This window comes from Molossus molossus, unplaced genomic scaffold (assembly GCF_014108415.1).
Source record: "Molossus molossus isolate mMolMol1 unplaced genomic scaffold, mMolMol1.p scaffold_m16_p_1, whole genome shotgun sequence".
NCBI lineage: Eukaryota > Metazoa > Chordata > Mammalia > Chiroptera > Molossidae > Molossus > Molossus molossus.
Window position 1 is genome coordinate 244,533,769 of NW_023425344.1, and position 70,140 is coordinate 244,603,908.

At 56.3% G+C, this 70,140-nt stretch overlaps 1 protein-coding gene across 11 annotated transcripts; it reads right to left on the minus strand.

The window, feature by feature from the left end:
* Positions 1-5,778: 5,778 nt before the first annotated feature.
* SYNE3 (spectrin repeat containing nuclear envelope family member 3) lies at positions 5,779-51,456 on the minus strand. Of its 11 annotated transcripts, XM_036258298.1 has the most exons (17): positions 51,299-51,456; positions 45,013-45,185; positions 43,510-43,819; positions 37,405-37,566; positions 35,012-35,359; positions 32,734-32,870; positions 31,228-31,402; positions 27,397-27,579; positions 26,319-26,462; positions 25,396-25,530; positions 22,288-22,449; positions 21,998-22,170; positions 21,441-21,570; positions 19,708-19,857; positions 17,751-17,900; positions 16,797-16,835; positions 5,781-7,982 (listed from the first exon to the last, which is right to left on the minus strand). In XM_036258298.1, exons 1-17 carry the CDS (start codon positions 51,440-51,442, stop codon positions 7,782-7,784), a joined length of 2,916 nt encoding a protein of 971 aa, XP_036114191.1. In that variant the 5' UTR covers positions 51,443-51,456; the 3' UTR covers positions 5,781-7,781. The 11 variants fall into 11 exon arrangements, 10 of the variants coding, with proteins under 10 accessions (XP_036114208.1, XP_036114191.1, XP_036114217.1 ...); XM_036258315.1 differs by lacking the exon at positions 37,405-37,566 and having other exon boundaries at positions 5,779-7,982; XM_036258324.1 differs by lacking the exon at positions 27,397-27,579.
* Between the last annotated feature and the right edge of the window lie 18,684 nt (positions 51,457-70,140).

Sequence of the window (70,140 nt, forward strand, 5' to 3'; positions counted from 1 at the left end):
TGCTTACGCTGGGTCCAGGGACGGATGGCCTTGAGTTTAACCTTTGCATGAACCGGGTATGACTGCCTTGGAGTCAGCCTTCAAAATCAGTCGGCCTTGGCCACCTGTCATTGTCTCCTCGTCACCTCTCCGGACAACCCTTTCTCTACTTCAGAAAAAGAATTTCCAAACCACACCATCTTTCATAGACCCAAATAGAGATTTTTATTTTCAAAGGCAAAGCAGATACGTTTTAAAAGAACATGATGCAACAACAGAAACATCAAGTCGTGTTTGGGAACACGGACTTCCAGCTGGAGCAGCAGGGATGGGGTGAGACCGGCCGTGTGACTCTGAAACGCAGCGCTGATAAGGAACCTGGGTCCCCACACGTCCCTCGGGGCAGCGCTGAGAAGGAACCTGGGGTCCGCACGTCCCTGGGGGGCACTGAGAGGGAACCTGGGGTCTGCACGTCTCTGGGGGGGCGCTGAGAAGGAACCTGGGGTCCGCACGTCCCTGGGGGGCGCTGAGAAGGAACCCGGGGTCCGCACGTCCCTGGGGGGCGCTGAGAAGGAACCCGGGGTCCGCACGTCCCTGGGGGGTGCTGAGAAGGAACCCGGGGTCCGCAGGTCCCTGGGGGGCGCTGAGAAGGAACCCGGGGTCCGCAGGTCCCTGGGGGGCGCTGAGAAGGAACCCGGGGTCCGCACGTCCCTGGGGGGCGCTGAGAAGGAACCCGGGGTCCGCACGTCTCTGGGGGGTGCTGAGAGGGAACCCGGGGTCCGCAGGTCCCTGGGGGGCGCTGAGAAGGAACCCGGGGTCCACAGGTCCCTGGGGGGCGCTGAGAGGGAACCCCGGGTCCGCACGTCCCTGGGGGGCACTGATAAGGAACCCCAGGTCCACATGTCCCTCGGGCGGGGGCGGCAGGGCGGCTGCAGCGGGGTGCGGACCGGATGTGCTCACACACACATGCTCCGGGACAGTGTTTGGCTCCGACACCGCTCGCCTCCCCAGAACGTTTAATTTATTGCAAATGCATGTTTTACAAGCACAAAGAGTGTGACAGGAGTGGATGTGGGCCCGTGTATGCTGTTTACATAACAGAACATTTTAAACAATGAAGCTAATTTGCTTTTGATGCCAAAACCCAGTTACCCAGAGTCTACACACACACATTCACGCATGCACACACACACACACTCACACTCACGCACACGCACACGCACCACCATGCCGCTGCCTGGCTCCTTAGCCAGACCGGTGCAGCCCCGTGGACGGCTGATCTTGGCACCTGAAACGGAGGGAAAGCGCTCATTCCTCCAAAGCTGGAAACGTGCTGTTTCCTGCTTCTGGCCCCTTAGGTGCTCGACAGTGTGCATGGACATCACCGGTTTCTAAAACACAAGATGCACGGATGGACACACAGAGCAAGAGAGATGCGGCCCGTCTAGGACCCACTGGGCAGAGTCCTCGCTTACAAGCAGGTCATAACCAAACCGAGAAGACAGAGCAGCACCTCCAGACCGCTGGGGACGTTTCCGGAAGGCACAGACCTCAGGGGTCAGCCCCACACAAGGTATAAAATGCTGGAATCACGAACGTCCCGGGTCCAGTGTGGTCAGCCTGAGGTCCCCAGAGACCACGCGGCTGACAGTGTCTTGTCTGGAAGCCCAGGGCTGGACACAGGGCGGCCTGCCTGGCCTCTCGATGAAGATGTGTGTATAGTACACACACTCACACACAAACATACAAACATACACACGCACACACATGCACACTCATGCACACACACAACTTCCTCTGTCCGCTTCTCCTCGCCACTAAAACTCCTACAACATGCTCAGCCACGCCTCCAGGGAGGAGTCGGCTGCTCCTCAGGAACTGACTGCGCGAAGCCCACTCTGTCCCCCACCTGCCCTGCGGGAGGTGGCCTGTCTGTTCTCCAGGGGAAGGCACGCACGATGCCCACGGGAGCTGGAGAACTCGCTGGTGGGAGTGGGCACTGGGAACAAGCCCTGGGGGTCCTGCTCCAGACCAGCACCCTCCACCAGCTCACCAGCCGTGCGGCCACCTGTGGCCTGCAAAGCTGAGGCTGCAGTTCTGGGGAGAGGCCTGGACCCATCATCCCTGGGTTCAAGTCCAAACTGGCCTCTCACCAACCAGCTGGTTGCTTTTAGGCAGGCTCCTAACCCTCTCTGTGCTCTGGTTTCATCATCTAAAAACCAGATCATGATTCCCTAGCACAGGCCTTTGGAAGGAGTCAGAACCATGTCGCAGGCCCTCAGTGTGTTCCTTCCGCCCCTTTGTCACCGGCACGGGAAGGGGTTGCAGGCCTGTGTCCTGGCTGCTGAGCTCAGAAGTGAGCTTTCCTGAGAGGAAGTCCCAGACCCTGTGGGCAAGCAGGTCCCGCTGTGTGATTACTGTCTCCAGTTTGGACGAAGTGTTTAGGTACCAACCTGTGAGCAGCTGCGATGGTACCTGACGACCGAAACGCAGGTGCTGGGGACACTGTTCACGGCTCTGCCCTAAGATCTGTTTTCAGACCGTGCACTTCTGTTTTTTAATTTTCCTTTAAAAACAAATCCGCCCTTCTTACTTTGACAGACAGGAGGCATTTCTTTGGTAGCTGGAACCGAGGGAGCAATGGCGGCTGGTTTACGTCCCTGGAGTCTGGGCCTCTGCCGGAGGCCCGTGGGCCTGAGGGTGTCCTGGAACTTCCTCGGTCAAGGCCTCAGTGGTGTGAGAGAGTGGGGGGCCAGCCTGAAGAGACTCAGAGAGCCTCTTTTCCAGGACTTGTACCCAGAAGTTCCTCATGTTCCAGAAAAGGTTAAACCAGATATGAACTTCTTCCTGGCCAATAAGATGACCACAGAAGTCTGGGGGGAGCTTCGGGGAATGCTCCTAAAAAGGGGGGCAGGCTCAGCTAGCTCGTCCCCTTCTTCCTACCTGGAACCCAGATGAAAAATCGGAGGTAGAGCAAGCATCTTGGGCCACGAGGTGACTGAGGAAAAGGAGAGAGCTGCAGAAACCTGGCCCTGGCATCCTCGAGCTGAGGACACGAGGCCCACTGTCGCTCTGGACGTCTCGGAAGACGGAAGAGCAGAGTCTCATCTGTTCAGTCGAAGTTGGTGGGATACCTGTGGCTGAATCCAGGGATTTCCCTTCCAGACAGGAGCCCACCACCATCTTCTCAGAATATCCAACACCGCAAGTAGCACAGAAGGTTCCAGGACTCATGGCTCCCTCCACCCATGGCGGGAGCAGGGTGACAGAGACCGCGCCCCAGCTATAAACTGCCGAGGTCCCTCTCCACCGCGTCCAGCACTGAGCACTGGAACTGTCACTCGATGGGATCTATCCCCACTCTTGGACCTAACTCCCCGAATTCACTGGATGAACAGAAGCTGTTGGAGCCTCAGCTTCCTCACCTGTAAAATGGGCACACGTTGGAACAAGACAGTCCATAGAAGCCCTCCCCTCTCCGACAGCCTAAAACACTTGGTAATTTGGCATTTCCTCCTCCATTTTCCTGCTCCACAAGTCCTATCTGGTAATTCACCCCAATACCAGCTGTGGGGGTCAGCTTGTCTCACCCAGGTACTACACTAAGGAAAGCGTTTGTTGATTAAGAATATCCTAATTAAATTTTTTTTTTTTTTAAAGGAGGAGGCCAGCATTGAGAGTCTGTCTGATGGGAGTGGCATCAGGTACAAGATGTCAAACAGGTTTTTCTCACACAACAAATGTGACTGATTGGCATTGGGGTCCATTTGGACTGGAGGGAGGGAGGGAAAGACTCGGCGATCGGTTAGTGATGTCTGCCGCGGATGCAGTAAAGGAGGTCGGTGCCCACGTGTTTAATGCTGGGTCAGGCTCGTTGCTGACCCAGACTGGTGACAGTAAGATTAGGGTGAAGGGAGCAAAAGGACCCCTATTGGACTGAGTTCCCGTGAAAGAGGGAACAGGCTCGATCGGGACGGGGCCAGGGACACACGATGCTCGCTCGAGCTCACTGCTGCCGCCGGGGAGACAGCACACTTCAGAAGAGGCTCCTGACACTCGGGGTGCCCAGAGCAGGCAGGGACCTCGGCACAGCTCACCGGGTCTATCGCCTCCCCTGCTCTGGAAGCTTCTGCTCATTCACAGCCAAACCAATTGCTGGAAGATGCACCACACGCCTGGAAAGTCTTCCGTGGGGAAAGTGGGCCCTCAGTTTGGTATTTCCAACCGCAAGTTTAAAAATAATGCTTTTTCAATCCTCACTCAAGGAAATGTTTTCCATTGATGAGAGAGAGAAAGAGAGAATCATTGACTGGCTCTCTCCCATACGTTCCCTAAGCGGGGTTTGAACCCACAACCTGGGTATGTGCCCTGACTGGGAATTAAACCTGCAATCCTTCTGTGCACAGGATAACACTCTAACCGACTGAGCCACCCGGCCAGGGCGCAACCACACATTTTCCCCATGAGCCTGATTGTAGATTACGGATTGGGCCAGCAATAGAAATACAATGAACCTGCCGTGTTTGAGGGCCTGCACCCACCTTGTGGGCATCAGTACACCAGGGAGAAGCATCCCCAGCCCCCGCTCCCTGCTGGGAACCGCAGCCCGCTGCCGGAGGGAGGCCGAGGTTGTGAGAGATGAAGTGGGTCCCCTCACCCAGGACCCATTTTCTCTGCATCCAGGAGCGGAGCTGGGTGTCAGTAAACACACTCACTGCTGGCGTCGTTCTTGCAATTCAACAACCGCGGCTGAAGCTCCTGCCCTGTGCTAGGCACTGCGGTTCCAGCTCCAGGGGCCAGGCCCCAGGACCCCAGGACAGAGGGGTGCTCGGCTCCCAGGGGAGCCTGTGAAGTGACGGGTGTGACTCTTCCCAGAGCCCAGGGCCAGCCCTGAAGGGGAGCTGAGCGCAGGGAAGCCTCGAGGGCCATCCCCACTGGGCATGGGCAGAGACGCTTGCTCAGGAAACACCCCCAAGTCTGCAGAGGCCGAGCCCTGGAGAACCGCGAGAACCCTCCTTCCAGCTCGGGCGTTCGGGGCAGACGAACCTGGGTTCGAATCCCACGTCTGCGGGACAAGCATCTTTATATTAACAAGCCTCAGCTTCCTCCTCTCAAAAATGGAACGCAGTAACATCAAGCCCCGAGAGCTGTTGTGGGGATTCCATCATATGTGGCGTGTGAGCCTGCAGTCCCGAGCGGAAGGCGCTCTCTGTTTGAGATTCTGGCTCCCTCTGCCCCTGCGTCCAAGCCCCCCGCCCCCGCGAGTCTCCTGGCCTTGTCTGCTGCCCACACCTCCCATCTTTTCTTCATAAACACTCCCCCCACGTGTGTCTCTCTGCACGCAGAGAGCAGGGAAACTGGGCAGGGGAGTGGGAAATGGCTAAGCGGAGGGACAGCAGCTCGGACACGGACCACGCTCCTGTGTGCTTCTCTCCCTGCTCTCCTCTGCCTCCTCCTTCTTCCCCTCCCCCCCTCCTCCTTCTTCCCCTCCCCCTCCCTCCTCCTCCTCCTCTCCCTCTCTCTCTCTCTCTCTCTCTCTCTCTCACACACACACACACACACACACACACACACACACAGCCAGGCTGAGCGGTGACGGCCACCTTTCTTCCCACACCTCGCACTCTGGGGACAGAGAAAACAAACACACGCAGGTCCCACTGGGCACCTCTCACCGGGCAGAGCTCTCCACGGCTCTCGTTCATGAAGCTGGAAAATCATACAAGCCGTAATCGTCGGCACGCACTTGAAGCCACAGAGACGACACTGGGAAAGCACTAGTAAATGGTTGTTAGCATTTATATAAAGTAATGAAAATATCAGTTCTCTTAAAAAAAGACAGTTATGCAAACAAGCAGACTCTGTGGCATCGTTACTGAAGTTTAACAAATACACGCAACTCCTGTCCACCAGCCCACGTACTGCCCTTCGTCCCGCCCCACCTGGGACACGGCACTCCTGCTAACCAGCGCGGCTTTGTGGAGTTACTGACATGGGGGTGGGGGATCCCCCGGTGTGCTCTATGAGCAGGGCGCACCCTGGGGGTGGTGGTGACCTGGCCACCTGGCTGTGTGCCCATGGGCAAGTTACTGCCCCCCTCTGGGCCTCAGCCTTCTCAGCTGTGAAGTGGGGAGGGGATGGAGACAGTGGAAGGCCCCTGCCACAGCTCTGACCTCCTGGGGCGGGACTGACATAACCTGGGAGTGTCTGAGGTCTTGGGTCACGAAGCCCCCGACTTTCCAGGAAAGTGGTCACCTGTGGGTGTGGCCTTGGGGCTTGGTTTCTAAGTGGCTGGAGAAAGGTGTGCTCTTGGAGTCAGTGCCAAGTGCGTCTCCCAGCAACACCGTCTTCCTACACCGTGAACGTCCAGTTCCTTCTGGTGCCCGGGAGGCCTGGGTCCCCGTGGAGAGAGCTGTGCCCAGGCTGGGCCTGTGCTAGGAAGGAAGGGGTCAGTGTGTGCCAGGGCAGAAGGCAGGGGCATGGTGCTGGGGTCAGGGCTCTCTCGGGTCCTCAGTTTCCCCTCCCTGGGTCTAAACACTGTATGGTCCTAAGGCCTGAGGAACCCTCTGGTCCATCTGTAGCTGAGCAGACACACCGGATCTGTAGAGTGGGCACCAAGCATCTTCCAAAGAGGAGAACTTAGTGTTGATTTCGGGAAATCGGGATCCAGTTATGAAGCACTTAGGGACCTAGAGTTCCCTGGGAGAAGGGACACGTTTCGGGCTTTGGGGCCCAGCAGACTGGGCCTGCTCCCCAGATGGCGCATGGAGCCCAACTACTGGGCCCTGGTCGGAGAGGGCGGTTTGGGGCGCCTGGAGCTGGGCACTCTTGTGGGGGCACGTGTGGGATATTCTTGGTCCAGAGGACCTGCCTCTGTCCACAGTCCCTTCTGGGAGCTCCACGCTGATCTCATCCCTGTCCTGGACAGGGCTCTCCTGTCGCTTCAGCTCACGTCGGAGACGACACATCAGCCCAAGTGAGGGGTAACACATCCTCCCTGTCACGTCCAGAGCGTGCTCACCTTGCCCCCTGGAGATCTTAACAGTGAAGTCTGTCTCCTCGATTTTCTCCCTGAGCCATCTGACCGCCGCCCAAGGACTCCGCGCGACCACGGAACTGGTCTCCGGTGCCATCGGGGGCTCCGCACGCGGCCCCGTCCGCAGTGCCTCTTAGTTCGTTCTGGGCCTGCGCGTTATGGTACTTCCCTTGATGTCCTTCTCTCACCCATCACTTCTTCTTGCTGTCACTGGGCCTTCCATGGGTCATCACCCTGTCTGCCTCTACCCCACAGCATCTAACCTGCTGTCATTTTAAACACTAGACAAGCACGCTTGTTCTCTTCGTGCCTAACACAAGAGCCACCGGGCGCTCAGCGACAGGCGGGGCTGCCCGTCGGCGGCCCTCTCAGCGACGTCTGGCGCGGGGTTGGCTTCTGGTAAGAGGCTGCGTCCAAGTGACATGTTAGGGTTTCCAGGGCTGACTGCAGACCAAGGCAGAAGTGCCACACCTTCCTCCCAACTACAAGTAGATGCCATCCATGAAACTATACATACTGAGCATTTACATACAGAGCATATAAAAATTCTATACACGATTCCCTGGTCACACGTAGTACACATTTAGTATAAATAGACGAAGACAACACCGTATAAAAAGTGGTTTTGTGCTGGGAACATCGGTACAGTATTTATCCTGGGCAGCTGTGCCACCTGGCCTGCCCGTTTCCAGTGTCCCCGGTGTCCTCAGGAGGAGCCCGGGCTGACGGGAGGCTGGAGAAGAAAGTCACCTGTGAGCCCAGGGGACTAGGTGGGCGGCGGGCCACTGTAGCGGAGCATGAGCGTGAAGGAGCGGGCGAAGTTGTTGGCCAGCGTGCAGCTGCGGTCGTCCTCGCCCACGGGGAGCAGCAGCAGCAGGAGCAGCAGCAGCAGGAGGAGCAGCTGCAGGGGCAGCGCCACGCAGCACACCTTCCGGAAGAGGGCGCCGGGGCCTCGCCACCGCTGGGTCTGCGGAACCAGAGCAGGAGGCGTGAGTGGGCTGGGGGCTCTGATCGGGAGGTGGAGGGGCGAAGAGGACGCTGGGGGAGCAGCGGATCTGGGCTATCTCACCACACAGGTCTCAGTCTTCCTGTCTGCAAAGTGGGTCTAATGCCAGTTATGCCAGAAACAAAGATCTCTAGTTTTCTCAAACCATTCGGGCACGAAAGAACAAATACACAGAGTTACAGGCTCTGCCAGTTATTACGTAAATCTCTGCCTGGTTATGAGTCCTAGGTGTAAATCTTGAGAAGGTCACTCAGCTTCTCTAAACTTCGAATTTCCCATCTATAAAAAGGGGTAGTGATACCTATCCAACAAAGCTGTTGTGAGACATAAATGAGACAGGGCCTGCCCTGGCCAGTTTGGCTCAGCGGTTGGAGCGTTGGCCTGCGGTCCAGAGAGACCCGGGTTCGGTTCCCACTGAGGGCATGTACCTCGGTTGCAGTTTGTCCCGGGCCCTGGTTGGTCGTGCGGGTGGCAGCCACTCGATGTGTCCCTTCACATCGATGTTTCTCTCTCTCTCTCTCTCTCCCTCCTGCTCTATCTGAACAAAGAATGAAAAAGTGTCCTCGGGTGAGGATAAAAAAAAAAAAAAAAATGAGACAGGGCCTGCCACATAGGAGGTACTCAAAACTACCGTCATTATTATTATTATTATTATGCATCATTAATATCATCATCATCTAAATCACAATCACCACCACCACCATTATCTTCATATCATCATCACCACCGTCATGTTCATCATGTTCATCACCCTCACTTTATGCTCTTCATCCTCCTCCTTCATCACCATCTTCATCATCAACACCATCGATACCACATGAAGGTCAGTCTCATAAGTCCAAATGCCTAATGGACTTCAGTGTCCATAAAAGTGGCCAAAGGACACTTTCTAAACTCTAGAGGGATTGGCTAGGTTGTGCCTTCATGGGAGTGCAGGCCAAGAGCTGACCGCTCAGGAAAGTGGAGGCCTCCCAAGTTCTGGTGCAGCATGGTGCTGGGCAGGGCCCAGCTCTGAGAAATCAGGCTGACTAGGTTCCAGTGCAGGGTCTGTCACCCGTTTGCTATGTGACCTTGGGCAAGTTAATAACTTCTCCGAGCATCTGTTTCCTTCTCTGCAAAACTGGGATAAAACAACTTATCTCCCATTTTCCAGGATGTGGTGAGCACTCAAAGCAAAGTATATTTATACACCAATTAAAAAGTAAATCTCTTATTAGTGGTATTATTATTGTAGAATATATCTGCTGGCTCCCTGAAGAACCAAAGGTTCCCTCTCCAAGACACCAGAAGTTATAATCAAGTGATGATGATGATGTTGATGGTGGTGGCAGTGGTAATAGTGGTGAAGATGATGATGGTGAGAGTGATGATGGTGGTGGTGAGAATGAAAATGGTAGTGATGGTGAGGATGATGATGAGGATGACAGTGGTGGGATGATGATGATGGTGACGATGATGATGGTAGTGACTATGGTGATGGCGATTATAATCATGGTGGGGATGATGATGGTGATAGGAATGATGATGATGGTAGTAGGAATGATGATGGTAGTAGAGATGATGATGATGGTAGTAGGGATGATGATGATGGTAGTTGGAATGATGTGTGGGGTTAGTAAAATGGGATAATGATATTGGTGTTGGGATGATGTGGTGTAGGATGATAGATGGTAAGTGGGGATGATGATGATGGTAGGGGGATGATGATGATGGTGATGATGGTGGTGATAGGGATGATGATGATGGTAGTGGGGATGATGATGATGGTAGTGGGGATGATGATGATGGTAGTGGGGATGATGATGATGGTAGTGGGGATGATGATGATGGTAGCAGGGATGATGATGATGGTAGTGGGGATGATGATGATGGTAGTGGGGATGATGATGATGGTAGGGGGATGATGATGATGGTGATGATGGTGGAGATGATGATGATGATAGTGGGGATGATGGTGATGATGGTGGGGATGATGGTGTTGGTAGTGGGGATGATGGTGATGGTGGTGGGGATGATGGTGGGGATGATGGTGATGGTAGTAGGGATGATGGTGATGGTGGTGGGGTGGTGGTGGTGGGGTTGATGATGGTGGTGGTGGGGATGATGGTGATGGTAGTGGAGATAATGAAGGTGGTGATGATGATGATGATGATGGTGATGGTGGTGGTGGGATAATGATGGAAGTGGGGATAATGATATTGGTGGTGGGCTGATGGTGGTGGGGATGAGGAAACATTGCTAAATGCAGGTGTTCCTAGGAGGTTCTAACACGGGGACTTCTGTCTCTATTTCTCCTATCTGAGTCATCTCACCCACTCTCCTGCCCCAACTGTCTCCTCCAGATTGATAATTCTTGACTCTATGCCTCCAGCCTCAAATGTTCTCACTTACCAACGTGAAAATAGACTTCTTACAGCCCACACAGCAGAGGAGCAGTGACGCTGCATTTATTTCACAGTGATGCAAGAGCAGGGGTGAAAAGCCATCTGCCGTCAGTGCACAGAGGGGGCTCTTCCCACAGCCACGGGGCCGGGGCCAACCGGGCTGTGTGTGTGCTCTGGCCCACCCACTTGGCTCACACAGCGCTGGCTACCTCAGTCTGCAGCGGTCTAACTTGACTCCTTGACATTTCATGCTGCCTTTGCCTGATTCCAAACCTCCAAGAGTCTGAGACAGCACGCTGTCGGCCCTCCTTAGCCTGGGTTTACCCCAGAACCACAACCTGTAATTCATGGTCTCCCAAATGCAGGCTGTATTTACAAGTGTTCAGTTTCTGTTTGCCCCTCATTCTCAGAGCTAACCCTCAGCTTGGGGAAGGGAGGAGTTGTGTCTTGGCCACAATCCTCTGGGAAAACATTTTTGAAGATCTAGAGTGTTTCTGCGTTAAGAAGTGTAGACAAGCCTGGCCAGTGTGGCTCAGTTGGTTGGGCGTTGTCCCATGTACCAGGAGGTCACTGGTTTGATTCCGGGTCAGGGCACATGCCTGGGATGTGGGCTCGACCCCCAGTAGGGGGCGTGCAGGAGGCAGCCAATCAGTTTCCCTCTCATGAATGTTTGTATGTCTCTCTCCCTCTCCCTTCCTCTTTCTAAAATCAAGAAAAACATACTTATTTTTGTCAAAATAAGAAGTGTTGACAAGGGGTGGTCTTTTTCAAAGGACCCCTGCTGCCTGTCCAGTGGCTGTTTACTTAGAGTTCGCACCCTCACTTTGAGGGGCCTAAATTCCAAAGTGTTCTTTAAAATAAAAGACACATTTTAATATGAGTCTCACATGCTCAGAAAACACACACACACACACACACACACACACAAATAGGCATAAACTACGTCCTAAGATGCCAACAAAGAAACTGACCATTTCAGCTCTTCTCGGATCTGGGAGCCTCTCTGGCCCTCACGTTCCCCCAGAAAGCACTACCTGTGTTCTACCCAGTTCGAACTACCCAGAGAGAGGTGGTGTCCTCCGGAGGGGACAGCGCCCATCCACGGGGTCTGGAAGCAGAGGTTCCCAGCACGTGGTGTGGGACAGAGCAATGCTGTGGGTGGTAATGACACGCTCTCGAGTCCTTGCAGAGCCCACACAGACCCGAGACTCTGCAGTTTGACCCAATCTTCTGCCGTTGATGTGCGGGGAAAGAAACGGTTTGGAACGCTGGGTCTGACCCTGGCTCTGTGTGACCGAGGGCAGGCCATGTAACCTCTCTGAGCCTCGGTTCCGTTGCCTGTTGGGGAAATGGGAGGCTGATACCTGCCTGTCAAAGTGATTAGGATACGTGAGGCAGTGCACGCTATGGTTCACAGGCAGAGTCGGTGCCCCATACATGCTCATCACCTTCCTCCTTTAACTGATGGCCACAGGGCAGGCGGGCAGCTCCTACTAGCCCCACCAGCTTCCCCGTCTACCAGATGCCAGGGATCAGACACCATCAATCTCCCCAGCCCCATACTCTCCTTAAATGCTACCTCTTGGTGCCTAAAGGCCTTCACAACTTCCCGCCACAGGGCCTTTGCATAGGCTAGCCCTTCTGTCTGGAATACTCACTTCCCTCCTTCCTCCAGTGTACCGGGCTAGCTCCCACTGATCATTCTACTCTCAGCTTGTGAGCTGCGTCCTCAGGGAGACATTCAGGCTCCTAGACCAAAACAAGCTCCATCATACCTTCTCCTGGTGCCCAGACCTTTCTTTGGAATCCCGACTCGAGTCTGTGTGCCCCCTGACACTTGGAGGCAGGGCGTACATTAGTTTGGTTCACCGCAGTGCACCAAATACTTGCTGAGTGACTAAAATAACGAATAAAGGGCTCCTTCCCTCAGGAACCGGTCCTCAGCCCCAAGGCTGCCCAGAGGCCAAGCAGATGAGGACAGAAATAGGTTCCTGTGCTCAGTGAGGAGGTGGCTGCTGATTCCCCGCCGGGATGCATTTCAGAGGACGGGAGGGAGGGAGGCAGGTGAGCCGAGCCATGGAGGATGAAGCAGTAGAAGGAGCGAATGTCGTTAATGCTTCTCCGGGTTGCAGTTGTCAAAGACAAGTTTCCGAAACTTCACATCCCGGGTGCTAGCACAGACTCTTTCATAAGCCTGCAATGGCCAGTTGCCGCTGGCTCGGCAGATGGATGGACAGGGCCCCAGGGATGACGCAGCACGTGGTTTGAGATCTGTCCCTGGCTCTCTCCTTTTGAAGGTCAGAGACAGCACCAAGGAAACGCAAATGTGACCAGGCCCCAAAGTTGAACAGTGAATCACTGAGAAATAAACTCAAGCTAGGTCCCCTCTGCCCCCACCCCACCGGGCCATTGCCACATATGGAGAGGGGCCAGGAGGCCACTCCCCTCCCACCAAAAAGAAGGTGGTTGTGGCCCGGCCGGCGTGGCTCAGCGGCTGAGCATCGACCCATGCACCAGGAGGTCGCTGGTTCGATTCCTGGTCAAGGCACATACCCAGGTTGTGGGCCCGATCCCCAGTGGGGGGCGTGCAGGAGGCGGCCAATCGATGTTCTCTCTCATCAATGTTTCCATCTCTCTCTCCCTCTCCCTTCCTCTCTCTCTAAAGATCAATAAAAAAAAAAAAAATTTTTTTTAAAAGAAGGTGATTGTGAGTGTCAAAGACCAGGCATGCGGGAGTTCCAGCATGGTGCCTAGCACACATAGTTAGTGGGCGAGCAAGTCATCATCTAACAGAAAACTCACTGCGCTCTGAGATTGGGTACTCTAGTATCGCACCCAAGCTAAGACCCTGCTTGTGCGTTGCACCATTATTCGACATCCCACTGAGAAAAGACTAACCACCAAGAAGGAGCATCTAACTGGAGACCCCACATCATGCTGGGGTACCAAGGAGCTGCACTCGGTGTCGGGAGACGAGGACTAGTCCCGCCTCACAAAAGGGAAGAGGAAATTCGAGGTCCGATCCCGGTGCTGGGTTCACAAAGTGCTCTGCGAACGTGAACCGCAGGCTGGAGCTCCCAGAGGCTGGCTGTCTACATTTACCCAGTCAGTGTGGTCCGAGGGAAAACAAAATGAAACACACCCCGCAAGCAGAGATTTTAATGTAAAGAAATCTCAGGTGGCTAGTGTCTTGGGGGTGGGGGTGGGGCGAGCCAATCCACATCCTCCCTGGAAGGACTCAATTGAAATAAGACACCCCACTTCGAAAGATTTGAAAACGCAAAAAATTAAGAGCCTTAAAACCTATAAAACACAGTCAAATATGCCACCCTTGGGCTGCTCAGCACCCGAATGGACATCCCAGAGCCACAGTACCAGACGCTCTGCTCATCTGCAGACTGGCACACAGGCCCGGCCCTCGTTCACCTGGGAACGTGGCACCACTGGGCTAACCCTGGGCCTCCGCAGGATGGCACACCCCCTGGGCCCGTGCAGGGACTCAGCTGACTCACGGCCCAACTGCAACTTGAAGAGCAATTACATTTCCCCCGTGCCCGAACGCTGAGGCACACAGCCCGTGGCACTGAGCTGGCAAGTGTGTGGGCAGCTGCGGATTTAATAAATCTTAATTATTCTGTTTATACAAACAAGCAGGCTGAGCCCCGCGACGCAGCTGGAGCCTTCATCGACTTGGCGCAGGGAGAGAACAAAGCCCGGGAAAGCAACTTCTCATAAATAACTAGCGTGGGGGCAGGTCCCCCCTTCCCTCTGCACTGAAGAGTGTTTAAGTTGGTACGATCACAACCTCTGAAGACGGTGCCTGTGTTCTACCTGTCAGGCCTCTGTGTGTGTGTGTGTGCACACGTGGGTGCACACCCCTACACACACGTGCACACACCCCGACAAGCAAAATGAACACCAGAACCAAGCCAAACGTAGGACCCCCAACAGAAGTGTCACCGATCCCTTTGTTCTCAGAGAGAGAGGCGGGGGCAGTGTCTGCAGAAGTCTCCAGCCAGGGTCCATACTTACACGGCAATTAAGAATCTACCCTGTGCTGGTTGTTACAAGAAATTTGCCCACCATGAGCTTGGCGGACCCTCCTTGCATTCATTGGAAAACTGTAGCTAAGGGATTCACCAACCATCATACGCACCAACGGTGGATCCCGATTCCAATAATGAGCACAAAGCAGTGGTTCTCAAAAGCCAGCAGCATGAGCATCACCTGGGACTTGCTAGACGTGCAGACGCTCGAGCTGCCCCAGACCCACTGAACCCAAAGCTCTGGGGGAGGGACACACGCTCTGTGCATAAACAGGCTGTCCTATAAATGAGCCCAAGAGGGCTTCTGTCTATTGGCCTCCAGTGCTCACTTCTTCATTGGGGGCTGAGACTAGTTAGCTCAAAAACCAGCGGGCACTGGAGTCAAATGTTCACACATCTGTTTGTTTTAAACATAACCCAAATAAGCAGATTTGGGGGCCATTTGGAGCCTGCCAGCTTTGCATACCCCATGGAACTGTGCCCGACATCCGCCAGCCACAGAGAGGAGAAACCTGCAGCTATGCAGGCTCCTGCCTTTCGAAGCTCCGGACCCAGAGCCTCGCCACGGTGCTCAGCGACCGGCTGCACGGATGTGACCGCTCTCCATCCCCTCCCCAACCAGCCAGGATGCACAGCCCGCCTGCTCAGGGCTTTGTATTGTGTTCACTGGTGGATCCCAAGTGCCTAACACAGTGCCTGGGACACAATCAGCACTCAGCAAACATTTGTGACACAAATGAATAAATGAATGAGTGAGTGAGTGAGGAGACAGCAGATAAACACAGGGCTGTGGACACTCCACATTAACTCTATACAGCCTGCGGGGAACCTGAGTCTGCGCTGGAGGGCCGGTGTCAGCCAGACAAGTGTCCCCTACTCAGAAATAGTTAGTGAGCACTGACTACGTGCAGCCAGGGGGCCCAGGCATGGCTCCCCATGGACTCCAGCCTAGGAGCTGTGTAGATGAGGACTCCCAACCAGCGAGGGGCTTAAAGTGTGAGAGCTAGCTAGAGGCAGTCCAGACATTGGCCCCGTCCCCCATGTCCCAGAAGGAGCCACCAGGCTGGACTGTGCCGTCCACCTGGTCATTCCCAATGCTCCTCCCTGTTTCACAGGAGTCTCTTTGTTATTCTAAATTGGGGGTGGGGAGATGGGCCTGGGGCCTGGGGTCCTCTAAAGAACTCCAGAAGGCAGTTTACATGATCCTCAAAATTAGTTCATGAAGTAAATAAGGTCAGCATTGATAGTTCCATTTTACAGACGGGGAAAGTGAGCCCCAAGAGGCAAGGCAACTGTTCCAGGCCACAAAGCCGATTGGCACGGGGCCCAGAGCACAACCTTGGCCTCGAAACTGCTTGCCCAGTCCAGGGGACACCCTCCCTTCCACAAATGTGAGACCTGGACACCAGCAGGGGACCAAGGAGACAGCAGGCATGCAAAGCATCTGGAGACAGACTGTGACAAGGGGCCTCGAGCAACCAGCGTGCTTTGGAGCAAGCAGGCTGGAGGCTCGTCTCCCATGGGCGGTGCCTGGCAGGAAAACAAATGTGTTCCCTTGGAAAGGGGGCCCCGGGGACATGAATTTGCACTGGGCTTTTCCAGAAGTGGGGAGACCCGCCAGGCCCCAGGGGGCTTTCTCCGAGACATATATGAAAGGTTAAATGTGGGCTTTGGAGTCAGAGGCCAGAGACCACTCGGCAGCCTTCGCGGAACAAGCCAACTTCTTTCCCTGCTCAGAATGGAGGTGATAATGCCCCGCGGTGTGGCCAGACGGTTCAGTGAAACACCCCAACCGTGATTTAGTGAAGTTCCCGGCACACAGTGCTGGTCTACAGTAATAATACTTATCACTCATTATGATTATGATCGCTGCCGTTACTGTTATTGCTTTGGCCTGAAAGCCCCTCGGGACTGGCCCCGAGCATGTCTCCAGGGGCTAAGTGGTAACACCTGCCCGTCCCCTCCTCTTCTGTCCCCCACTGAGCCCCGCAGACCTGTCTAGCACTCGGGTGGCCGCGCAGCCCAGTTCAGAACGGTCCAGGTTTACACCTGTTGTCACCGCATAGGTAGCCCCTCTTCACCTCATCCTGGTTTTGGACGAAACATTCTAGGGTCCCCCGCTATGATGTGCCTGTCCCGTCCAGTGCCCTCTGCACACCGCTGGGGCTCCCTGAGAGTGGGGCCCGGGGGCCAGCACCGTGCAGCCCAGAGCTGACCCAGCACAAACGTTCCTCAGACCTCGCGGAACCTTCCAGAAAGCCCGGGAGTCCCACCCTGGCGCCCGGGCCCGCCACCCCTCCAGACGCCCTGCCCTCGGCCGTGTGGAGCAGATGGCAGACTCGTACCTTTCGGAGTCCAGTCGGCTGCCCTGGAGAACGCTGTGTCTGTTATTTTAGGGAAGGAGAGGAAAAGGGGAAAAAAAGTTAAGTGAGTGAAACTTAAATCCCAACAGAACCTGTAATGGAATATTCATTTTGTCAGGGGAGCGTTGCTTTAAGACTTCTGGTCATCTGGACAGGCTGAACCAGCAGGTGATTCGATTTAATGAGCTTTTTAACGCACTTCAGGCCCAGGTGGGACTCTGTCTGGAAGGCCTGGGCCAGGCCCCGGCTCCGCCACCCGGCTGGGGCTCGGCTGACACCTAGTGGCCGCTTCGGCCATTGCGGGGCCAGCTAAGGCAGCATCCGAGCTGGGCGTCTGCGGTCCGAGGGCTGCCAGGGCCTGGGAGACCATCTCCACCACCCTCCTCTCAGGCTAACCTCAGCTTCCTCGTCGCTTCTCGGGGAATAATAACAGGACCTTCTTTATGGGGCTGCTAGGACGACATGGCACGTCCTAAAGGCTCGTGTTAATTTAGCAATTATTGTTTCTCGTGAGGAGACACAGGGGCCCACAGTGGGACGATGCTCGCTCAGAGTCCCAGGCAGGGAGTGCAGGCCAGATCCCAGGGCTGTCCTGGCTCTGCAGCAGGGTGCGTGTTAGCACTGGCTCCCGCTTACTAGCTCTGGGACCTCGCGAGTGTAACCTCTCAGAGCCTCGGGCCCCTTGGCACTGGAGGTACGATTACTCGGGCAGAGGGCTGCTGCAGGACTAACGGGATGATGCCTGTAAAGGATGCGGCTCAGGGGCAGCAAGAGGAACAACATCCTGCCATCTAGCACCTGCGCCCCGGGAGTCTCCCTCTGCGTGGTCCCCTGGGTCTGGGCTGTGGAGGCACAGGGCGGTGGATGCGGGCCCATCCAGGTTCTGCGCCATAGTCCCATCCCCGGGCCTGGGACCTGTGCGTCCTCAGCACCTACCAGCAGCTGGCTGGAGTCCTTGAGCTTGGACTTGTACAGCATCCACCGGTAGCGCAGGTCCTCGAGCTCATCCGAGGGCCCCCTTGCTGGCCCGAGACGGAGGAGGTTCTCGAAGAGATGCTGACCTTTCGGCACCCGAGCCTCCAGCTCCTGGGGCGAAAGGACAATGTCAAGTGCACCTTCCAAAGGGCCCAGACGGCCCCTCTCAGCTGGTAAGGAGCAGCCAATCAAATGTCACTTGAGAGGAGCTGACAGAGACTATGAAGTGAGAGTCCCCACTGTGCGAACCCACGCCAAGGCCTGGTGATCGATCGTTTCTGCGATGCGGCAGAATGGCTGCCGGTCGGCCAGGCTCAGCTGCGCCGCTGGCCTCCACGGCCACTTCCCACTCCGACATTCTAGAAGCAAGTCCGCCAGGGGCCTGCCATAAGAGTTGCCCTGGTCGAAGCTGCCACCGCCGAACGGCTCCCTGCTAGCATGGGGAAGCCTGGCTGCGTGATGCTGGAACTGGGGTTTTTCTGCCCGAATCTAGCAGCGTGCCCCCCAGGGTGGCACCTTTGACCCCGGATCCCTGAGAAGTGGTGGGACGCAGGGCTCAGAGCTGGTCTTTCCATCCAGGGGCCCGGGGTTACAGTCTGGCGCTGGGTCCTGCCTCTGCCCACCTTCCCAGCTGGGTGATGAGGGGAAGCTGCTTAGCTTCTCAGAGGCCCTAGAATGTGAGCTCCACAAAGGCAAGGAGGGCTCACCCGGGGAACTGCAGGCCGCCCCCGATCTGGCTGGAATTGGGGGGTGGCCGAGCAGGAGGAAGGAGGTGGGCAGGAAGGACTGACTTCCTGGTCAGGGTCAACGAGGTAGTTGGACCAAACCTCTCACCGAGGCCAAAATAGTAAAAATGTTTAAAAGGCATTACAGACACAGAACTATGGAGTAAAAAGAAAATAATAGAAATATGAGATCTGACTACAAAAAAAATAAAATAAAGGCACTAAAGAGTTAGCGAGAGAGGAACATCAGGCTAACCCAGGGCAAGGAGGGAACCCAGGGATGTAAGCCAGCAGCCTGCTTTGCCAATAGGACGCTGGCCCTTCTGGAAGAAATCGAGTTTTGGCAGCCCCTCGGGATATGGAGGCAAAGGTCAAAGTCCAGGCCCTGCAGAGGTGGAGCCTCTGCAAACCATCCCTCCTGTCGCTGAGACTCCTAAGTCTCCATAATGAAGGTAAAAAATGGTAAGTGCCGAGTTGAGACAGTGGTAGTGACAAGGGACAGACACAAAAACCGTCCAGGAGGTGGACTCAAGCAGGGCTTGTGGCTGATTCCACGAGGGAGTGAATGAGGGCCTGTGGTGGACAGATGGCCCAGCTGAGCTCAGCCCACACTGCCACCCGCCAGTCGTGCGTGAAATACAGAGTTGCTATTTGAAGCCACTGTTGGGATGGGCTGTTACACAGCGACAGCCGAGTGCTACAACCGTGGTGAGTGGTGCTACTATCTTCCAAGTGGGGGGATTCGGAGGCAGGTTGAAGTGAGTGAACGGGTCTTCCAAAGTTCTTCTAAAATCTTTGAGCCAGACAAGTTTGGTTCAAAAATAAATAAATAAATAAATAAACATTCTTTATACACAAACAAGAAGACCTCGTGGACGAGGTATGTGCTCTCTTTTGGGGGAGGGGTTAATCCTCACCCCAGGACGTTTCTCCACTGATTTTTAGAGAGAGTGGGAGGGAGGTGGTGAGGGAGGGAGAGAGAATCAGTGAGAGTCACACTGGCTGGTTGCCTCCCGAAGGACCCTGGGGTCAGGGAATCAAACCTGCGACCAGGAGTGTGCCCTGGTCCAGAATGAAACCTGCCCTAACCGCTGAGCCAAACTGGCCAGGGCTGTGCTCCTTCTTTTAGAAGAACCCCCTGCTGGCGAACACGCTGATGGGGAAACCCGGGGGGCCTCTCCGCGGGAACACACCTGCAGCTTCGTTGCTCTGGCCCTGGCGTCCTCGGCCCTGGCAGTTCCCATGGCGATGAGTCTCACCAGCTTGGCGTTTTCCACCTGCAGCCACTGCTCGAAGCCCCTCCGGAGCTGGGGGAAGCCTTCTGCTTCCGGGAGAGGATCTGCCTGCAGGACCGCACAGCGTGGCCAAAGCATCAGAGGGGACAGCACACCATGAGGCAGAGGGTGGGGTCGAGGACTGTCTACTCAATGTGGCCACAGTGTCTAGGGGTCAGGGACAGTCCTCCCTGTCACCTCCCTGGCCTCCAGCAGCAGCCCCATCGCCCCTGCCCAGGTGGTTGTCATCGCTGTCATCCTCCAGCCACTGTCCCCGCCAGAGCGGTCTGTCCAGCTTGCTGTCCATTCAGCTGAGCCCTCACTTTGCACCTTGGTGGCTTCTCACACGCCTCTGGTTACGGCTCTGCCCGACTGCGGCTGGTCCCACCTTCCTGGGTCCCTGGCCTGAGCCCACAGACACGCCCTGGCCCCTGGCACTGTGCTCCCAGGGGTCTTTGCACACAGTCTCCTCTGCAGGGAACACACCCCGCTCTCCTCTCCCTGGCTCCCACTCAGACGAGAGGATCCCCTCACATTTCCTTTCTCCCGAGGGCTTCCCCACCCCAAACTGGGTCACGGTCACTCTGTAGCAGGCTCCCACAGCACGTGGGCCCTCTGCCACCATGCGCCACGCGTTCTGTAAACTCTTACTTAACTGCCTGCGGTTGCCACTCCCTTGCCTCTCAAAACGTGCTGCGAGGCTCAGCAGAGAGCGGGGCCCGTGGAAATGCAGACCACACGCCCCTCTGCCCGACCTACGGAATCGCAACCTGCATTTTACTCGGATCGGGCTGCACGTCCCAACATGGAAGGCTTGTGCTGGTTCTGACTCTGCTGGGCGGACTGTCTGCTCATTCTGAGCTGTGCCCCGGCTCCAGGCATTGTCCTGGGAACACAGCCGCCCTGCACCAGTGCCCTGCGGATGGGACACGGGGATGAATGGAGGGAGGTGCAGGCTTCGCAGAACCAGGAGTGCGTGTCTCCTCCACGTGCATCCCTTGCCAAAGGCCGTCAGGGCCCTGGCCGGTTTGGCTTAGCAGTTAGAGCATCTGCCCGCGGACCAGAGAGTCCCAGGTTCGGTTCCCGCTAAGGGCACGAGCCTCGATTGCAGTTTGTCCCCGGCCCTGGTTGGGGTCGTGTGGGTGGCAACCAGTCGATGTGTCTCTCTCATATCGATGTTTCTCTCTCTTCCTCCCTCTCTCCCTCCTGCTCTATCTGAAGATGAATGCAGAAATGTCCTCAGGTGAGGATAAAAACAAAAATAAATAAGTAAATAAAGGCCGCAGGGACGGGACGGACGCGGCAGTATGGTTAGGTTAGTTCTTTATACAAAACACAACTTAGGGCACAGAAAAATACCCTCTAAGCAATTTCAGTTTGCAATCTGGCGCCAGCAGGAAGCTTTTAACCCTGACCCTCTCCTCCTTGCAGGGGTCCGTGTTTCTGAGGGGTGAGGGCCTGTCTGTCCAAGGGGCATAGGAACGCTCATGACGCAGTAGGGCGGGCCCACCTGAGACAGGACTTTGCCAAGTCCTGAGCTGAGCATGTGGTCCCTGACTCGGGGAGCAGGGCTCTGCTGGAGACTCTCCCCCTCCCCCAATCCCTCCACTGGAGACCTGGCCCCTCCTGGGAGCCCCACCAGATAGACTCACCCGATGGTGATGACTGGAATTGGGCGTCATGGGGCTGATGAGAACCCCACCGTCCGGGATGTTGTTGTTGAAGATACTTTTCTTCCCTGAGCCCACTTCTGTGCTCTGCAGCTGCCGATGTCTGATGAGGCTGAGGAGACAATCGGCACGGTGACTTCGGGACGGACGGGAGGGGGGCGCCCCGGTCTCGGGAGAAGTGACAGAATTACGGCGTTTTTCCGTGGGAGGCGAATCCCGGTCTTCCCAGCCCTGTGCCTGTCCTTCAGGTTTGTCCCCAAGGCACCTGCATGTCCGGTTTCCTATTTGAGACCCACCTCCCGGTCGCTGGAGTGCAGGTACCCACTGATGGAGGTGAGGCCCAAGCCCACGTGGGCTGGAGGCCAACCCCCGAGCTGGGACAGTGCTCTGCTCCTACCGCCCCTGCTGGGTGCCGGCTGGGCAGAGGGAGATGCCCGCCGGCGCCTGGCGCCACGCCTGCCCTGTGTCATGGCACCAGCTCTCCCGGGGCGGGAAGGGGTGCTGTCCCGGACCAGGCTCGGACCAGGCGGCCCTCTCACCTCAGCAGTTTCTCCTCCAGCAGCCTGAGGGCCCGCCACGACTCCGCCAGCTCCCTCAGCTCCTGCTGGACCACAGCACCCCCTTCCGGAGAGGACTTTTCCATCACCAGCTGACCGTGCGCTCTGACCAGGGGCAGCTGGGCCTCCTTCTCCGGGAACTCAGCCAGCAGCCTCTGAAGGACACACACGCGCTGAGGTCCTGGGCGGGGGGGGGGGGCTCTGCTCCCCATGGTGGGGGCTCTTGAGCCTGCTTTGGGGAGGCACCATCTCTGCAGGGAAAGTCATCTCACCTGGACTTCGGCCTCTCGGGCCTGGGCATCCCATGGGCCCGTGTCGCTCAGGTACGACTTCAGCTTCTGAGACACCAGAGCGATCCACTGTCGCAGCTCCAGCAGCTCGTGGCTGAAGGTGCAGTGCTCCCGCATGCTCCGCTGGCACCTGTCCACGAGGTCCTGCGGCACAGCCGGCCCAGGGCACCTGAGTGCTGCTGAGCCTGAGACCTGCCCGGGCCCTGGGGCGTAATGGCCCCCAGGGCTCCCTCTCAGGGCTCCCCAGCCGGCGGAACAAGGGACCCTGGTCCTCCCCTCTGCACAGTGCAAGTTCGCCCCCGAAAGACAAATTCCGTGCGAAGGGCCTCGGAGCCTGTGTCACTTTCACGCACCAGGTCTGGAGCAATCGGATCTCTCGTCTGAACCGGTACAACCTCGTGCGAACATAGGCGGCCAGTATCTCCTGAAGGTGGACGCGGGCAGCCCTGCGACTCAGCCTGTCACCCCGGGGTGGACCCAGCAATGCGAACACGCCCTCGCCAAGGGCAGGAGTGTGGTGTGGCTGTAACAGCCCCAAGCTGGAAACCGCCCAAGTGCCCATCAACACAATGGATGAATACGTGGAGGGACAGCCATCCTGTGGGGTACTGGGCAGCAGCGAGAATGCGACCCAGGCGACACTAGGGATAGATTTACAACCATCGTGAGAGCTAGAAGCCTTAACTAAGGAAAACATTCTGTCTGAATCAACTGGAATAACACATACGATCCGGCAAATCCAACCTGTGCTGTTCCAAGTCCAAGGTCAGGGTTACCTCCAGCTATCGAGAGTGGTGGGCAGTGACTGTAAGGGCACAAGGGGCTTTGTGGGGGGGGGGATGGTGGGGGTGCTGGTATAATTCTGTGTCATGATCCGGGTGCCAGTAACATGGATGTGTTCCTTTTTTAAAATGTATCAAGCTTCATACTTATTCACTTTTCTGTCTATGCTTATTATACTTTTATTGTATAGTCTTGCTTTTATTCCCCTCCCCTGGGTCACTCATTGCTCAGCTCTCTCCTTGCTCTTCTCTGTCTTCGTGAAAGGTGGGCTCTGTATCCATCCTCCTGGTCACCCAGCCGGGACCCTCCCTGACAGCCCACCACAGGCCAATCAGACCCCAGGTCTGTCATCCCTTCTCACAGTCTGATCCCTGGCTCAAGTCCTTGTGACTCTCTGCTGGGCCACCACAGGCCCTGCCACCTTCCTGCGTTGCACAGACTCTGGCTGACACCAGCGAATGCCAGGCCACCAGGACCTGGGACACAGAGAGGGTGCTCTGTATCTGTCTTCAATAAACCGTGGACGAGGGCCCAAAGAATGATCTAAAACTGCACCTCCCTGTTCTGTCCCTAACACTATCCCCTCCTGTGCCCTGTGCACCCACGTCAGCCCCAGTGCCCTCAGGGCCCCCACTGCTTAGTGGGGTACGTGCCCCCACGGGGGTGGGAAAAATCACCTGGGCTGTGGGGGAAAGACGTATTAGAACTTCTTAGACTTAAAAGGCGTTGGGTACCGAAATAATAAAAGAAGGGCAATGCACTTCTGCAGAGAAGTGTTTCAACAATAAGGAAGTCAGACAGAATTGGTCACCACCATTTTGCAGCCCCTACTGGGGCTCGCTGGCTGTTTCTTCTAATTATTCTAATGATCGGCCTGGGTCCTCGCTGGCTGTGGGCATTGAAACTGAAGTTTGCTGCGTCTGTGGGCTCTGTGGTCCTGAAGGGCAGGGACAGTGATTCCTATTTCTGTACCCCTCCCCCCGCCTCAACCTTGGGGCCACTCGCTGCTAATTTATTAAACTGAATAAAATGAATTCACCTAGACCTCAGACCCCACTCAGACCAATGGGTCTCGAGGGATGGAGCCGTGTTTCCTGAAAACTCACGGGGGTTTTGGTTGCTGTACTAATGACGGAGTGGGGGTGAAGCCAGCAGATACAGTGAGAGTGTGGGGTGCTCCCATCCTGCTCTGGGGAGCACAGTGCACACCCCACAGGGTTTTCTCACGCCCCACCAACATCCCCGTTCCCTGGGGCTGGAGCTTAGAATCTGACAAACTCAAAGCGATTTTGGCAGTTTTAATAGACACGCTGACTTTCCAGGGATGCAGCTATTTCATAAACTGAAGGACTGCACTCTGGGTTGTTTGCGTTTCGGAAAACCTCACCCCAAGAGGCATCCGAGGCTGTCCCATGGAGGGGGCCTTGTCCCCACCTCCTGTGCCTTTGGTGTGGCCGCCGAGGAGCACAGACATTTTGAAATACATTTTTTTTATAATTCCTTTCCTTTTCTTTTCTACTGTAGAAAGGGCAGTATATTAAATTTGTAAATGGTGTGGCTACTTGTACTGTCTATGACTGTCAGGACTGCAGAGGGCGTTAGGATTATCTGTCCTTAAATAGGGCGGGCAGGGCGGGAGGGTGGGGAACCCCTCAGACTGCTGCCCTGCGGTGAGGCCTGAGGCTGGCTCTGCACTCCTGGGGTACTTGATACACACGCAGACCCAGAAGTCCATCTGAATCCATGTCGGGGGGGGTGGCTGGAGTCTGCATCTGAACTTATCCTCAGGGGAATTTTGAAGGAACCTCAGTTTCCATTCCCACTGCTCCCAAGAGTCAATCCTATGCGAACACCAGGAAGACAGTCGGCCACTAGAGGGCACTGCAGACGAGGCTCGCGCGCCCCTGGACGCACCTGCCAACCTCATGGTAAGGCAGCAAAAGTGACGGGCTGCTGTCCGCTGGGCTTTTGTCAGGCTCTGAGCAGTCTGTCTGTCCTTTGGCCCCTGGCCCAGGTGGAATTGTTTATTTCCTTACTGGCGGCTGACTCACTGTCCACCTACCCTCTAGAACGAGCCCAGGGAGAACAGGGATCTTGGCTGTATCTCGTTCACGCTGCCCCCTCCTTAGGGCCCAGAACACTGCCTGGCACACAGGAGGCCCTCAGTAGTCGTCTGCTGAGTACACGGGGAAGCGGAACGAGGAAGACAGAAAGAAAGGAAGAATGGGCAGGAAGGAAGAACCGAGGGGAAAGACTGGGGGAGTCGGGGTACGGGGCCCTCTGGCTGCTGCAGCGCAGGCCGCTCACCTCCAGGGACCTCTGCAGGGCCTGGCAGTCGGCGGAAAGCTGGTCCATGCTGCGCTGGTGGTTGGGGTTCCCCTGGATGAAAGGCCTGGCGGCCTCCACTTGCACCCCCAGGTCCAGCCCCTCTTCCTGCAGCGCCTGTGGCAGAGGAAGCAGTGAGTGGACTGTCCTCTCTTCCTCGTCACGGGTGCGCATCAGGGTGGGGCTCTGAGGGGGAGACACCGCAGGGTCCTGGGGGGGGGCTCCCCGACTCCAGTGGCTGCACCAAATCGCCATCGAATAGGCTCTCTCTCAGAACTGGCGAGGGTTTTTGTAAGGAGATGGAAAGATTCTGAGGCATCATGAGAATAAACTGGGGGACAAAGTCACAGCTGGACTCTTACTTGATGACCACCTTTCATTATGAAAACTCACATCCCAGCTTCAAAGCCTCATAAACACCGTTCTTTATGTCTTCCCAAGAACGCGCTCAGTGTACATACGAGGGTTTAAGGGATAACTGTTAAAGCCAGCAAGCTCCTCAGGCAGCCCCCATGACCCACGAGCCCCTGACGTACAGTCCACATGTGTTTAAAACAATTCTTCTCAATACCCAAGAAGGTTTCACTGGGGGCCTCTGGACTCAGGAACACTTAGCAAGGCAGCTTTTAAAACAGGATCAATGTCAGACTTTGGAACCACGGAGTAAGCAAAAAGACAGTTTATCGGGTTTTTTTTAGCTCGAGAATCAGCAGTGTGGAGGTGCTAAGGGCCCTGGTGAGGCCAGGAACCACCAGTAAATGAGCAGACATTCAGCTAAGATGAAATGTCAGATCTCAAGTGAGGGTCTAAGTGTGAGGCTGGGGCCGGCTCCTGCTCTGCCGATGACTGCTTCTAGGTCAGCTGAGCACCGGAGCAGAGAGACTCGGGCCCCACACACCCCTTACCTGCAACCGTGCAAGCTGGGCCTGTTTCCCAGGAAGATCCCGCTGAAGCTCATTCTCAGCTTGGACCCTGATTTGGAGGTCCAAGAGCTTCCTCTGCAGGGGTTCAAAAACAGCCCCAAAGTCTTTGTGCTGAGCAAGCAAGCTCTGAAGAGACACAGAAGGGACAGCACGCACATTAGGAGATTTCCTCACAACCCAGCTGCTTTCCCCAGCTTCCTCCTGGCCCACACATGCGTCACCGCCTCCAGGAAGCCTTCCCAGAGCTCTTGAGGGGGGTGAACACCCCCCCCCTCGAGTCACCATAGTATCCTCACATACAGCTGTTCTGCCCACTAGAAGAGGGGTTGGCGGACTACATCTGTACAACATCCCCAAATGCCTCCAGAGGCCTGTTTTTATTAATAAAGTTTTATTGGAACACAGCCATGCCCACTCATTGGCAGCTGCTCTCCTGCTACAGTGGCAGAGTCGAGGAGCTGCAGCAGAGACCAGCTGCCCTGCAACCCTAGAATGTTCACTACTTGGATCAGTGAGATCACGGATGTGAAGCCCTCAGCAAATGCCTGGCCCCCCATCAGTGCCCATAGACCACAGCTGTCGTCATCATCACCATCACCAACACCATCATCATCAGATGCTCAGCCAACACGTGTAACATAAAGAATAAACTGTCCGCAGCATGCCACATTACACCTTCAGTTAACATCGTCATTTAGACATGTCCCTGATGACAGCTTCCCGTTAACTGGTTGTTGCCAGCTTACATTTTTCCCTCTGTATTTCCTCATGGGGCAGCCCCCAGCTCTCTGCAGAAGACAGTCCCATGACTGCAGTGTAGAGAGGGGACTTGAGGGCAGGGGCAGGGCCAGACAGGTGGCCAGGAGACCAGTAGAAGGATCACACAATAATCCCTCCAGCTTATAGACAAGGAGCCTTAGATTGTGGGGCAAAGGGATGTGCCCAGGACCACCAAGCGGCACGTGGGTGGAGCTTAGATCAGAACGCGGGGCTGCCCGCCCCGGGAAGGTGGCCCGTCCTCCGGCTGGGCTCAGCCTGGGCAGACGGCGGCAGGGCTCACCTGCAGCTTGCTCTTCCTCTGCAGAAGGCTATTGTGCAGCAGGTCCCTGTCCCTCACGGAACTCGCCACCTGTTCCAGGAGGGCCGTGGCCTTGTCCTGGCCGAAGACGCTGCCCAGCAGGTCCTTCTTCAGCGGCAGCATGGTCAGCTGCTGCTTCAGGCGGGAGCTCTCTGCCAGGGCTGCCTGTGGAGACAGGCCTCCGTTAACCACAGGGCAGGGCAGGGCAGGGCAGGGCAGGACGGAGCTCCCGTGCCAGGAGCACACTTGTTCTGTTGCCACGGCCTGGCGGCTGCGCCCTTGTGCTGGGCCCAGGCTGGCAACAATGCGCTAGGGACGCCCCGAATGTCTGGTCAACCTGAGGCCTCTCTTGCTCCCCACATCCACTTTATTATCCAAATCAGAGCAAGAAATCTACCGCCTACATGTCTCGGAAACCCGTCTCCTCGCCATCCCCACTGCCACTGGTCGTGGGCACCCTCAGCCACGCTCCCCTGGACCACGGCAGCTCCCAACCGCCCGCTGGCCTCAGCCACCCCCCTACCCCAAACAACCATCCCCACGGCAGCCGACCCCAAACCAAACCAGTCTGACCCTCTACTCAGTGGCTCCCTTCACCAACAGTGGTGGGCGACCCCCCAGGTGGTGCTTGGGACACTCCGTGGGGGCTAAGGGCACAACTAGGGAATTCAGGAAGGCTCCCCGGAGGTGGTGCCTGAATGGAGTCATGCTGCTTAGGAGCTCGCCGGTGAAAAGGGACCCTGAAGGATACTCAGAAGCCTCCTTCCAGTGGGCGGCTGCTCCCACACGGCCTGAATTCTGCACAGCTCACCTCCGCCAGGAAGCCTGCCCTGACCACATTCCCAGCCTACACTCAATTTTTTCTGCCTCAAAGCCCCGTGCCAAGCCTCAGGCTCCTGTGACTAACCAGTTGTTTTGAGTAAGGCCCAGGGCCCTGGAGACCAGGGCTGGCCAGAGCCCTTCTATTTCCACCTGACGGCGTTACTGAGACCCTGAGCTAAGCACAGGGCTGGGACGGGAGAACAAAGACCCCGACCCAGGTGGGTAATGTAGTCGAGGCAGAGCATGAGTGTTTTCCTAAGCAGTTTCAACCAAGCGGGTATTCAAGGCAGAAGTGGATTTCCTGGTTGGGGAAATCCAAGAAGGCACCTCGGAGGAGGCGGTATTTACAACATCCCTGGAAGGGCAGACGGAGCCCCGGGAGGAAGGACGGCATAAGCACGGCAGACCCAGCTGGACTGACGGAGGACATGTGCTTTGTGATGGGCCACACAGAGGGCAAGCCTCTTCAGGTAGGGGTCACCGCCACCTCCCTTTCACCAAACCCAGACACAGTATCACGGGGTTAAAAATTCAGGCTGGGGCGTGGTGATCATCAAGTGGATTATATGCTACCTGGGAAGCCTTGGGCAGTTCTGAGCCTCAGTTCCTCATCTGTATACCAGGGGCGGTCACACCCCAGCTCACGGGGCTGTCATGAGACTTAAATGAGACACGCCCACCAAGCATTGAATAGTGCAAGGCCCGCAGCAGACACAACAAAAGACGGCTCTCAGCTGTTATATGTAACCAGCTGTCGTGGGTTGACTGTGTCCTGCTGGAAAGGTGTGGTGAAGTCTTAACCCTCTCCCCACTCCCTCAGAACGGGACCTTTGGAGATAGGATCAGTACAGAGGGAATCAAGTTAAAGTGAGGTCATCAGGGTGGGCCCCTAATCCGGTATGACTGGGCCCTAATTAAAAGGGGCAATTTGGGCCCAGACACAGGCACAGAGGATGATGATGGGACACGTGGTGACAGAGGCGGAGGTGGGATCTACAAGCCCAGGACCACCAATAACTGTGGCAGACACCAGAAATTAAACAGGCAAGACAGGACGCTCCCCTAAAGTCCTTGGAGAGAGGACGCCCCCTACCCCCACCTCGGGACCTTGATTTGGGACCTCAGTTCTCCAGAGCTGTGAGAATACATTTCTGTTGCTTTAACCCACCTAGTGTTTGGTATTTTGTTCTGGTCGCCCTAGGAAACTAATGCACCGGCCATGCCCGACTTTGGGGGCTCAGTGTTTCTGTTCTGGGTGCGTTCTGCAGACCCACGGGCCACTCTGAGCCTAGACACAGAAGCTGAGTCAAGAAAAGATAGGGCTCGACGCTTGAGCCCTGGCCCGTGACAGCCACCCTGCCCGGGCAGGCTGCTGGGAGCGCCACAGGACTGGCTCCCGAGCCGCAGACCGCATCCGGACACGAGCGGACAAAGTCCTGGCCCCACTGTTCCGACCCACTGCTCCGTGAGACTCCTGCTCCGTGAGGCTCCTGCGCTGGGCTCCTGCGCGCTCTGGAAGGACAGCTCCTCCTCCTGCCAGGGAGCTGCTGGCCCGCTTTCGGCCCCAGGGGGAAGGCCAGGAGGGAAATGCACTTGTCATGGAGTCAGCCAGGCCTGATCGGGTGCCCTGGAGCAGGTGGCCCTCTCTGAGACCTGGTTTCCTCGCCGGTCAAATAATAACAATACAATTGTGCTGCTTGCCTCACACAGCTGTTCCCGGGAACCAATGTGAAAATAGGGCCAAGAACACTGCATGAGAGTCTACAGCCCACCATTCTGGCCGTAGCTCTGCCTCTCCTGAGTGGCCTGACCTTGAACAAGTACCCTAACTTCCCTCTGGCCCGAATCCGTCAGCAAAACAAGGAGAACGGTAGGGATGAAGACAAACATCTATGTACATAGATATTCAACATACAGTAATTGTGACAATGAAAAGTGGAAATAACCTAAATATCTGTGGATACATTAAATAAATTATGGCATAGCCACAAAAGGAATATTATGCAGCCATTAAAAATGGTGACTATTGAGAACAATTTTAGATGCTGAGAAAAAGCTCCTATGTGCAGAGTGGAAATATCTGTGGATCTAACTATATAACATGATCTCAAATACACAAAAATTGTGATTCATTCATTAAAGCTTCTATCTATTAGTGACCATCGCTCATGGAAATGGCTAGATGGATTTTCGTAAGATACAAAGGGTATATTTGGGATCACCTGGCCTAAAATGGAGGTTTGAGGTACATGTGAAATTCACTTTGGGGATCCCCCAGGAGTACCTCAAAAAGGTGGACGATCATCCTTGGGAGCACAAGGGGAAGGGAGCCCACAGGACCCCCAGAAGGAAAGGCCATGTCCTGCAGCTTAAGAAATGTGGAGAGAAAAACATTCGTTCCAACCTGAGCCTCGAGTGGACAGTCACGGGGTAGACCCTGCTCCTTCCTGCACAAGAGGCTGCTGTTCGCGGGAGGGTGCGTCTCGCAGTGGTGGCAGCCACCTCGGGGCCAGGAAGGGAGACGTGGCTTAGAGCACAGGGGCCTGGGTCCTGAGCGATACCGCTGAGCTATCCAGCCAGTCCTGGGACTGCGTGAAGGGCTCTGTGCTTTAAGTCCCCATTGGGCAGGTTTGCTGTCACTTGTCACATGCACCCCAACACAGTAAAGGTCACGGCCTGACATGCTGTTATGCTCATGCTTCCCCCACAGGACTGCCTGCAGTGGGGTCCTGAAGGGGACAGGTGTGGGAGGTCACTGAGGGCCCTGGGGTCACACCGGGCACCAGGCTTTGCCTTCTGAGGAGGACCCTTGTCTCTGATAACAAACGTTGATGTCTCCTGGCCACACAGGACTCCTGAGCCAGACACGGTACCATGAGCTCTACCCAGATATCACAGGGCCCAGAAACACGCCTCTCCCTGTGACAATGGCTGAAATGCCACTTTGGCTGGTGGCCTCCCGCGGCATCATGGGCCAGCCCTCCTGGTTACCTGGATCTGGGGCAGGAAGGTGTGAATGGAGGGCAGGTCCGGCAGGCTGGCGGTGACCTCCAGGAGCCTCTGGGCCAGGGCCCTCCACAGCTGCAGATCCTGCAGGGGGCGCTGGAACCGCCGCCACAGCTCCACGCCGGTGGCATTGCGCAGCCTGGTGCTCTTCCCTTTCATGCTGCAAAAACCCAGGGAGGAGGGGGGAGTCAGTCCAGGGTGCGGCCTCTGCCCAGACCCCCAGAGAACCCGGTGGATGCTGTTCCCCGGGGGACCCCAGGGTGGTCCCTGTCCTGGCCCACAGACCGCTGGGAGTGTCTGGAACCTCAGAGGTCTGTGCCCTCTGGACAGAAGTGCACTGGAGGGGGAGGGGTGTGGGTGGAGGTGGAGAAGGGTATGGGGATCAATGTGATGGAAAAAATAAAATAAAATAAATATATTTTTAAAAAGAAGAGTGTGTCTGTCTACATTGCTCAGAACTCATCCGCCAACTGAAACCGTTTTCACGTAGGAGAAGGGGGAACAATGCGCCGGAAAGAGCCGTCCTCAGACAGGCTGGCAGCGACACCGGGCCCTGAGAAACGACAGGTGTTGCTTGCCCTGGGCATCTCGCAGAAGCAAGCAAAATCCTTTCTTGAGTATGAGACCATCATCCTGGACCCAAATAATTTCTACAAATAATTTTTCAGATACCACATCCAGCACCCCGTCACAGATACGCAGCACCTGACCCCTCAGTGAGAGGGCCGCCCTGTTCCAAGGCCAGCTTAGTGCACAGAAGATGCCAGCCCCGCCCACCCCACCACATGGGGGACCCAGGCCACTGCTCTGAATGTGCAGAGGTGGAGCCTGAGAACACTGTGGGGTCAGAGACACACAGCGGGGCAGGGAGGGCTCCCCGAGTGCATTCTGGAGGAACCCCAGGATCAGGCAGAGGAACGAGCTACAGATGCATGGGTGGTTCTGCGATGTTCTGAACACCTCTGAGGCTCACGTAGCGAACACAGCTACGGATTCCAAAGTAACCCTGTGTTCAGCTCCGCAGAGGGTGGCCGATGTTGGATCTGCTGGTCTGCACCAAGCTGGGAGAGGGGAGAGCCACTGTGCCCGAGCCCACAGGCCGAGGGGGAGGCAGGGGCTGGCACGGAGCTGGGCTCGGAGGCCTCCGTCAGCATCCTCAGCATGATGTCTATCTATCGAAAAGTCCCCCCCTCGGGCCATCACATGGTGGACCCTGCTCCAGGGCTGAGCTGCATAGAGACTTGACGGAAACGGTGAATGAGCCACTCAGTGTGGAAAAATGCAAAGTTCAGGCCTCGTTTGGGGAGTGCAATGTAAAATACTGTCAAAAGGGAGAGTGACTAAACCGAGTAGGACCCTGTGACAGCCAGTCATCGAGAGGTGCAGGAATTATTTAAGCTACCGGGTTGCAAGAGAAAGCAAGCCCACCTCCCGGAGGTGGCATTAGATGCAGAAAGAAGGCCCTCTGTGCCGCCACCCTCACCCCCACACCTCTGGAACTCCTGGATGGCGGCGACGACGCTGTCGGGGAGCTGCTGCAGGTCGTGGGGGAAGACGATGAGCTCCTTCAGCTGGGCCTGCAGCCGGTCCACCTGGGGCTCCTCCGCGGCCAGTGCTGCCCGTGTCGCCTGCAGCACAGAAGACCAAGGAGGGTGGTGAGGTCCCGGGACGGGACAAGGTATGTGTTCAAGGGGGTGAGCATGGCTGGTGGGCGTGGGCCAGCCAGGATGGAAACTGTCACCAAGGGCAGGGACTCAGCCCCTGGTCCCCCACCTCCTGACCGGTGGCTCTGGCCATGCTGGCTTTTCTCTTGATCACACCTGCCTCACAGCATTGTCACCAGCACTGGCACCTCCTGGTACAAATGACTAATCTCTAGGAACACTGGCACCATGCTGAGTGCTCTGGGTGTCTCATTCACTGCAGCCTCTCAAGGATCCTGGGAGGTAACTCCGTCTATGATTTCTGACAGTTGCAGGGCCCGGGAAAGGTCTCCCTGACACCGGAGCCGGCCCCTGGGCTCTGCCTGCCCCTCCGCAGCAAAGGGGGCAAAGACCTAGCACCGTGTGGGCGGGCCCGAGATGCCCATGGAGTGCTCTCGTCCTGCCGTCCTGGGCGAGCCATGAACCTCTCCCCGCCGGGTCTCCCCGCCTCTAACGGGGGATCATGGCAGTGCCCCCCACAGGGTTGTGCAGCACTGAGAAAGCATGTGCTGGGGAAGTCATGACCTCCCTGTGACTCCTGAAGGTGAGCCTGTCCCTCACGGACGCTCTCTTTACAGGTGGCTCTTTCGACCGAGGCCCTGACACCCCTTAAACGACGGAGAGCAGCCCACAGGTCTTCCTCAGAGCGGAGCCGCCTGTTCCGCGGGCCGGGTGGTCCCCACCCACACCAGGTCCGGCTGCCTCACAGCCACCCGCTGGCCTGGTCCCTGGCACCCAGGCGGCTGGGTTGAGCAGGTCAGATGTGGCCGCTCCCCGCTGTAGAACATGTCATAAGAAGTGCAAACAGCAAGAACAAGTCCCCGGCCATACCTTAGGGAATTCCCTCTCACTGATTTCGGGTGAGTCATGACTTGAACGAGGTGTGGCAGGAGCTTGGGAGGGAGGTGGTCCCTCCCGCCTCGGGACAGGCTTCCTGAAACAGCCCGCAGGGCCCAGGGGCATGGTGACAGCGGTCCTGGCAGGGCTCTCCAGACCCCCCAGGCTGAGCCCTGCCCCCTCCCTCTCAGGACCTCACGGTGAAGCAGTGCTCTGAGTGCCCCCTGGCCGTGCTGGTCTAGGCAGTTGTTCTCACCTGTTCGTAAGGAATTGCTGGGAAGGAGCTGCGATCAACACCCCCACTTCACATTTAACAGAGAGGAAAGGAATTCCCCCAAGTCGTCCGGTGGGCAAGAAGGACCAGGGCTTGAACCCAGCGGTCTGACTCCAAGGCTGCCCTCCCCCACGGCACCTCCCCTCCCCCATGAGCGGAGGCAGACAGTGCTGGAGGGGGCTCCCCTGGGCACGGTCACCCCGTGGAATCCGTTCCCGAGCAGGGGGAGTGGGCCCCCCAGAGTGCCCTGCCCTGTCTGTGCAGAACTGTCCTGCATACGGCAAACATTCCAAGGAAGAGAAACAACACAACGCAGTGCAGAGTGGAAGCGGGTCTGGGTGGCTGTCTCATTCAGATATTTCCCGAATGGAACGGACAGGGTGAACCCACTGAGTTAATAAATGATGAGAGGCATGGGGAGGGGTTAATCTTTATTTTTTAAAAATCTCTCTGTCCTCAAGTCAAACCTCCTGTGAATGCGCATTGGGGTGGGGAGGGTGCTCTGGGTTGGAACCCACCCGCCCTCCCCAGGATGGGGGTGTCTGCTGGCCTCCCCAGACGCCCCCTACTGTGTTTGTTGGTCATCACCTCTACTCGAAGACCTTCCCTTCGACCTCACGCCTAACTCTGCTCTGTGCTCAGGAAGTCCATCCCACCTCCCACCACCAGGCAAGGAAGTGGCAGACCCAGAGACAATCCACCTCTGGTCTTATTTATCCACTGACATCATGTGATCCTAGCGATGCGGAGAAAAAAAAATCTCTCCTGGCCTCAGTCTCTTCATCCGGAAAATGGGCGCAAACACCCAACTTCAGTAACACACCCAGATCCAGGAAAGGCAGAGTGAGTGTGCTTAAGGCTTACCGGATCTCCCACCCGCAGAGGAGCCCCACGTGGTGACACCCCGAGGTGATACCCCACCTGGAGCGCCGTGGCGCGGCCGAACTTCGCTTACCGAGTAGAGCCTCCAGCGGGCCACCAGCTCATCCTCAGTCCCCGCCGGGGCCACGGGCTCCAGGCCCTCCTCGGCCAGCCTCTGAAGGCCCTTCCTGAACTCTCCCAGCTCGGCCTCCAGCTGCTTCCTCCGCCGCTCGAAGGCGCCCTTGGACTGCTGCAGGCTCCGCAGCCGCCCCTCCTCCTCCTCCCAGAGGACGCGGAGTTTCTCCAGAACTTCCCGCATCTCCTCCAGTTCTCTGGTGATCTTCTCTGCACCCAAAGGAGAGGTATTGTGGATGACCCCCACAGCCTCCTCCTCCAGCCTCTTCAAAGACTCGTCGCCCCTGGGAAAATCTTTGGCGATGTCCTGAAGGGGGGAGTGGAAGGAAACAGTGAGTGGCTCGTCCTGCTCCCCCTGAGCCCTAGATCCTGGGGTGAGAGCCAGGGACACCTTTCCAAGGGGGGGACTGTGTGCCTTGGCTTCCCCGGCTCACAAAGGAGGACGTCACTCCCTGACCGCATCTTTTACCCCTTGTTCCACAGGCAAGGAGCGTCTCTGGTGGGTGCTCCTCTGTCTTGAACCCTCCCTGACATTTGTCCATCTGCCTTTTTCCCAAAGACAGGTGCAATCTCCGGCAGTCATCCGCGACAACAGGGTGGAGCCAAACAGAACCCAGTGGCCCCATCTGGTGTCACGGTGCGAGTGTGTGTGGTTACCTGCTAATTATGAACGAGGACCGATTATCCGTGTATGACAATGAGATCAAGTTTCTTTTTTCTTTCTTTCTTTTTTTTTTTCCCTCACCCGAGGACATTTTTCCATTTTTTGTTCAGATAGAGTGAGAGGGCGAGAGAGGGAGAGAGAGAGAGAAACATCGACGTGAAAGGAACACATCGAGTGGTCGCCACCTGCACGACCAACCAGGGCTGGGGACAAACTGCAACCGAGGTACATGCCCTTAGCGGGAACCGAACCCGGGTCTCTCTGGACCGCAGGCCGACGCTCTAACTGCTGGGCAAAACTGTCCAGGGCTCAAGTTTCTTTTTTAACTGTTTATATTGAAGTGTAATTTACCTGGAGTACAGTGTTCAGACCTTGATTGTTACTGTTCAAAGAGTTTTGGGAACTACGCATGCTTATGTAGTCCTCATTGTTATTAAAACAGAGCATCTCTGCCCGGCCAGGTGGCTCAGTTGGTTGGAGCGTCATCCTGTACCCCATAAGGTTGCAGGTTCAATTCCCAGTCAGGGCACACACCTAGGTTGTGGGTTCTGTCCCCGGTTGGGGTGCGTATGGCAGGCACCCAATCCATGTTTCTCACACTGATGTTTCTGTCTCTCTCTCCCTTCCCCTTTCTCTAAAATATCAATAAGCATATCCTCAGATGAAGATGAAAAAAACAAAACACAAAACAGAGCATTTCTAGCATCCTGGAAGATTCTAGAACTGATATGAACACACAGAATATGTTATCTTTTGAAACTGGCTTCTTCCATTCAACATAATGTTTTTTGAGATTCTTCCAGGCTCTCATGTATATCAGCACTTCAACCCTTTTTATTGTAACTAATATTCCTTCATATATATATATGTATATACATATATACGTATACATATATATACACATATATATAATATTACATCTATCCAACAGATAAACATTCTCTTGGGTTGTTATCAATATTCTGCTGACAAAAATCAGCTGTTTCCAGTACGGGGCCGTTATGAACAAGGTTACATGCATCCTATAAGAACTGTTTGATCATTGTTCTTTGTGTTTTTTTTAAGTGAGTCTATTTAAATACAAACATTAAATAAGTGGTACAGGCGGTGTATAGCTGTAGCAAAAACTATGAAGCGGTTCTTGACTTACGGAACATAACCTACCCACTCACTTTACAGAGGGAGTCAGAAGTTCATTCAAGGTCACGCCCGTCACGGAGGACCCAGCTTCCCCCACTGCAGGCCTGATGCCTTTCCTACCCTCGGCCCTGCTGACACCTGAGGCCGGACAGTTCTCTGCGGTGAGAGCCGTGCTGTGCGCTGTAGGGCACTTGGCAGCATCTCCGGTCCCTGTCCGCTAGATGCAGTAGCACCCCCACCCTCCGCTGTGACAACCAAAGATGTTCCCAGACATTGCCAGATGTCCCCCATTGAGACCCACTAGTCCCAACCGTGCTGCTGTGGCCTCGGGCTTCTGAAGGCCCCGCTGGCTCAGAGATGTCCACTAGGCGGCCAAGGCCCCAGACATTCTTCACCGGATTCCACGCTTGCCCTCACGTGGAACCGTGGGCGGCCTCGGATGTCTGTCTCTCCTCTGGCCCCACACCACCCTGTTCAATGAACTCTAACACTGGACCTGCCACACGCGCGGGCTCCCGGGGCCCCTCGGTGCAGACTCGGCGGGTTACCTGCAGTGCAGAGAGACGGTGCTTGGTGGTCAGCTTGCAGTTCCGCCCCATGCAGCCATTCACCTTCTCCACCACCGCCTGCAGCCACCGCTGGAACTCGTCCACGCCGGCCTGGAACTGCTCGTGCTCCCGGGTCACCTGCTCCAGCAGGCCCACTCTGTCCTGGGGGAGGGGGGGAGTCACTGCAGCTGGCCTTCGGACCTGCGCGTGTGTGTGGTGTGTGAGTGAGTGTGTGTGAGTGTGTGTGTGTGAGTGTGTGTGTGTGGTGTGTGTGGTGTGAGTGTGTGTGGTGTGAGTGTGTGTATGGTGTGTGTGAGTGTGTGTATGTGTGATGTGTGTGTGGGTGTGTGGTGTGTGGGTGTGGTGTGAGTGAGTGTGTGTGTATGAGTGTGTGTGTGTGAGTGTGTGTGGTGTGTGGTGTGTGTGGTGTGGTGTGTGTGTGTGGTGTGTGTGGTGTGTGTGTGTGTGGTGTGTGTGTGGTGTGCGTGTGTGTGTGGTGTGTGTGTGTGTATGTGTGATGTGTGTGTGTGTGGTGTGTGTGGTGTGCGTGTGTGTGTGTGGTGTGTGTGTGATGTGTGTGTGGTGTGTGTGTGTGAGTGTGTGTGAGTGTGGTATGTGTGTGTGGTGTGAGTGTGTGTGGTGTGTGTGTGGTGTGTGTGAGTGTGTGTGTGTGAGTGTGTGTGTGTGTGGTGTGTGTGTGGTGTGAGTGCGGTGTGGTGTGTGAGTGTGTGTGTGTGAGTGTGTGTGTGTGGTGTGTGTGTGGTGTGAGTGTGGTGTGGTGTGTGTGGTGTGAATGTGGTGTGGTGTATGTGGTGTGAGTGTGTGTGTGTGTGGTGTGTGTGGTGTGAGTGTGTGTGTGGTGTGTGTGGTGTGTGTGGTGTGTGTGTGGTGTGAGTGTGGTGTGTGTGGTGTGAGTGTGTGGTATGTGTGTGTGTGTGGTGTGTGTGTATGTGTATGTGTGGTGTGTGTGGGTGTGTGGTGTGAGTGTGTGTGTGGTGTGTGTGGTGTGAGTGTGTGGTGTGTGTGGTATGTGTGTGTGTGTGGTGTGAGTGTGTGTGTGGTGTGTGGGGGTGTGTGTGGTGTGTGTGTGGGGGGGTGCGTGGTGTGTGTGGGGGTGTGTGTGGTGTGTGTGTGTGGTGTGAGTGTGTGTGTGGTGTGTGTGGGGGTGTGTGTGGTGTGTGTATGTGTGTGTGGGGGTGTGTGTGTGTGGTGTGGGTGTGGATGTGTGTGTGTGGGGGTGTGTGTGTGGTGTGTATGTGTGTGGGGGGTGCATGGTGTATGTGGGGGGAGGGGTATGGGATGCAACCAACCCGCAGCCCTTTTGCTGGAAATAAAGATCCCAGACGCTCTTCTCTACCTTGTTAGCGAGAAGCCAAGGGGTGTTGGCTTTGGAGAGCAAAGCACCAGGGCCCGGCCCGTCTCCTACCACGTCCCGGGAATGGTGCTAAGGCAGGGGCCTGGTAACAGCTTCTGCTACCTCACGCCTGGCTGGGCGTCCACCGGGCTGCCTGAGCGGCTCCACGACCTACACGAACTTTATCATCTCGCTGATAGACAGCAAGGACACTGAGGCCCAGAGAGGTCATCCCCTGCCTGGGAAAGCACTGAGGTTCAAACCCAGGAGGTAAGGCTGGGTAGACGGGGTGTGCGCCCCATCACTGGTGTCTAGGGGGCATGCCAACACCTGGCAGCTGCCCCATTTCCCCATGAGCTCGGTGGTCACTGCATGGTCGGAATAATCTCTATTTTCAGACAATCCCACCGAAGTTCTGACCACACAGGGACAAGATGGGAGCCCGAGGGGACTGACATTTGGGGAAATAACAGTGTTCCTGATATAAGACCTACTGTGTGCGTAGGGGCTCTGGTTTTCAAAACACAACCCTGATCAGAGAACCATAACCCCTCCATGGCTCCCCACTGCCCCCAGGCTCTGGTCCAAGGGCCACAGCCTGAAGGTCAAGGGCAGATGCCGTGATTGGGCACTGGGGCCCAGCGGTCCAGACCCTGGGCTTGGGAGCCCACAGCCTGCGACTTGAGCCCTGGCCTGCCTCGGGCACGTAATGAACCCTCTGTGCCCCATCGGTATGGTGTGTTAATAACAGCGCCTGTGTCATTGGGGTGCAGGGGCTAAATGTGTCAGAGCTTGCATAAGCCCAGGCAGCACCAGGCAGCCTAGCAAGCATGGAATGACTGAGCCATTGTTTATTGTCACCTGCTGTCCCCGTGCTCTGCAGTGCTAACCTCCGGAGCCCTTGCCCGAGGAGTCGCCCGCTGCCCCAGGCGCGAGCTTCCTGACTGGCAGGAAGAATACCCACGGAGTGTCTGCCAGCAGGAGTTTCCAAGGAGAGGCGAGAAAAAGGAGAGAGGGGATTTCCATTCAATATGCGCCTAACCGCGGACTATGGGCCTGCACAAGCAGGATCTCAATCTTCACCATGATCACAGAGCCCTCCCCTTATGCAAATGTCCACGCTGATGTTGGGAGGTCACAGAACTCTTGCAGGGCCTTAGAGCCAGGATTTAAAGGGCACACGTCGGCCTTAGACCAGGATTTAAAGGGCACGCGTCGGGCTCCAGGTCAGGGCTCTGGACCAGGGGTGGGCCAACTGCAGCCAGCCGGCTTCACGTGCCCTGCGGTCCTGTTGCCGCTACCGGCCTCCTCGGCGCCTCCCGCTGTAGCAGCGCTGACTGGCGGCCACAGGGAAACACTCCACGGCCGGCTGTATTCTAATACAACCGAAATGTGGACGCTCAGATTTGAATTTCCTATTTTCACATGTTATGGAATATTCTGGTTTTTATTTTCCCGGCAATCACGCAAAAATGTAAAACCCATCTTTAGCTCACAGGCTATGCACAACCAAGAGCTGGGCTGGGTTTGGCCCTGGCACGTCTGACGGCCTCGGCCCCAGCCACGGGGCCAGGCCATGTCCAGGAGCAGGTACGAAACAAAGCCAGACGCTGTCAGCGGGGAAGCATGGACAAACACGGATCCCAACACTCTCCTGCTCTCTGTGTTCTCCTGCCCCTCCCTTGGAGAAGCTCCTCGCCGAGTCTAGAAATACTGATGGATTCATTTACACCTTTGCTGCAGCCATTCCAAGTAAGAGAAAAGAGCCCCATTTCAGAGACAGGAAAGCCAAGGTACAGGGCCAGGTCCTTCCGTGCAGAGCTGAGAGCCCTCTCGGAGGGGAAGCGAGGGTCGGGGTTTCAGCAGCAGCACACGGCAGATGAAAACACTGCTGTTTAAATTCCGCGAGTGGACCGAGGGACAGTGACCGGCTCTTCACGTTGCCCTTGCCGGCCCCCTTCCTGCGGACGCCCTTCCTCCATCCACGGGAAAGCCTCGTTCGTGAAACAAGGCGGGCCGGGCACTACCAGCAGGGAACGCGCTGGCCCCGTTGAGCCCGACAGTTCCGAGTGTTGTAGTGAAGCGGCCTCTCCAATGGCCCCGTGCGTGTGTGGTGTGTGAGCGATGAGGTGCTGGCACCCGGGGACGTCCAGAGTAAATAAAGCCTCGGTAATAGGGAGCAGGCCCCAGGCAGGACCACGGCCAAGCAGGGCAGTCATCCAGGCGAGCACTGTGCCAGGCATAGTGATCACGGAGCACAGTGCGGCCGCGGCCGGGCCACCACGCGGAGGATGACAGGGGAGACAAATGGGAGAGAGCGCAACCTTCTCTCGTTAGACCAAACAACCGACCATCTGTGGCCGGCAGAGCTGTCAGGAATGTCAAAACCCGACCAACTAACGAAGGTGGCGTGGATGTATGCTGGGCACAGGCTGTGTGGACGGCTTTGACTCAGGCCCGGATGCCGGACAAACATGCCCCCTTTGGGGGGGGAAGTGGGGGAAAAAGGACACTACTCTCCTGGCCCTTCAGAACATGGAACCGCTGGACCAAAAACACTCAGACAGAATAACACAGCTATCGGCCTGCTGTCTCCCCTTGACTTCCAGGCACTTCGGGTTGACAGTGGGCTCTGCTCACCTCACCACCCACCCACCCCTCAGCTGGGCCAGGGGTCCTGATCAGGGGCCACCAGCCCAGAGGCGGCCCCCACGGTGCTTCTGTGGTCCTGGCCCCATCAACACCAGAGGCTTTGCCAATGATCATACTGGAAGTCAAAAACGGCTTTGGGGGGGACAATAATGGCCTGTTCACTAGCCTGAGGACTGCTGAAAGGCGCTCCTATTGGTGAAGGAGGAGGCATCAATACAGTGTCTGCTGTGGACTGAACTGCATCCTCCCCAAACTCATACGTTGTAGCCCTGCCCCTCAATGTCGTGGTGTTTGGAGGAGGGGATTTTGGGGGGTCACTGGGGTTAAATGAGGTCCTGAGGGTGGGGTTCCATGATCAGATTAGTGGCCTTCTAAGAGGAGGCAGCAGAGAGCACTCCGCCCGGGGGACACATGAGAGAACGCTGACTGCAGCCAGGAGAGGCCCCTCGCCGGAAGCGAGTCCGCAGCACCTCGATATCAGACATCCAGCTTCCAGACCCCGAGGACGGATCCCGTCATTTAACACTGGTCTGGTGTCCTGCTGCGGAAGCCCGAGCAGACTAGGACAACAGCCGGCCCCTCCGACTCTGACAGTGGCCTGGGCCCCTCGGGTCCTTACACAGCCCTGGGCCTGGCACCCCGTGGGGTTTCGGCCGCCCGCCCGGGGACGGGTTTCTCGTCTGCCTTGGGAGCCGTTTGCGCGAGCCGAGGCCTTCATCACGTGTGCAGTGCAGGAGACCAGGCGGCATCTGGGCCACCAGCAATCTCCGGGGCTCCTGCACGCGCGTCAGCCACCTGCTCAGGATGGGGCCAGAGCGTCTTCCTTTGTCCTGGGCGGGGTGGTGGGGAGGCTGGGGTGTGCCCGGAGGCTGATCCCTTGTTACTGATAAGGACCCGGGTCGGGCTGACGCTCTTGCCAAGGGGAGTGAGAAAGTTCGCTCCTCAGTAGCTTCTCAGTCTTCGGAGGGTCTTGGCACCTCCGGGATCTGACGGAAGCGACGCTCCCACTGCCAAGCGCCCCTCGCACGACAGTTTGAACCTAAGGTCACGGGCCCTGGCCCCTGCCCACCTGCCCCTGCTATGGAGACTGTGCCATACGTATGCTCACAGTGATCACGGTCCAATCCGTCCCTGGAAGGGGTGCAAAATGTAAGGGAAAAACGACCCACTGAAAAGAAGGATGGCGGACACAACAAAGAACCAAATAGAATTTCTTAAAAAAATAATAACTGAACTCAATCACTCAATGGACTGTTAAAAATCGAGGCAAGAACGAGGTGCGGGAACGGGGACAGAAGACGGGCGAGGATGAGGGAGGCAGGAGGTCAGAGAGGAGAGGCTGAAGGGCAGGAGCAGGGAGGGAGACAGGGGAGGGTGGGGGAGGGCAGTTAGCTAAGAGCGAGCTTCGTCCACCAGCCAGTAGGTCAACCACACGCATTGAGCACCCACATGTGTATAAAGCACTGAGTGACCTTGGGCGTACGGATGGCAGACAATGGGTCCGTGGGTGGGTGGGTGGTGCAGGGATAGGTGGGTGGATAGACAGGAGACTGGGGGTAGCTGGGCAGTGAGTGGTAGACGAACAGATGGGTGACAGGTAGAGAGTAAGCAGGCAGGTGGGCCAAGGGTAGACAGTGTGGGTAGTAGACAGGGCAGAGATGGATGAGTGGGTGGGTAAGGAGGCGGGTAGGCTGAGTAGGTGAATGAGTAGCTAGATGGCTGGGCGGGTGATTAAGTGGTTGTCTAGATGAACAGGAGATTAGTTAAGTTGGGGGGAGGTAGATGATGAGCCGTAAGTAACAGATGTGTGAGAGGGTGGGTGGTCGGACAGATGGCTGGTCGGTAAGTGGATAAACGAAGTGGTTAATGGGTGGATAGTGAACGGGAGATTTGGTAGCTTAGTGGGGCACAAATGGGGGAGGGGATAGGAGATGGATAGATGGGTGAATGCCGGTGGGTGGGTGTTGGGTGGGTGGACAGCCGATGGTGAGCAGATGGACAGATAGATGGTTACTTAGCAAATGAGAGGCCGGATGGGTAGATCAGGTAGGAAAATAGAGGAATGGGTGGGTGAAGACAGCCCACTAGCGCCCACTCACCTGGGCTTTGGCCTTCACAGCATCGTACTCGGCCTTCATCCTCTTCTGGGCGTCTTCGTCCACACTGGGGTCCCCGATCCTGTTGAACAGCGAGGCCGCCTCCTCCAGCAGCCGGTCCAGGAGCACGGCCTGGTTGTCCACGTTGTGCAGCAGCACCTGGGCGTGGCTCAGCTGCCACTGCTTCTCCTTCAGGCCCAGCTGCAGCTCCACGGGGGGCGCCAGCACCACCATCATCTTCTGGAACCAGCGGCAGAACTCATCCCGGGCCAGGAGGTACTCGCTCCAGTGCAGCCACACCCACTCGATGCGGCTGTGGGCAGAGGCGGGGCGTGAACCAGCGCCCCTGGCTCCTGGGAGCACGGGGGCTGTGGGAGGGGAACGCGAGGACGCCCTCTGGGCCTGAGTCGCTCTGGATTCTGGACCCTCCTCAGTCCCGCTGGACGAGACCCTGTCTGGGAACCCGCCACGTGGGTGGGGCTACGGACCAAGCAGGCGCCGATTCCAGACCTGTGCTGAGAACCACCAGCCTTGCTGATGTAGCTGATGCACACTCAGCTGCCAGCACCCCACCTTCTCGCCCTAAACTCCATGGTCGATATGCAGGGGCCCCCAGTCCTCTCTCTCTAGCAGCGAGACTGGGCACAGTCTGACTCTTGGCTCCAACAGGCCTCCAGGGCTGTGTCTAATAATCTGCAGCATCTGTGGGCTCGTACTGCTCAGTGGGGCCAGGAGCCTGCGGGCCTGACAGAGCCTCGCTATGCAACCCTGCCTCCTCGCTCGCCTCAGTTTCCCCAGCGGAAACACGGACATGGTCCAGTCACATCAAGCCCCTTTGGAATCCCAAGTGAAAAGGTGTGAAAAGCAAAAGCGCTGTGCAAAGTCCCCCCGCCCACTCAGCATTCTGCCTTGATCAAGATGGAGAGGAGGCCGGCGGCTCCCGCGTACTGAGGGCCTACTGTGCGCCCGGCTCTGGACATGGGCTGTACCCCCTTCCGTGCTCCTAACGGCCTTCTCAGAACCTTTGATTACACCCATTGTCTAGAGGAGAAGCCTGAGGCTCAGAGAGGTCAAGGAACGTTCCCAAGGCCATACAGCAAGCAGCCATGGCAGCAGGAGGCACCCCTGTGTCTCACCCCATGCCGCCCCTGCCTGGCTCCCCAGGGCAGGCAGAGGCTCTGGGCTCACGCGCTGGCAGGGACCAGGCCTTCTTCCTCCGGGGCCCTTCTCTCGTTTTTGCTGGCGGATGTGCGCACAGCGAGTCTACCAAGAATTAATTGTTGGCAAACAAGATGGGCTCCCACTGTCTATGACCATCATTAAGCTGGATCGTAATTAGGAAGAAACAGGCAGGGCTGGCGGAAATCCCAAGGGAACACCCTGTTCCCAGCCATCGCAGTGCTGGGGCCGAGTCCCATGGGCGGAGGCCACCGGCGAGCACGGTACTGGGCAAGCAGGGCCAGGGGCAGCTGCACAAAGCCCTGGCAAGGTCCCCGGCAGCCCTACCTGTGACAGTGAGTCATGTAGGTGACTGTCTCCTCCCACTGGGCCTTGATGTCCCTCAGCTGCGCCAGGATGGCGGGCTTCCGGTCCTCGGGGCAGCACGCCAGGAGCACCTCGGCCGCCTGCAACACCAGGTCCACCTTCACGCGCCCCTCCGGCTCTCGTTGGCATATTTTCTGTCATGGGCACAAAAGCCAGTTTCCAGGGGTTAGACCACGTGCAAATGGTCCGAGCCACAGGCAGTGCGTGACGGAGCGAGCCAGCACCTGGAGCACAGAGGCGCCAGGGTTGGAACAGTGGCCCCGCACCCCCTGCTGGTGACCTTGGCACCTGCTCTGACTCAGGGTGGGCGAAGGAACATCAGCACAGCAGGACCAAAGCTGTCTGAGGATTTGCGTCCCCTCCCTTCCCCTTGTGGCCCGTTCCCAGCTGTGTGAACTCAGACGAGTTTCATTATGTCCCTCGACTTGGCTTGATCATCTGTAACATGGGGATGTTGAGAGTACTTAGCTCTCAAATTCTTTTTTCAGAATGAAATGAGAAAGTGCACACAAAGAACATGTTACGGGGTGGGGCTGTGAGGCTCTGCCCCTCGAGTCTCTGCAGGGAACAGACTTGACCTAGGACCCGCCAAGGCTCCGGGATCACCCCGAGTTTGCAGCCTGCACCACGGCCTTACCCTAGCTGATCCCACCGGTAACCAGGCAGGAACGCTAAGGCAGGCTACTCCTGGGACGTCGGGCTCCAGTGAGGGGTGACTGGCCCAGGACGGCCTTGCCAAACTCCCTCAGATAACTGTGAGGCCGTCTGAGTCGCTCCCCACTCTCCTGGACTTGCGTTGGACGGACCTCCTCCTCCCAGCCTCTCCCGGCTCCGGCCCCACTTTCTCTCACAGGTGTTTCCCTAATAAACATCTTACAGTTAACCTCGCCCTGGCTTTGGCTTCTCGGAGGACCAAGCCTAAAACACAATGTGTTAGCTGTTGTCTTGACCATTATTATCCAGTTCTTCGGCAACAAAAGCTTGGTCTCTGTAGTGAAAATGTGGCTGGGTTCCAATGCCAGGCCCTCATCCTACCAGTCGGCATGGTATGCAAATGATCCAGGCCCTGAACCAGGCGAGATCACGGTTATGCCCCAGGGTGCTGGTGAGCGATGTGGGTACAGGGGTCTCCAGCAGGTGCCCGGGCTCACAGGGCGCTCACAGGGCTAACCGTTCACGGTCCCAGTCAGCTTCTCCTGACTTCTGGTCTGCATCCACGGGCCTGGAGTCCCGCTCCCTCCCCCGCCTGTGTGTGAAGGGGCTGGCTGTCACGTTCCCAGACTGAGGTCCCCGGTGGGCGGGCTGTCTCTGACCCTTCTCTGCGGGTGGGTGAGGGAGGGGGCCCCACCATGTCAAAAGCTGCTCACAGATAGCTGTGTGACCCCAGGCAGGTCCCTCGACCTCTCTGGGCCTCTCTTTCTCATCCTGAGAGAGTGATAACAATTCCTACCTTTGTCTACCTCAATGGTATAACAATAATTTTTATAAACACTAGTAATTAAAACATGGATGTAAAATGAATGCAGCTTGTAAATGGTTGAGCAATTATGTAGACTCTCCCCCAACATGTGCCAGTGGGCAGTGGCCCCAATGCCCTTAGTTACTTCATGTGGGAGTGGTTACCGTGATGACAACAATGACAGGACGGTGCGGAGGGACTTCCCTGCACGGGTCCTAGCAGGGAGTGGAGCTGAACGGCTCCTCGGGAAGGCTGTCTGAGCTGAGTGGGTGGAGGGGCGGGCGGGGTGAAGATTGGGGAGATTTCCCAACACAGGGCCAGTCTGCAGGATGTGGTAGGGCCCCCAGATCACACTGCAGCAAGCATCCAGCAGGCACCCCGAATCTCACTCAGCAGCAGTGTGGATGACAGAGATACCGCAGTGACTAGGGTGTTCTAAAGGTCTGAGGGCCACAACAGAGTGCACTAGACTGAGAAATACTACCCTCCCCCCAAAAAACCCTTCACACCCTCAGGAGCAGGAGTCACCCTGTGGCTAAGGACACATTTCTTGCTATCCAGTGAGATTTGACTGGATAAGAAATCATAACAATAAATAAGAACCTGACCTTTCTGCCCCTGAGCTCTGGAGAATGCTGCATGCCCACTGCCAAGCCAGCAAGATGGGCACCACGGGGGTTCCCGTTTTACAAACCAGGGGCTGAGACCCCCGGAGCCCTGAGTCTCTGACGCGGTCAGCCTCCTCCCCACCTGAGGCCCAATTTAAGCTCAAGTAGAATCCAACTCCACGCACCAGGGAGCCCAGGGTCTCTGAACAGTTTGAGCTCTCTCCGCCACACCCAGAAGGAGCCAGCCAGGCCGGAAAGTCCCTGTGAGGGCAACGGTCCTTCCCAAAGCCCAGCGTCCCGACCGTGTGGCCTCCTCCGGCTCCTGGACTTCGCCCTCCTGATTCCAGGTCAGGGAGGCACAGGCTGGGCTGAGACGTGGACGACCAAGACCCACGGCCCCTCGCGGGGGCCTGAGTGCTGCTTCCCCTCCAAAGGCAGAAGGCTGGCCAGTGCCGCAGGCCGGCAGAACACCTGGCCCGAAGCAGACACGTGTGCCCGGAAATACCAGTCAGTGGGAGACTGGCGGTGGGCGTGGGCCCGGGGCACCAGAGGCTGTGCTGTGAGGGCAGAGTCCCCTTTTGAGAAGCGCCCCCACCCTTGCTCACTGCCCTAGTGACTGTGCCCTTTGGCTGGTGCAAGGTTCTTTTACAGCCCGTCACAGGCAAGGACACCAGCCAGCTGGGACTGCAGCTACAGTGCGATTCCTTCCACGAGGAGCCAGTGAAGGCAGCAGTCGGGTGGAGGGTGGACGGAGGGAGCCTCCGTGGGGAGGAGCAGACCAGGAAAGCTGGAGGAATGGGGTCCGTCGGGGCTTCCCTCAATGCCGCCAACACCCAGTGGGCACTGTGCTGGGCCCTGCGCTGGGTACTGCTCCGGGCCAGGAGACTACAGGCTGGGGTCAGGTCTACAGACAAGAGCACAGATAGTCGGAGAAGAGCTGAGACCACACGTATTACTGGAGCTCCAGGGAGTGAGGTGGAGAAACCCAGGAAGGCTTCCTGCGTAGGCGGCCCTGAGCCTCAGTGATGGGCAGACATCGGAGACGGGGCTTGAGGAAGGGAAGCACAGCATGCTCAGGGACAGTGTAACCCCAGGTCGCAGGGAATGACAGCATGCCCCTGACCACAGAGGGGCCTTAGCCCCGGCTAAGGGGCAGTCGGGCTGCGGCGGGCCCCAAGTGCAGGGCCGAGGAGGCTGGGAAGCAGAGGACGAGGAGATGAGACGCTGGGGCTTAGGAAGCAGCTCCCCAGGCCGGGGTGTGGGCAGGAACAGGCTGCACGCTTGTATCCCCACATCAAAGCCACAAGGAACCACCTCCCGTTGGGCCGGCTCTGGCAGCATGTCCTGTGCCAAGCACGCCAGTAAATTCTTCTCCTCCACCCTCCTCCCTCCCGCAAGGCGGCAGCTCTCACCGTCCCCAGAGATCAAACCTCAGGAGTCAGAAAACTCCTCCAAGGTGCCACGGCCACAGCGGGAATTAGAATCCAGGCCTGTGGCCCCAGACCCAAGCTTCAACCTCTGTGAGTCCCTCTGTCTCCCTTCACAGATGTCTCCAGCTCCATGAGGGTCCCTGAGCCTCGGAATACAAGGGGCATGGGGTTTCCTCTCCCGTTTCATCGATGGCAAATGAGGTCGCGGGAGGGCATGGGACCCGCTTCCCACCACACAGCATCAGAGCTGGATGGAACCTCACATCCCGGTCACCCTGGCGAGGGGGCACTCGAGCTGTGCGTCACTGAGCTGGCAGAGGGACCACAAGGGAGACCCAGACCCAGGCTGAGGTCCCTGGACCGAGGAGACCAAGGAGGCTCCAGCTGCTCCCTTTCACCAGATGGCAGGAAATGGGTTTTGATTGGTCAAATCACATCGAAAATAAGCATGTTGGAGCCCCACGGGAGACAGTGCTGGAGCACCCAGGACACGCGTCCCCTCTCCGGGCTCCAGCTCAGCTCCTGGGGGCTGACCTGACGGAAGGGCTCCCTCTGCTTTGGGGGCCCACTCACCCCAGCCTCACCAATGGCTCTTCCTAAGGACCACCTTTGCCTTCGCTTAAGCCAGACCCACCAGCCAGGGGTAACGACCTGCCAGCAAAGGCTGCAGGTTCCAAAGGGATTCGTCCCAGGACAGTGAGGGCGCACGCAGGGCGGAGGTGTTTCTGGACAGCACGCCAGGAGCTGGGGCTGGAGGCGGTCCGGAGAGATCATGGGCAAGGCAGCATCTCATTTCACATGCACACCTGGACCCACACAGAAGGGTGTTCGAGTAGAGGCAACAGCACACACAAAGGCTCAGTGATAGAAAATCTAAGAGGCTTTCTGCCAATAGGAGGAGGTGTGTACTTGGAAGGTGAGGGAGTGGGGGTTGAGGCTGGAAAACAGGGCTGTGCAGACAGTGAAGGAGTTTTGATGCCAGGTGAAGTTTGGTATTTCTTTGGTGGGCAATGGGGAGCCATGGAAGTTTCTAGGGGAGGAGAAAAGCATCATGAGATCCATGCTATGAATGTTCCTCATACATGCTGGTGTGGCCACCTGGACCATGTGCATACTGTCTCCCGCTGGGCTGTGCACCGGGGAGCAGGGTGTGCCTCTCCGGCCTCCCCTGGCCAGGACCCCTCATGGGGATGGCCCGTGACGTTCTGACCTCAGCCCTGGATTCAAGCCTCAAGCAGATCAATTCCTTGAATTTTGGCCCGTCACTGTGTCTAGGAATCCATTTCACTATTGAAAAGTGGGGACAATGAAACCACACTCATGGGGCTTTTTGAAATGCAACACGAAAGCCGATAGTGCAGCCCTGAGCACATAATGGGTGTTGAATGAGAGTCGGTCCCCTCTCCCAGTGACCCTGGTGGAATAATCACTTGATCAATGACAGGTCTGACAAGGGACGGGCTTTAGGCTGCCAGCTCCTCTCTGCCTCCAGGCCCGCCCTCCCCTTCAGCCCCCAGCCTCCCACATTTCCAACCCACTACTCCTAGGTTAAAGGAGAGGGGTCCAAGCTTCTTGGCTTGGTGTTCCAGGCTGTCCCCTCTGCCCCCTGCCTGCCCCTCTGGCCCTGCCCCCTGCTTCTGCCTGGAAGTCAGTGCTGCTCACACCAACCTTGGCAGGGCCCCCAGCGTGTGCCCCGAGCTGTCCGCCTCCTGTGCCTTCCTTCCACTGTGCCCTCTGCCTGCAGCCCCTCCTGCCCACCCTCACCTGCATCCCCCCACCTGGCGAACTCCTCCTCCTCCTTTAAGCCTCAGCAGCAAGGCCACCTTCCCCCCGAGGCCGCTCTTGACTCCCCCACCCCTGGCCAGGGGACATGACCTCCTCCAGACTCCCTGAACGTCCCGGTTCTCTGCTCACTTCACCATCCAGTTGGGAAGCCTCTGACTGGGTCACTCAGGGTGGCCACCCCCCCCCCCTTTCTGCCATGACGGTCAGTTGGGCAGGGCTCTAACCCCTCCACCAAGCACACCAAGCCCTGCTTGTGGACAGAGCCGAGTGAGTGAGGTCAGTCCCGCTCCAGCCTGGTCGGGGGACCTGAGCAGGAGAGGGTAAGCGTCCCCTTACACGCAACCACTGTCCGGTGATAAAATGTAACCGTGGGCTATCCCAACAGATGTCCCCTGAGAGACGTGTAAGTCAACTGCTTGCTCACAGGTGGGAACGGAGGCCCAGAGACAGACAGGGTCTTGGCCGAGGTCACACAGCACTAGCATCAGCATGGAGACTACAGTCCGGCTCTTCCCCACCACGATGCTCGGCCAGGCACTGGACACCAGCACTTCCGGTCAGTGCAGCTCCGTAGGCATTAAGCCCTGCTTTGTGCCAGGTGGGGGTAAAGCTGGACCCTGGCCCTGGAGAAGCCAAAGGAGTCACGCCTCACTGGGCACAGCCCCCGCCCCATTTCCCTGAAGGCCAACCTGGGTCAGCCCAGACCGGGCCACAGGAGCAGGGAAGGGGGCGGGACGCCAGGACCGGGCCAGGACAGCAGGGCCAGAGGGTGAGCTCTAGACCCGTTCTCAAAGTCGTCCAAGGACCAGAAGCAATGGCGTCACCTGGAGCACATCAGAGATGCCACATTTCGGGCCCACCTGCACGTAAAGCAAAATCCCGGGGAGATCGAGCGCGTGGGAGTTTGAGGAGCACTGGTCTAGTCCACCCTGCCATGTCACAGCCCAAACCTGCGGCCTGCGTACCTCGGTCTCCCGAAGCCTGGCCTCCAGGGCGGCGCGGGGCCCCCGGGTGTCGTCGTTGATCTGCAGCTGCTCCTGCACGGCCTTCATCCACTCCCGCGCGTCCTCCGCGCTCCTGTGGAAGCCCTCCTGGGGCTGCTGCGTCATGGCACCTGCGGGGGCTGAAGGCCGGACCACGTGAGAGGAGGCTGATGGGCCAGAAGGCAGGGGGCCCCAGGGCAGGCTTCCGGGGGGTGCCGGAGACCGACACTGCGGACAGGTCCACCCCACTCCCGTGCGCGGACTGGGGTGACGCAGTCAGGGTGACTGGAAACCGGGCTCTCCTGTGGCTGAGCCAGGACAGCGGGCCCGGGCGCCAGGTGAGCGAATATTCTCTGGCCCCTCGGCTCCCCTGCTCTGTGCTCCCCCCGGGGTGCAGGGCGCCTCCCTCTGCCTCTTCGGGTTGAAGCGCTTCCTAAGGAGGATCCTAGAACACACAGGTCCCCCCGAGATGTCAGTGACAGAGCACGAATCTTGGTCTGAGTGAATCAAAAGCCTCAACCAAACAGACAGTTTTTGGCGTTCGCCACACTGACACCAGACACCAGCCCTGAAACGTGCCTGAAACGAACATCTCAGGCTGCGGACGGCTTGCGAGCCGGGTGTCTTGTTGCTACCTGTCCATCACCCGGGGTCCACGGCGCCCACTGAGCCACACACCACCGAGTCCTGGCGCCCGACCACCTCCGCTGACTCAGCGCCTGCCTTAGGCGACACCCGCCTGCTGGGAGTTCTCCCGGCTACCCCGGCCCCTCGGCAGCCATGCCCACTCCTCCCGCCCCCTTCCCTCCCAGCTGGGCCAAGTCTCAGAGGTTTCTCATGTACCTCCCTCAAAATCCCTTGAAGCACAGGCGAACTCTCCCATACGCCAGGCCTGGATGTCTGTTCATGGGACTCTAAGCTACTTTGGGTTAAGGTTATTTATATCTGCACCTTATGCGAAGGATTGTGTCTAGCTTATCCTCTGGTCTCCCATAATGCCTTCCACGGGGTAAGCCTTCCACCCACGTCGTCGAAATAGCCCAGAACTGGTATAAAGTTTAATGCACAGAAAACCGACCACAGCGTTAGTTAAAATGGCAAAGCAAAACAAAACTAGAAATAATCTAAATGCCCAATAATATGAGGTTACTTCAGTAACTAAGTGCACTACACTGAAGTTTCAGAGTATTATGCCGCTAACGAGGTATGCTTCAAATGGATTTGTGATGGAGAATTCTTAGACTATAACGATAATACCAAAAAGAGAGACACAATTGAATATTTAGTAGCCACAGCTCTACAACTAATGAAAGCAAAACAAAACCACCACCAGACAAAAGTATGCTGATAGAAAAAGGTTGGAGGTTTTGCCATTGGTGTGTTCATAGGACAACTGCAGTGAGAGGGGAGGGAGCAGAATGACCAAGGCCACATCCCGTGTGACCGACGGCCTCTCCTTCCCTGGCACGGTGTCCTGGGAGGCCACTTGGACAAGGACAATTGTCTGTGGTTGGTGGAACCACAGCTGGAAGTTTTTCTGTTTCCTGATATTTCCTCTTAGGTACTTTGTGAATTTCCCAGAAAGGGCAACCATGAATTTAAACAACAACAACAATAGTTTTTAACATTGGCTGGCTTGTTTGTTGGCCTTTTCTTCTCAATCATCAGCTGGTTGTTCAACAAGTGTTGACTGGTGACTGGGAGTCTGGGCACCCTCCCCGGCCGGCACTGGGCGGGCTCTGCCATCAGACCTGCGTGGAAGGATGCCCGCGAGGGGGAGCAGATGACCCAAGTGGGCTTGGCTCTGGGACCCGGACCCGCCCACCCTTCAGGGCTCAGTCTCCCAACCTGTTGTTTTCCTTTCAGAGCTGTTTTGATTTCTTCTAACAGTTTAATATGCTCCCCACGGCGACTCCCAGGCTTTGAATGCTTCGTTTGAAAAGCACACGAGAATGTGCAGGCGTTTAAATTGGTTCATTGTGGCTTTAATCTCTGGTCTAGTGTGTGACTTGACTGGCTTCCAAAAGCTCAGCTTTTATTTTCATAAAGCAAGAAATGAGAGAGGCGGGGTGAAACTCCCCGAGTTTCAGAGGGCACGGTAGTGGGGAAGCTCAATTACCAAAAGGCAGTGGGGGTCTGGACGGCCCTCCCAGGGGGAATGCCCAGGGCCTGCGAGGCGTGGTGCTTTGCGGACCCCGAGGCACATCAAACTGAACACGGGGTCCAGTGGGTGCAGCAGGGCTCGGGAGGGCCTCTAGCCCACAGATCAGCACCAGCCTACAGACCTCACGAACCGTGGGCTTGGTGAGTTGCAGGCAGAGTTCAGGAGACCGGGGCTTCTTGTCCTTGAAAAACCACCTCCTCGCCACCCAACGAAACGCGGGAATGGAGCACACGCCAGGCCCCATGCAACAACCCGGCGGCAAACACAGGCACCACCCCGCGGCCAGACTCCCAGGAGGGGAAGTGCCCATGGAACATGCGTGGGGCGGGGCCTGTAGGTGGCTGAGCCAGAAACCAGGTGAGGGTTCTGAGAGGACCGGGATGGGCCCTTGGCTTTTCCTGTGGACTCCTCAGAATAAAGGCCTGAAATGCCGAGAATAAGGTGCAAAGGATTACAGAGGAAACTGATTGTATGAAAACATAGTTCTCAGAATACTGAAAACCAAATTCATGAGACTCCCACCACCACCCCCTCACACACACTTCTTTTTTTTTTTATCCTCACCCGAGGACATTCTTCCACTTTTTGTTTAGATAGAGCAGGAGGGAGAGAGAGGAAGAAAGAGAGAGAGAAACATCGATGTGAAGGGACACAGCGAGTGGCTGCCACCCGCACGACCAACCAGGGCCGGGGACAAACTGCAACCGAGGTACGTGCCCTTAGCGGGAACCGAACCCGGGTCTCTCTGTACCGCAGGCAGACGCTCCAACCGCTGAGCCAAACCGGCCAGGGCCATACACACTTCTTTATTAGCACATTAAATCATAAGATCTAACAATGGGTCTACTAATTTTGGAATGCTGATGGGCATACATAACATTTCAGGAAATCTACAACTGAAGGCAACAGAAAGACAGGCCAGGCAGCCACAGAAGGCGAGACTGCACTTTGTTCTGGTTTTGTCTCAAGCACAAGCGAAGGAATTGCTAACGGCTAAAGGTCAGAAGCAGTAAGGGTGTAGTTTCCTATCCAAGTTCATGAGCCCCTAACGCCTATCCATGGCTCCCTGTCGGTCCGTGGACCAGGGAAGAATCTCGCTCTATGCCTCCCAACATCCAATAAAAAGGAGAGCCGGAAAATAAATAAATAAATAACACAGCCCTGGCCGGTTTGGCTCAGCGGTTGGAGCATTGGCCTGCGGACCAGAGAGTCCCGGGTTCGGTTCCCGCTAGGGGCACGTACCAAAATAAATAAATAAATAAATAAATAAAAGGAGAGCCGGTTTCGTTCCACAAGTTTAGAAAGTGAAAATAAAAACCAAATGAGCAGCTCATGAAATGCCCGTCTACAATCGCATGAAGGCCCAAGAAGGCATTCCTCCCAGGGAAACTCAGCAGGGAGCTTCGTGGGTGCCCAGGGAGTAGGGGCAGGGTGGAGGCCTCGGGGAGACATCATCCCGTGGCCAGGTGGGCCAGGTGGTGCAGACCCCCCTCAAAGGGAGGCCAGCCAGCACCTTCTCTGATGACAGGAGCTCCCTCCTCAACAAGCCCCAGTCGGCTCCTGGCCCTCTTCCCATGCCTCCTCCAGGCGGCAGCCAGACGGGGCTTTCTGAAACCAATCCAGCTGGCCACTGCCCTGCTGCATGATCTGCGGCAGTGTGGTCTGCCAGCCGGCCCCAAGCCCCCGCGCGACCCTGCTTCCAGCCCCTCACAGCCAAGCCCACGGCACGTGTGCCGTCCTCGGCAAGCAGTGTGCTCACTGACACGGCCAGGACCACGCAGGGCCTCTCTCTCCTCTGCTGGAAGTACGCCCCCTCCCCAGAGCACCTGGGACCACCAGCCGCCCTTTGCTGTGCCCTGAGGTCCCTCGACACCCAGCGCTAGTGAGCAAAGTGATCGGCCCTTTGTGAATGTCGACTAAACAGATGAATGAGCGAAGCGAACAACTGAGCAGTACGGGGCGGAGCAGGGCGGAGGGCCTTCCAACATCTGCAGGGGAAGTGGGAGAGAGCCCTGGACATGGAGCTGGTGCCTGGGCCTCTCTGGGCCTCGGTTTCCCTCTGTACCCTGTGAGTGCTGCACAGAGGGTCTCCGAGGGACCTCTGAGGTTTGGGGTTCAGATCTGTGAACCAGGCCAAGCCTGTCCCTGAGCTGGGCCCGGGGAGTGGCCTCTGCCTTCAGACAGTCAGCCTGATCTGGCCCTGGTCCCTCTCTCCCCAGGGAGCCCCTCCTCAGCCAGCTCAGATCACGGCTCCCAGCACCCGGCCTGGCTAAGGCAGGTGCAGGTGCCTTCCCAGGGTGATGCCCAGGGGGTCTTCCGTCTGCAGGGGGTCATGCTGGTTTTGTTAAGAGTCAGAGAGTAAATATTTTTAGACTTTGCAGGCCACATACAGTCTCTATTGTGTATTCTTCTTTGATTTTACAACCCTTTAAAAATGTAAGAAACATTCTATGTTCACTGGGAGTACCGGCTGTGCCAAAACAGTCTGCTAGCTGAATGTTGCCACAGTTTGCTTTATGGGCTACTGTTTGCCACCTTTGCTTCAGATGGGCCAAGACCACAGCCAGCAGCTGCAGGGACCCACAGTGGTCAGCAGGCAAAGCTAGCTGGTCAAGTGGCCCACAGGCATGTGTCCGAGGTAACGGCAGGTGCGAGACCAGGAGGACCTAGAATTGGTCCTGGTGGTCCAGGCCCAACCATTACGGCAAATAGAAAAAAATGTGCTTGGGGGTTAAAGAAGAAAAAGCTGCCGGCCAGTGTGGCTCAGTTGGTTGCTCATCGGCCCGTGCACCAGGAGGTCACCAGTTCGATCCCCAATAGGGAGTGTGCAGGAGGCAGCTGATCGATGTTTCTCTCTCATCAATGTTTCGATGTCTCCCTCCCTCTCTCTTCCTTTCTCTAAAATCATAAAAACATTTAAAAAAAAAAAAAAGCTGTTTCCATTTCCAAGTCCCAGCAGCAGCCCTGGGCGTGTCTCTGGGCTGTCCCCGAGGAGTCGGCCAGGACTGGGCAGGAGGACACAGCCTCTCTGGCTCCGGCTGGCGTGGGTCTGACGGACAAGACAGAAAGGGAGCAGCCTTGCTTTCCAGCATCCGGCGGTTATCACCCAGGACAGCGAGAAGAGAAATGACCTGCTCTTTCCTTGATGACAAAGTTGGGCTGGGGCAGACCCGTGGGCGAGGCCCCCCAGGAATGGGCCGTGAGGGTATGTATACCTTGGGGGAGGCCGAGAAGCTTCCACGATCTAAGCTTTGGGCCTGAGTCATCACCTCAAAGTGAGGAGTTTAATTCGAGTCACAGGGAAGGCTCAGGGTGAGTGGTGGACATGTCGTAAGTGTGCGGTGGACAGGAAGGTGCCGGAGAACGTGACATTGACTTAAACCAAAGAGCCAGCCAGGGACGAGAGGGCGCTGACATTTCTGCAATGATGGACAGCCCACACCGTGCTGGCACTTGTGTCCAAGTTGTCCCTTCAGTCCTCGGCATCCCCGGTCTGAGGCAGGTCACGGTCACGCAGGAGGCAGCAGGGCAGAGCCGGTCCGTGCAGGGACCTCCGCTTCCTCCTCCCCACCAGCCCTTCCTCTCAGGATGCCGCGGGGACTCGTGGCACCTGCTCAGCAACGGGTGCGCCGAGGGCAAAGTGCTTCACCTTCTCCGTCACAGACAAGAACCCGGAGACGAGTAACGGCCGGGGACACGGAGCCCCCATGGCAGCGCTGCGATTTGAGCCTGGTTCTGTCGGATTCCGAAGCTCGTGTTTCTCTACTGACCACACTGGCTCCAAAACCAAGTCCAAGTCTGCTGTCCATCAGGGCACCAGGGAGACCTGGGAGGACACGGTCAGGGTCCAACCCCGGAGTGAATCCACTCTGAGTCCAGCTATAAACAGAGGGACTGAGAAGCTGTCAGGGGGAAACAGGAACCCAGAGATCGGCCACTTCTGCTAGGCTGGAGGGCCAGGGGGAGGAGGTGATATGACCAGACCCAGGCTGGGAGCCGCTGAGCAGCAGGAAGGAGACACAGGAGCCGGGGCCCGAAGGAGACACAGCCCCAGCCACGGTAGAGCAACTCACTGACGGAGAAATCCCTGGGCCAGCACAGGGACCTGGGCTCTGCAGCCCACAGGGACTGGCCCTCGCGTGACACAGAGCAGAGCAAAGGACAGGAGGAATGGATGTGAGGGGTCCCCAGCCAGGACTGCACAGGCCGTCCGTCTGGAAAACGCAAAGGAAACAGCTCCTTTTACCCTGATTCCGGGCCCCCTGAGCAATGGACTGAGCTGCAGTTTGGTCTCTGGAGACCCAGCCTTGCAGGAAAAACAACAGGGAACTGGTACCAACAGAAATCTCCTGACACTGACTGCTGGTCGGATCAGCCATGATTGTCACCCAGGGCTCAGAACCCTGTGTCCTGGGGGTTGGCTGGCCTGGACCCCTCTTCCTCCCCCACTTCTCCTTCTGGGGCCTGGGAAGTTGAGGCTGCAGTGTGGAGGTCCCTCCTGGCTCTGTGGTGCCACCCGTAAGGGGCAGACACTCAGGGCCAGGTTGGAACAGCCCCCGCTGCAATCCGCAAGGAAAGTACAAATACCAGAGTAACAGTTGCCATTTGTTGATCCAGACATTCCAAGAATCCTGCTTAGGACCTAACCTAAGCATCCCGTTAGAGAACACCCCTGAAGCATGCCGCGGGAAAGCCTTCCAAGCAAAGAGAGGGGCGAAGTCAGGTTCACAGAGTGGCTGGTTCTATCAGTACCGTGTTATAAAGGTGGAAGCGGAGACTCAGCAAAGCCAGCAGCCCACCAGAAGTGGTGGGCCCCGGGTTACCCATAGTACCCGTAACAGCCAGCATGCACCCAGCATTGTGTGCCTGCCAATGATAAGGCTTAACTCGCTGACCCTGCAATGACCCAGTGAGATGCCTGTTATTGTCCCTACTTCAGAGCTGAGAAAGCTGAGGCTCAACGATGTAAGAACACTGCCCAGCCCGGCCGGTGTGGCTCAGGGGTTGAGCGTCGACGCATGCACCAAAAGGCCGCTGGTTCGATTCCCGGTCAGGGCACATGCCCAGGTTGTGGGCCCGATCCCCAGCGGGGGGCATGCAGGGGGCGGCCAATCGATGTTCTCTCTCTTCGATGTTTCCATCTCTCCCTCCTTCTCCCTTCCTCTCTCTCTAAAATCAATAAAGAAAAAAAAATTTTTTTTAAAGAACACTGCCCAGAGTCAGAGGGGTGCCGAGTAGCAGGGGCAGGACCTGAATTCAGAGTGGCTGAGTCCAGAGGCTTTTCTCCTAAATAACAAAATGCCCCTGCCTGTACCCCCCGCCCCAGAACCCCCTGAGAGCTGCCCACACGGCGCGGGAGACTGGGACAGCCAGCCTTCTGGGGGGTCATCTCCCTCCATGAGCATCTCAGTTCCAGAACACCTTTTCCAGGGCACAAATCTAGGCCTCAGCTTACGAATCTACAGTTGGAGATAATAACAGCGACCCCAGCTGCCAGGCAGCCTCGGTCACATGGCGCCCAGCCACTCCAGCCCTGTGCCAACCCTGCTGCCCATTGGCATTTTGTTCTGGGACCCAGAAAGCTTCAGGATTCAGACCCGAGGAAACTCCAGCTCCCACAGCCAGCTAATAGGTAGTGACAGCCTGGTGCGCCTGCTCTGCCAACCTGGCCAGGGGCCCTCACCACAAACTGAGCCCGAGGCCAGGCTGGGTGTCCGCCTCATCCCGTGACTTGCTCGGCTTCCCATGACTCATGCCTGCCCTGCCACACACTTTCCACCGTACCAGTTCCCACTGCTCTTATATATGCAGATGGAATTTCAGGAACTGAGCAGGCAGCTGGTTTTAATCCCATCGCTGTTCCAAGTGGATTCTGGGACCTCTCGATTTTGTTTACTTACAACAGACAATGGTTTGGAGAGGCAACCGCTCAACCACAGCATGGTCCTGGGTGATTCTCCATGACGTCGCGTTTACGAGGGGATTCTGAGAGCAGAGTGTGTGAGGAGGAAATGCAGGCACTCGGCGGCAGCACCCAAACCGGTCACTGGACCAGGAACTCACAGCATCGTATTTACTCCTACGGCAACCCTGCCGGGTAGCCCATTCCAGACTGTGGAACAATGGCCGGGCTCTACCCCATCTCAGAGGTAACCACAGGCTACACCGAAGCCGCACAGACTGCAGGGAGCCACCCCACCCTCTGTCCACCGGCTGGCAAATGGTGTACAAGAAACCAGGTTTAGTAACAGGGCTGTGAAGGCCACTTTACAATCCAGCCACAGAGGGGACGGGGCAGCGACTGCTTTCATGACAAGCTCTCTGAGAGTACATTTCAATCCGCTCTCCATCGCTGATAAATGGTATCTGGCCGTGAAAACCAGCTGCTCTCTGGCCCAGCACCTCCCCCATATACCTTGACGATAAACATCATTTCCAGTCCGGCCGGTGTGGCTCGATGCTGAGCGTCAACCCACGCACTGGGAGGTCACCGGTTTGATTCCAGGGCACATGACCGGGTTGCGGGCCCGATCCCTAGTGGGGGGCATGCAGCAGGCAGCCAATCAATATTCTCTCTCATCGATGTTTCTCTCTCTCTCTCTCTCTTTCATTTCCTCTCTCTCTAAAATCAATAAAGAAAATAGAATTTAAAAACCACATCATTTCCAGTCACTCTGAAATCCACCAAACCCAGGTTCTCCTTCAAAAGGCAGAGTCTAGAAGACAAGATTCTGCCCCGGAAATGCTGTCCTCGGCAATGCGTGGTCAAACATAAATGTCTGGGAGGAGAGAGAGGGCACAGGGCAACTACGGGGAAGGGGAAGGTCCTGGGGGTCAGTCGGGAAGGGGAGCAGAGGGCTAGCCTGCCCAGAAAGAGGCGACCAGAGGGCGGGGCCTTAGCGCTAGGGCTCCTTGCAGTGCTCAGAGGGGGCCGGCCACAGGGTCACAGCTGGCTGCTGGCAGTGTGGGCGGGGGCGGTCAGAGCCTGGAAGGCAGAGACTGGCCGTCAGCGGCAGGTCAGAGCGCACTGGACAGGACATCAGGGAATCGGTCTGGGCCTGTGGGACACGGCGTGCTCAGACCACAGGCATGAGGTTGGCAGGACAGTCAGGGCACCCACAGCCGGCCTCTGCTGGGGAAAAGCCAGCGGTAGGTGGGTGCAGTTTTGGCATTGTGGGCGTGGCCAGCACTGTACCTGTACTGACTGCTCCGTGTGGCCTGTGACGAGGCCCATCTCGGTCCTACTCCACCCTCACGGCCCTTCCCTGGGACAACCTGGCCCCATGTGACTGAGCCGCTAGGATCTCCGCCCCCTGCCCCGCACCTGCCCTCACCTTCCTTCTCAGGTGACCCACAGCTGTGTCTGCGACACCACGGCAGTGCCTCTCACTGGGAATCAGAGCAGCATGGTCACAACAGTCATGCCTGAAGCCCGAGACCTGCCTGGCCGCCTGGCCCCACTTCATCAGCATCTCCCCCGGAACCCGCGCCCCATCCCTGCACTGTCTGGGCCGCAGCCCAAGGCGGCAGGTCTGAGCACACAGCTCCCCTCACCCCTGTCCGCGCCCCTCACCACACCCCTCCTGTGGCCCCTGAATCCGCAATGTGTAAGCAGTCCTTCTGAAAAGGGACACCCGGCTGCCCGCCCCTCTCAGAGAGGTCCCGGGATGGGAGCTGTCTCCTGGACGGAATGTCTTTCCGTTCAAAGGCACCGCACCAACATCTAGGGCTGTTAATGTTTTACTGATGTTTTTTATCCTCACCCCAGGATATCTTTCTATTTATCTTCAGATAGAGTGGGAGGGAGGGAGAGAGAGAGGGAAACATCGATGTGAGAGGGACACATCGACTGATTGCCTCCTGCACAACCACGACCAGGGCCGGGGACAAACGGCAACCGAGGTACGTGCCCTTGACCGGAATCGAACCTGCGACTCATCAGTCGGAGGGCCGACGCTCTAACTGCTGAGCTAAACCGGCCGGGGCTCATTGGTTTTTATCAGACAAAAATTTCCAAACTTCTCAGAACTCCTGTTCTCCGGAGGACTCTTCCTTAGACCCCAGTCGGGAAGCCTGGGCCTGGAGGATAGGGCCAGTACTCCCCGGGACCCACAAGGATGGGGCCACCTCGTCCCGCAGCCCTAGTCGCTGGGGTGTTCCCGGTCCCCGAGCACCAGCTGCACCACACTGCCGATGTTTCTAGAAGCTTGGGTTCTGGGTGCTGCCTCCCCAGCTTAGTTCTGCTGGTAAGTCCTCCTCCACCCCACCCCTCCACACCTCCTCTTTCGAGATTCAGCTCACAGCCGCGCAGGGGGAACTTTCCAGCTCCCCACCACTGACAGGTCCCCACGGGGCCTGTGTAACATGTTCACTGATCGCTTGACAGGGCTTTCCCCACGCCCTCCTCACAACAGCCACACCAGGCAGGCACAGGCATTGGTCCCATCTCACAGTGAGAAATCGGGCTGAGGGAGGCCCGGGAGGTCAGTAAGCTTGGACCGGGCGGACCCGGCACCTTGGCCGTACTGTCCGGCCCTCCCTCCCCGGGTTGCTGGTACAAACAAGCTCTCCGAAGGAGGGCACAGTCAGGTTCGCCCTGGTGGACTGGAGATGGGGTTGCCTTTACTTTGAGCGGCTGTATTGGGGATATAAGTGAAAACAATAAGCACACTTAAACTGGGCCAGTTGACAGGCTTTGACCTATACACCTCTAACAGCATCACCCCAATCAACAGAGAGAACACCCCCATCACCCCAAAAGTTTCCTGATCCCAGTTCTAATCCCTCCCGCCTGCCCACACCCTGTCCCGGGCACCTGCTGACGTGCTCACGGTCACTAGAGCTTAGTCTGCATTCTCTGGAGGTTTTTACGCCAACAGGACGATACAGCACGTGTCTGGCTTTTTGGGTCTGGCTTCTTACGCCCAGCATCATTACTCGGAGACTCGGCCACACTGCTGCCTGTATCAGTGGTTCTTCCCTTTCTGTGGCCGAGGAATACTCCACAGCGTACGTACCCCACGTTATGTATTCATTCACCCACCGATGGACAGTCTAGGGCTTTCACCAATCAAGCTGCTCTGCACACGTGTGCGGACGTATACTCTCATTTCTCTTGCAGACATACCTAGGAGTGGAGTGGCTGGATCAACCCGACGAGTGTGTTTACATTTCGAAGAAACTGCCAGACTGTCTTCTCAAGTGGCCACACCACGTTACACTCCCACCAGCAGCATGGGATTTCCACCCCCGCACATCCTCCTGTGGTCAGTCCTTTTCATTCTGGCCCTTGGAGTCAGTGGGCAATGATATCTCACTGCGGTTTTAATGGCCAGTCCCAGATGGCGCACGGTCTGATTGACTTCTGCAGGTGTACGTCAGGACACCCAGACTGGGCTCCCAGGCTCCTCCCACTTCCAGGCTATTGGTGTGCTCAGCTCCAGCCCACTGGCTGGAGGCTAAGGGAGTGGAGAGCTGAGTGACAAGGGGACAGGAAGCTCCTCCAACTCCAAGGGCGCTGCCAGAGGGCTGTTGGTTCTCTGAGGACAAAACCAGGCCCCCTGAGCCCACAGCCAAGAGTCTGTAAAAACAGGTAAATGAATGGAGTCCCTCATGTATGTGGGGGGGCTCTCTGAGCAACCAAAGAGTGCATACTGTTAGCAAGGGTAACATACACTGCCAAGGAGCCCTGCTCAATCCAATGTACAGGCCCTGGCCAGTGTGGCTTAGCGGTTAGAGCGCTGTCCCGTGTGCTGGGAAGGTCTCAGGTTTGATTCCTGGTCAAGGGCATGTACATGGGGTGCAGGTTTGTTTCCTGGTCCCAGTCAGGGCACATGCAGGAGGCAACCAATCGATGTGTCTCCCTCACATTGATATTTCTCTCTTTCTCTCTCTCTCTCTCCCCTGCCCTGCCTTCCTTCCACACTATCTAAAAATCAATGGAAAAAATATCCTCCAATGAGGATTAACCAAAAAAAAAAAGGTATAGAACTAATGATCACCTTCTGGTCCAGCAGCTTAAAGGCAACTGTACTGGTTATCATGTTCCTACATGTAAGAGTCCTGGGCTACAATAACCAATAGCGGGTGCACAACATACTGGAGTGAATGCTACATTGTTCCAAGCTACCGTTCCAACTTGATAGTACTTTGGAAACAAATGCCCTCCAAGGTAGGTGCTAGTATTAACCCCATATTATAGCTAAGGAAGCAAAGCACACAGATGCTAAAGAACGTTCCCCAAAGCATGCAGAACTAGGATTGAAATTCGGGCACTCTGGCTCCAGAGGCGTCTCCCTGACCACAGCACTGTACCTGTAGACAGGTGGTCAGCACCCACCTGGTCAGCTGTTAGGGCTGCTTGAGGAGCCAAAGGAGTAAGGCCTTTGCCACTGCTGGGGGGCAGATGCGAGAGCTGAGTTCTCCACAGTGGCTGCAGCCCACAGCTCAGCCTGGCAGGCTTCACAAACTGCCCAGAGCAAGTGCTGGCACTCGGGCCAGGGCTCGCACGTGGCCCCATCCACCCACCTGCACCTGCAGAGCTTGGTACACAGCGCCAGCCCGGTGTGCCCTACTCAGCTCCAGGACTGTTGTTGATGTGTTTGTCTTCCACTAGACTGTCACCCCCGGGGTGGAGCCTATGTCTCACCTGCTCAGAGGACCCCGGCGTGGAGCACAGCTGGCGTGGGGGCTGCCGCGGTGCCGCCCACTAAATGAGTACCACACCCTCATTCCTGGAGGGGCAGGGCTGGCTCTCACTGGGCCAGGCCAGGGTGGGGAGTTGCTAGAACTGCCCCCAGCTTTGAGGCTGGCTCCCGATCTCAGTCTGCCAGGCTAGGCCTCACGGGATGATGGGACACTCCAAGGAGCCAATGAAAGGTTCTGCAGAAACCTCCCTGAGTCCAGTCTAGTCTGTCACAATTGAGCCACTTCTTAGGAATCCTTTTATCTAGCTGTGCCATGTTAGAGATGTGGAAACTGAGGCTTAGAGAAGAAAAGAGACCCACCCCAGGTCTTCTGGCAGCTCAGTGCTGACCTGTGGCCAGGACTCGTCTTGGTATAAAGACATCCTGTGCCTCTGACAGGGAGCAGTATACTCCTTCAAAACGGCCCACAGACAAAGAAGCAATCAGCTCTCCTGTATACAGACGATTCATTTTCAACAAGGGTGCCAAGACAATTTAATGGTGCTGGGACAATAGGATATCCACATGCAAAGTAATGAAGATGGACCCTTGCCTCACACCAAATACAATTAACCCCGAACAGATCAAAACCAAATCATGAGAGCCAAAACTATAAAACTTATGGTTCAGACTGACAGACCTCAGAGAAGGGGGTAGGGGGATGGATGAGATAAACCACAGAACTTATATGTGTAACCAATGGACACAGACAACAATGCTGGGGTGGGGGTGGGGCACAGGATGGGGTGGAGGGTGTCTAGTGGGGGAAAAGGAGAAACATCTGTAACAAAATAAATTAATAAAATTAATAAAAACTGAAAACAAAAACTCTTAGAAGAAAACATAGGCGTAAATCTTCCTGACTGTGGGTTAGGCAATGATTTCTTAGATATGAACCAAAAGCACAAACAACCAAAGAGAAAAGAGGAAATGGACTTTCTCAAATTTAAAAACTTTGTGTTTGTAAGGACACAAGAAAATGAAAAGACAACCCATAGAATGGGAGAAAGTTTTTGCAAATCATATAACTAATAAAGAGCTTGTATCTAGAAAGACAAATAACTCAATTATACAATGAGCAAATTAACTGAATAGACATGTCTTCAATGTACATACAAATAGCCGATAAGCACATAAAAAGATGCTCCACGTCGTAGCCATCAGAGAAAGGCAAATCAAAATGAAAACGACATACCACTTCACACCCACTAGGATGGCTATGATGAACAGGCAGAGAAGAGCAAACTACTGGTGAAAATGTGGGTGTACTGGACTCCTCATGCATTGCTGGGGAGAACAGCCTGGTAGTTCCTCAAATGATTAAACACAGCATTACTAAATGAGCCAACAATTCCACTCCTGGGTATCCACCCAAGAGAAACAAAAGCCTCTGTTCACACAAAACCTTGTACACAAGTAGCCATGATTGTCAAAAAGTAGAACAAGCCCTGGCCAGCATGGCTCAGTTGGCTGGAGAGTCATCCCATGCACTGAAGGGTCTCAGGTTCGATCCCTGGTCAGAGCACATGCCCAGGTTGCAAGTTCCATGCCTAGTTGGGGTGCGTATAGGAGGCAACTGATCAATGTTTCTCACATCGATGTTTCTCCCTCTCTCCCTCTCCCTTCCTCTCTCTAAAATCAACCCTCACATGAGGATTTAAAAAAAACTGAAACAACCCAAATGTCCATCAACTGATGAATGGACATATAAAATGTGTTTATCCTTACCAGGGAATATTATTCAGCAGTAAAAAGCAACAGCGCAATGATGAATGCTACAACATGTATGAACCTTGACGACATATGTTAAAAGAAAAAAGTCAATCACAAAGGACCACATTTTATGATTCCACGTATAGGAAATGTGTAGAACAAGCAAATCTGTGGAGACAAAGTAGATTCGTGGTTGCCTAGGAACTGGGGGCAGGGGTGTACAGCGTTTCTTTTGGGAGTAATAAAAATGTTCAAAAGTTATTGTGGCGATGGTTCTATAACTCTGTGAATAAACTAAAAGGCATAGGATTGTACACTTTAAATGGACAAATTTTACGTTATGTGAATTATATCTCAATAAGGCTGTTTTTTTTAAAAAAAAGATCAGAATCCCCAAACTGAGGGCCATTCAAACTGACCTAGTTTAACCAACCATCTTTGCTTGAATTTCCTTAAAAATATACCCACCGAAAGGTTTCCAAGACTCTTGCACACCTCGAGGGATGAGTGGCTCACTACCTACCCCGGGCAGCCTATCTTGCACCCTATCAATGGTGTGCTGATATGTGGGGAGTCAAGGGACCAGGCCTTCCATTCATTGAACATGTATTAGGTGCCAGTCAACATGCTCCTCCCTCTCCAGACACACATTACCTCACCCAATCCTTAACGCAACTTTGAAGGTTGTTATCACTGTTCCCATTGCAGAGATAAGGAAAATGAGGCTCAGAGAGTTGAAATAACTTGACTTTAAAATTTCAGAGCTGGTCACTGTTACTGCCCACGAGGCAGAGCTGAGATTGAACTTGGGCTACTGAACTCCAGAGCTGCTGATGACCGACTGCTTTTAGCCAGACTGCTTCAGACACCGTGCCGGCATCCAGACTAGTCTTACAGGCATAATGAATGGCATGGCATTTTCAGATCGAGCAATGGAGCAACAGAAAGCAAACTCTGCTTCTCAAAAGAGAGGCGGAGTGCATGCAGCCTGACAGGATGGGCCGAACGTTGGCCTGGGGGGTGGGGGGGGGGGCGCCAAAGACAGCATTGACCATGGAAGCCCCCTGACCCTGGGCATCCTCAGAGGAAATTAAGCTAAGCACGGCTCTGGGAAGCATTCAAATAGCCTTGGACGCTAGATTCTCAGCCCAAGGAGGCTGCATTTGGTATCTGGAATCCCTGTGAGATGCTACTCATTTCAATTCAGCAGCATTTGCTGAGTTAATAATAAAAGCCTTTTTTTTACTTGACAGACAGGTGTTAATATTCACTTCCACTTTACAGAGGAGGGCAGAGGCGAGAGAAGTTTCGCGGCCTGCCCAAGGCCCCAGAGCTCGTGGTAGAGACACAGAGTCAAATCGAACACAGATGTGCCCAGGGCTGAGCCAGATGCGAACCTGCGGTGACCACGCTCATGGTCTGTGTGACTCTAAATGGTTGCTATGACACACCCCAAACCCTGGGGGCGGTGATGAAGATCAGGGGGCTCGGGAGGGGCTCCCAGACGAGGGGACACCCTGGCTGAGAGGCAAAGGATAAGCAGGGTCTGGATAAGAAGAGAAGTGAGAAAGGGACGGACCAGCATGAGCACAGGCTGGAGAGGGAAGGCGCAAGGCCAAGTTCAGAGAACCGTCAAAGGAAGCCCTAAGGCAGCCTCTGCAGGCTGGGGGGCCTGAGCAGCATGGGAGTCAAAGGGGTGCACGGACTTCAGTCTGTGGGCCATAGGGAGCCAGTGAGGGTCTGGGAGCAAGGGAGCAGCATGCCCTGGTCAGTGGCAGAACCACGGCAGCCGGGGCGCGTCTGATCAACCTCTGGGAACAACGCTGGACTGAGCAGGCTCCTTGTAACGTGACACCTTAGGTCACATGCCAGGAAATGTCTTGTCAAGTGCCACTTATGCCTAAGACATCCTTCCTACTGGAAATCTACACTCCAAACAAAAAGAGGGGGGGGCCAGAAGGGCAAATCAAAGGGTCTTTTCTCCACAACTGATCGAAGGCGCCGACATCTGAAGAGCTGCCCATGAAGCTTCTCCTCGGACCTCTGCCAGCAAACACCCAGGCAGGGCACGGCCAACGCTGCTGGACGGGCAACAAGTGTCCCGCCTGCTCCCACCCTGCCCGACCCCAGGCTCATCTGACCCTGGATGGGTGTCAAGGTCACAAGAGGTCTTGACCTTTGGACGCCAAAGGAGACTCCTAGGGGTTGGGAAAATGTCGCCAAGAGCTCTTCCATGTGAGGCCACCTGCTACTTGCCAGGCACCAGACAGACGTCGTGTGTCCTAACCCACCGACCACCAAGGCAGAGGTGACAGCAGCGCCTTACAGTTAGGGAAACCGAGGCTCGGAGGGGCCAACTCTCCCGCGCAGGTCAGAATTGGGCACAAGCCCAGGCCTGTGTGGCTGCAGCCTTGTGCCATGTGGCAAAATGGCCAGTAAAATGAGGAAGTGAGTCAGGAAGGCTAAAGAAGGCAGGTTCCTTTTTGAGTCAGAACAGGATTTCCCATCACACACCCGACTGGCTGCAGAGGAAGGTGGGGAGGGGGATGAACCCCAGCAGATCAGACTGACAAGGAGCCCGGCTCAAGCCAGCCCCTCCAGAGCGAGCGTGCCTAGGATGGCGACACGCCCAAGAGGCACGCGTGCTTGGGGTTACTACTGATGGGCTGGTGACGCCTCCCCAGCAGGTCTCGGGTGTATGGCTCAACATGAACAGACAGCGACACCCATCCCAGCTGCAGGGGGGCCCCGAGCCTGGGGTTCCAGGCTGAGAAAATCCCAGCTCACACTGTCTTCTCCGCCTTGTGCCCACTCATTCCACCCCGATGAAGGGTGTGTCCTCCGAAGGCAGTGAACAGGCAGCAAGTCGGGTTGGGCTCATCTCATCTTCTCATTGAGAACCACACCAGCCCTGATTTCCTTCCGTTCCAAAGCTTGGGAGATGCTCAATTCCTTTAATGACCAATCTTGTTTCAACACCTACTCTGCACCAGACGCTGTGGTAGGAGCTGGAGGTCACAGCGATGAATAAAATGGCCAAGTCCTGCGCTCTTGGGTGCCTGAACCCCCCCGTCTCCCTTTCCTCCTCTGGAAGATGGGCCCCGAGTTCAGGACCAGATCGACCAGAGCGGTGTCCCTGCCCCCCCTAATCTCCACAGCATGGCATTTCTCAACCTGAGCCCTCCCAGAACCCACCAGCTCACAAGTGTCCCTGGGGCAGCACTCACTGAAGTCACTTGTCAAACGGTGTCTGGACCAGGGACTGATGCCTGTCCCCTGACACGTGTGCATGCCTAGAGGGCATGAGAGCCCCCCCCCCCAGCCCCTGAAATCTTTTTTGTGCTCGGTCTCCTGGCCAGGCCTGCAGGTCTCATCAGCTTCCCAAAGATCCCCCGCCCCGAGGAAGACTGAAAACAAGCTTGCCACAGGCCACCGTGGCATGATGGCTAACACTTCTCCGGGCCCAAGTCTCGGCAGCTCTCAGGAACTGTCTCCGAAGAGGCCAGCCTTCGTGACTCCCAGTGGGGGCGGGGGGAGGGGGGGTCCAGGCAGTGACTCACCAGGAGTGAGCCCTGCCCTGCCTGGCCCAGCTCAGCCCCCTGGAATATTCCATGGGGTGGATGTCACAAACTTTCCTTAGCTATTTCAATTTTGCTGGACAGTAGCGTTGAATTTTTTTTTTTTTTTTTTGCGGGGGGGGTGTTTCTGGTCCAACTAGAACATTGGCAAACGTATCATTTATGTATCACAGCTGAGCAAGCCCTGGGCCCCTCTGGCCCTGATCTACCTTTGCGTTACTGCATGCAAACGGTATTTTCCGACAGGGGACACCTTTTCTCAGGACCTGCACGTTCTCTTCCCTATCAGGAGCCGTTTTCCACAAAGAAACCGAGTTTGTGGTCATGTGGCTCTAGCTGCCTGGCTTGTACCAAGGAAGACCAGAGAATTAATTAGATCTGGGGGATGTCGGGGGCTGGGCTGGGCCAGGCAGGGCAGGGCTCACTCCTCGTGAGTCACTCCCTGGGCCCCCCACCGTCCCCCAGAATCACGGAGGCCTCTTCTGGGACACTCCCCAAGAGCTGCTGAGCCTCGGGAGCCAGGCTGCTGAGCAGCTTCAGAGAGGACTCCGCTGCCAAAGATCTATGCGGCCTTAGCCAAGGGGACTCGACTCCCCTGACTTTACTTTCTCATCTGTAAAATGAGGGTTCCAATAACATGACCTTCTTACCACTGAGCTGAGCTTTAAGTGGGTGCTACTGGTA

Bases quoted from the DNA above. Each gene is read 5' to 3' on its own strand.
- SYNE3 (XM_036258298.1), bottom strand. From the start codon at position 51,442: ATGACGCAGCAGCCCCAGGAGGGCTTCCACAGGAGCGCGGAGGACGCG. The intron at 27,580-31,227 runs GTAACCAGGAGG...CTGTCTCCACAG, and splicing joins CCTTCCTGCCCCAGATCCAG to GCAGCCCTGGCAGAGAGCTC. The intron at 7,983-16,796 runs GTACGAGTCTGC...CTGGTTCCGCAG, and splicing joins AGCCGACTGGACTCCGAAAG to ACCCAGCGGTGGCGAGGCCC.